The 72,089-nt window shown below is 41.2% G+C and overlaps 1 protein-coding gene and 1 non-coding gene across 4 annotated transcripts; both read left to right on the forward strand.

Moving 5' to 3' along the window:
- Nucleotides 1–3,005: 3,005 nt before the first annotated feature.
- Nucleotides 3,006–43,354, forward strand: LOC123998822 (septin-8-A). Of its 3 annotated transcripts, none has more exons than XM_046304016.1 (10): nucleotides 3,006–3,305; nucleotides 12,261–12,375; nucleotides 12,622–12,817; nucleotides 13,677–13,863; nucleotides 15,134–15,295; nucleotides 19,933–20,029; nucleotides 22,005–22,173; nucleotides 22,382–22,514; nucleotides 24,417–24,586; nucleotides 42,416–43,354. In XM_046304016.1, exons 1-10 carry the CDS (start codon nucleotides 3,276–3,278, stop codon nucleotides 42,579–42,581), a joined length of 1,425 nt encoding a protein of 474 aa, XP_046159972.1. In that variant the 5' UTR covers nucleotides 3,006–3,275; the 3' UTR covers nucleotides 42,582–43,354. The 3 variants fall into 3 exon arrangements, with proteins under 3 accessions (XP_046159972.1, XP_046159973.1, XP_046159974.1); XM_046304017.1 differs by having other exon boundaries at nucleotides 42,419–43,354; XM_046304018.1 differs by lacking the exon at nucleotides 42,416–43,354 and adding an exon at nucleotides 26,905–27,899 and having other exon boundaries at nucleotides 3,014–3,305.
- Nucleotides 43,355–66,012: 22,658 nt separating this feature from the next.
- On the forward strand, nucleotides 66,013–66,065 carry LOC124000945. Its single transcript, XR_006832708.1, has one exon. It is a non-coding gene; the product is annotated as a U7 small nuclear RNA (small nuclear RNA).
- Nucleotides 66,066–72,089: the final 6,024 nt, after the last annotated feature.

Genomic DNA, 72,089 nt, shown 5'->3' on the forward strand with positions numbered 1-72,089 from the left:
CCATGTGTCCCCAGAATCTGCAGGTAGGTAGTTGTTCCTGGAGAGAAGTGGCTTCTTTGCTGCCCTTCTTGACTCTAAAAGTCTTCGTCTCAATGTGCGTGCAGATGCACTCACCTGCCTGCTGTCATTCCTGAGCAAGCTCTGTACTGGTGGTGCCACAATACCGCAACTGAATCAACTTTAGGAGACGGTCCTGGCGCGTGCTGGACTTTCTTGGGTGCCCTGAAGCCTTCCTCACAACAATTGAACCGCTCTCCTTGAAGTTCTTGATGATCCGATAAATGGTTGATTTAGGTACAATCTTACTGGCAGCAATATCCTTGCCTGTGAAGCCCTTTTTGTGCAACGCAATGATGACGGCATGTGTTTCCTTGCAGGCAACCATGGTTGACAGAGGAAGAACAATGATTCCAAGCACCACCCTCCTTTTGAAGCTTCCAGCCTATTATTCAAACTCACTCAGCATGACAGAGTGATCTCATGCCTTGTCCTCGTCAACACTCACACCTGTGTTAACGAATCACTGACATGATGTCAGCTGGTCTTTTTGTGGCAGGGCTGAAATGTAGTGGAAATGTTTTTTGGGGATTCAGTTCATTTGTCTGGCAAAGAGGGACTTTGCAATTAATTGCATTTTTTTTTACAAAACATCCACATTCAAACGACAACATACAGACCAACACAAACATCCACAACATGCAGACGAACACACAAACATCCACAACATCCTGCCCAGACCCACCTGCTCAAACCACCATCTCCCATGCACATATTGCTCTTGCCACATGGCCTCAAACTGCACAATTTTGTTCACACACTTTCAACATTTAGATAAAGCATTTGACCTTTCCATTGTGTTAATGATGGAGGAGTGGTTGATTTGACGTTTTAAGTATAATGTTTTTGAAGATGATTGAAGAGAAAAGTATTGTCCAACCCATCAGGTACAGTATCTCACTGCACCCATATATGCCATGTCTTCAAAAATACTGACATTTGAATACTTCTGGCAGCCAACTTTCTAACTCCGCCCATAACTTTTGGACTTCATAGCATTCCCAGAAGGCATGGATTATTGAGTCATTGTACATTTTACACTTAAGACATGACTCTGGCATTGTGCTGTAGAATTTGTGAATTTTGTCTCGTGTAATACATTTTATACATTCGTTTATACTGGATTAAGCATTTTCGATAACTGTAAATTCATTAGTTATGTTCCAACATTCCCTCTATCTTGTGCCAATATCAGTTATTTTTTAAGTCTTGCTTCCAGTAGTTTATGTATTGTAGTTTAGATTGTCAGTTGGACAGGCTCTCTGCAAGGTTTTGTATATCTTACCGATCATATAAATATCATTTTCTGACTCAAATAGAGTTCCTACAAGATTGCTCTGTCCAATAGATTTCAAATTGAAATTTGTTGATATGAAACTTTTAAGTTGCATGTATTTGAAAATATCTACATTGGTCAGTCCAAAACTGCTTTTTAATTCGGTCATAGAAATAAATGTATTTCCTATCACCAAGTAATTTATGTTTTTTATGCCTTTAGTTTTCCATGTAGACTAACTTATCTTTGAATACTGAAAAGCTCTTCAAGGATTGTTCCATAGGGTTGTGTTTTTAGGTACCGTAGTGATATTTGTTCTTGTAGAAGACATGTGATTTTCTTCTATTATTGTTAGTGTTCTTAACTATGAAGTTGCTGATGTGTTTAGCTTTATACTTAGAAAATAGACACGTAAAAGTATTCTGGGGCTGAGTATGCTCCTCCTCAGTATGTTACCCGTTATTCCACTTTAGTGCATTTAACTATATGTTAACTATGTATAAGTAAAAGCCCTGGGTGGCAAATTGATACAATTGCAAGTCTGGAAGGTTAAAACCACCCTCTGATTTAGAAAGATGTAGAACTTCCATTTTTATTCTATGAGTTGTATTTGACCATATAAAGTCTGTTATGACCTAGTATACTTTTTAGAAGAATGTCCTCCGTGTGGTCATGGGTATTACCAAGAATAAATATAAAAACTTTGGGAGCCATGCCATTTTGAAGAGGTTTATTCTGCCTGTAAGACTTATGGGAAGATTGTTTGTTTGAATTAGATCTGTTTACGTATTGTTGAGTAATGGGATAAAGTTATCTTTATATATTTGTTGTTTGTTGTCACTTATTAAGCCATCCTAAGTATTTGATATGTTATTGTGGCCCACTTAAAGGGTTGCTGTAGAGATCAAGAGTTGTTATTTTCCCTATTTTATATACAGAGCATTTAGAGTATTCTGAACATATTTTTTTGCAAGGGGGGCATTGCGTTTTCAATATTGGTCTGGAATATCAGGAACTATTCTGCAAATAAGTTTAGTTTATGTTCATGTTTACCAATACTGATACATGTTAGGTTTGAGTCCTGTAGTACAACTGCAGTTATAAAGTGCAGTATAACTGTTGTACGCGGCAAATACTGGGTCCAGAATAACGTTTTTTTTACTGCAGTAATTTTGCAGTGTACCTGCATTTAGAGTGCAGTACAACGCAGTTATTCTGCAATTACTACATCCAAAATTCAACAGTTAACTGCAGTTAATGCACTTTTTGTCAGTTTCAAAACGGCAATCTTTTTCTGTAAGGGCAGTGCAAACTGGTGGGAGAGAGGTCATTCATCCCTGTCTTGTGCCCCTTTCTAAAGCGATTCATCAGATAATGCATTATTTGTGTGTATATCAGTACATTTGTAACAGCCTAAACACAACGAGACTTATATTCTATCAAAAAAGCCTCACGTAATTCGACACTCTATCATAGACCTCCATACAAAAAAAGGGTTTATCTCATTCGGACAAATTTTGGGCGCAGGAAAATCCTCTCGCTTCGCCTCTTACGCTCTTGCATTGATTGAAGAAAAACGAGGCCAAATCAGGTATTGCAGTCAAAGCTCTCCAAACTACAAATCCCATGAGTGACCTGCACGGCAAAAGCTTATCGATGGCTTTTCATAATCATCAGCGCTTGGAACGTCAATGATAGAATGTTGAAAGTGTTTCTTCATCTGCAAAAATAATAACAACCGTTCCAAATCTTCAGCGCGCTGTCCTGTCGTCGCTTGCATACCTCCGACAGCATTCCTAAACCAAATGGGAGTTTCCAGGAAGTGGCCATATTGGAAGCACTACCAAGCTCGTTCCCCTGTGTCAGTTTACGGAGAGAGTGAGACGAGGGCAGTTAGTTCCATTTTGCCTAGCTAGGCATTAAAACGTATACATTCCGCACCATGGCTGCTACGGATGTAGATATATTTTCCGTAAGTACACTAATACAGTTTTCTGCCTATCAGCGTATCGCAATATGCATCTATGTAAGGGAATTTGCAATTATTCGTGGGAGTGTGGGCTATGTGGACTTAACCGTAGTGAGCAGAGATGGTGGAAGTGATTTCTCTCAATAAGTGTTCACGTTGGATTGTTTGATGGTGTTGTGCTCGGGACATGGCTCATTAATTATTTGCGAGTTTTGTAATGAGTTGACTACATACAGAGGCATAACGTTATTGCTGTATTGATAGTAGCATATACCGGTAGTATGTGCATTGGTGTAATTCCTCCATTGAGTTACACCAGTTGATAGCTGCTCATACCACGGTATGGTACCTACAGGAAATTGTAGTGACGCCAAATCTCCCTGGACAAGCATTTAGCCTACCCAATATTAGCTACAATGTAGCAACATTGTTTACTAATCATTGGTTGGTTTTATCTAATCATTGATTTGACCTTTTTCCTTTGAGACACAATGTGGTTACATTGGAACTTCCTGTTTAGGCAGTCTAAAATTATGCTTAGGCTAGCCTCCATACTAATGATTTAATGTTATGATGGAGATTGAATTGCCTTTTTTGAAGGGAAGATGGGCATCTTTTTGTTCAGTAGCCTAATTCAATTCTCAGGGATTTTTTTAGACTATTTTTTTTACATTTACATTACATTTACATTTAAGTCATTTAGCAGACGCTCTTATCCAGAGCGACTTACAAATTGGTGCATTCACCTTATGACATTCAGTGGAACAGCCACTTTACAATAGTGCATCTAAATCTTTTAAGGGGGGGGGGGGTGAGAAGGATTACTTTATCCTATCCTAGGTATTCCTTAAAGAGGTGGGGTTTCAGGTGTCTCCGGAAGGTGGTGATTGACTCCGCTGTCCTGGCGTCGTGAGGGAGTTTGTTCCACCATTGGGGGGCCAGAGCAGCGAACAGTTTTGACTGGGCTGAGCGGGAACTGTACTTCCTCAGTGGTAGGGAGGCGAGCATATATATATATATTTTCTATATATATATATTTTGCAGCACTTCATTGTTCATTGTTTCTTTTTTATTTAACTAGGCAAATCAGTTATGAACAAATTCATATTTTACAATGACGGCCTACCCCGGCCAAACCCTCCCCTAACCAGGACGATGCTGGGCCAATTGTGTGCCGCCATATGGAACTCCCGATTACGGCCGTTTGTAATACAGCCCGGGATCGAACCAGGGTCTGTAGTGACGCCTCTAGTACTGAGAAGCAGTGTCTTAGACCGCTGCGCAACTTGGGAGCCCTGATGTAGTAGTTATTTCTCTCTGAATACATCCCAAAACCTATCCTGAAGATACAATGTTGAATTGCATTGGATTCAACGTTTCTTCTCAAAACCTCAAAGCCAGGATGTTGAATTAAAAACACATTTCAACTTACTTTACCAGTTGTCTGTACGGTTGGTCCTTTTGCAGGTAGGAATGTGATACAATTTAACCACAGGAAAGTATAATTACATTAACTTTTCAAAGCGCTGGTACGAAGTTCAGATTTCTATGATCTGAAACATGCGCAGAACCACGTTGTGTACATACTTCGGGTGATGGAAATCTGAACGCACTACCAGTGCTTTGAAAAGTTGAAGTAATTAAATCAAATCAAATCAATAATTGTCACATGCTTCGTATCAACCGGTGTAGACTAACAGTGAAATGCTTACTTACGGGCCCTTCCCAACAATGGAGAGAGAGGAAAAATAATAACACAAGGAATAAATACACAATGAGTAACATTAACTTGCCTATATTCACAGGGTACCAGTACCGAGTCTATGTACAAGGTAATTGAGGTTGATATGTACATATAGGTGGGGATAAAGTGACTAGGCAACAGGACAGATAGATAAAACAGTAGCAGCAGCGTATGTGATGAGTCAAGAGTTATTGCAAATAGGGTCCATGCACATAGTCCGGGTAGAAATTGGTTAACTAATTAGACTTTTCTATGAATACAGTCTCACACTTCAACTTGCAAAACGACCAACCACACGGACAACCCGGTAAAGTAGGTTAAAAAAAAAATCTTCAAAATTCTGTCTTTTAGAGGTTTGTGAGATTAAACTTTCCTGATCCAAATGCTCATTTATGCCCATCGTAGAATTCAATGTAACTCAACGTATGGTCTTCAGGGCAGTGTTCATTTTGGCAGCTATTTTAGATGGTCTAGTTTTAGTCTTAAAATACCTTTTTTGTAGTTTTAGCCATGTTTATGTCATTTCATCCTTCGTTAGTTTTAGTTATCAGTCGACTAAAACTCTGGACAATTTGTCTAGTTTTAGTCACAACCATTTTAGTCACAAGTCAGTGCATTTTTTTAAATATTAAATTATGAATATTTAGGCACATTCAGATAGCCATGTCCAACTAGGCCTATTATTCCTTTGTGTACCTTAGTTGGCAACATATGATATTGTGGCAGATTTTAACCAATGCCAGCCATAATTAACTCTATATGCTATGGAGCTTTGACTACAGGTTAAACAATTTACAGCTCTGATTTTCTCCACATCATAATCAAGGGGGCCAAATAACAGTGGCATTAAAAAATGGCAGAAGTATTACTATACTTCTAAAATGTTACATTGTTTGAGTTTTTCTCCCATGGGTCTCGTTATAGTCATAGTTTTAGTCAGGAAAAATGGGTAATTGACAAGTATTTTTCGTTATAGTTATTGTTGGGGAAATTAACACTGATTCAGGCTACCCAAAACCTAAACCTGGATTGTGATTACATGTCATCAAAAACAATGCAGAATATGAATGGTGTGGTGTGTGTGAGGCATGAGGCTACAAAGACACCACACACGATGGTGTGATAAGCTTTTTTGGTACAGGTCCACAGTGTTGATTTAACTTTTAGCCAATCCATAAGCACATTCCTTGAGTTGTTGAATTAGACAGTAAGCACTAAACTGCTTGGATAAGTAGATTAACAGAGGAGCCACTCCTTCCTCAACTTGTCACATTTGATTTAGGGAAGGGAGATTTTTCACCCTAAAGAGAGAACACCTCCTAAATTACAGATTGCATGCAGATACAGTACTTCCCATAGGTTCCATTGTATTGCCCAGTAGGGGCAGTGATTACAGAATGATCAAGCCAAATGATTAGATTTGCGTATAGGGAATGCAGTGAAATTGGTGTGAGGAACAACTGTGTCATTCCTATTTACTACCCAAGTTTTATGTTGTAGCCTACGATGCAAGCAAGACGATTTGTTTGAAGGGCACTGTTAATTATGACTGGTTGTTGATGGGGAGGATGTATGGTTGATTGCATTGATAGGTTGAAGAAATTAGGGTGCAGAAAGCTATGTGAAACAATCAGTGTCAAAACAATAAAACAAGAGTTGTAGGGGAGCATTGATCGTATTGTACTAAAGCAATCTATTTTAGCCCTTATTTATATAATGAATTGCCCGTAGCGGCTGTAGAATGTTTGATGCTTACTGACCCCTAAGAACATCAATGTGTTATGATGCCAACATAATGCATACCATTGGGCCACGCACATTGCCTTGAGATGAAAGGCATGCTAATGAGTTTTGACACTTAAAAAAAAATATCATTTTTTTGTTGTTGATGCATATTAGTAATCCTATTTTAGATATGCATCTGCTGCTTGCAAACCAGTAGTGTTATTTCTTGGATATCCACTTTTTCTTTGACAGTCTTTTATTCCCATCAGTGGAGGCTGCTCAAAGGAGGACGGGGAGGAGAACCATCCTCAGTGAATTTCATAAAAATAGTGAAATTAAAAAAGTTTGAATTTTTAGGTAAAACTATTCTAAATATATTCACGTGACCAAATAATTGATTAAAACACACTGTGTTGCAATGGAAGTCTACAGTAATCTCAACAGCACTCTGTAGGGTAGCTCCATGGTGTAGCCGGAGGACAGCTAGTTTCCGTCCTCCTCTTGGTACATTGACTTCAATAAAAACATAGGAGGCTCTTGGTTCTCACTCACTTCAATAAACTTACTTGGTAATTATGACAACTTCCAGAGGATGTCCTCCAGCCTATCAGAGGTCTTGCAGCATGAACTGACACGTTGTCCTCCCAATCAAAGGACCAGAGAATTAATCTAGTACTGAAAGCATAAGCTACAGCTAGCTAGCACTGCAGTACATAGAATGTGAATAGTTGACTCAGAGAAAGACAATAGTTGAACAGTTTTCAACAAATTAATTTCTTCAAAAATGAAGAAGTAAGAGAGATTTGGTCTTTTGTCTTTTTCCACACTTTCAGTTTCACTTACTTAGCTAGCAAATACAGATAGTTAGTTTGGTCTACTCAAACACCTGGATCAAACAGAGGAATGCCATGTTAGCTAGCTGCCTATAACTATCCAACACAACACTGGAATTCTTCCAAGTCAAGGTAAGCTTTTGGTTTTATTAATTTATTGGCACCGGGACCCACCAGTGTAAATGCTGAACTGCTTAATGACTATACACTGTAATGTTACTGCATGATTGTAGCGGGTTTACTAACGCATTAGTTCTATTAGCTATGTTGACTAGGATGTTACTTTAGCTAATAAGGTGATGACGATGTAGGCTGTGTGCAGCGGTTATGACATGGTTTGGCAAGCATTTTTTTTTGCCTGGTCACATACAGCTGATGTGTTGTGCATTGAAGTCCACAAACGAAGGAGAAAAGGTGAGAGAAGGAATACAACGTGGCTGCTATGAAAGTGAACTGTGTTCCCACGTGATCAGGGGTGTATTAATTCTGTTGAAAAACATTTCTTAAACGGAAGCAAACGAAATGGATAAAAGTACCTGAAATTGTCTAGTAGAAAGTCTTGTTTGCAACTGTTGGACTAATGATGACACCCTAGATGAGCTAGATGCAGGCATGTGTGTGCAAGGCAGTATTGAATGTGTCACTGTCTGTCACCTCAAAATTCTCTCCACCTGTGTGCACCTACGTTGTAAACTTTCATTCATAGGCTAGGGTGTAGCAACCTCATGATGGGTTAAGGGAAAATTAGAGTATCATATAGTAGCCTAAACCTATCGATGTTACATTGAACTGGGTGAATGGAGTATGAATGACCGTCATCCAATATGCTGTAAAAGACATAAGGCAATGCTTTTGGAACATTTTTTTTGTCCCCCTCATCATAAACGGCACTGACTGCCACTGATCCCCATGATAATGAAGTTTCTAGCATTCTCTGTAGAACGATTTGGGACAGATTCTTGTAACCTGAGTGTTGCATAATCTCTTTTTATATTGACCACACAACACAGTACAGCCTGGAGGCTGGGCTGTCACATCCACTGTTGTAAAACACTGATTAGCTTAGGCTGTGTGGGGAGTCAATTATCCATGTTATTTTGATTCCTATATCTCACCATCTGATGTCATACGCATGTACAAACCTATGAAACTGTCGATTTGGCTGTAACTGAATTTCCTGACACCAACAGATTGGTATGCTCCTGCCGATCTTGTAAAATGGCCACTGCTGTCTCCCCTCTCCTCGGTCTCGTTTATGTCTTTCCTTTTGGACAGCGGCGTGTGACGAGAGAGACGGATGAGTTTCTGCCAGACAGGCAGCTCTGTGTACGAGTGTGTTTATTAAAGAAAATATAGACTTTATTTTTCCTTGGATGCCTGGTGCCATGCGATGACCTAATCTCCACCATCTGCATACTGTAGACCTGTGCAGCCTTGTGTTAATAATTCTCCATTATACTCCGTGTAGTGCCAGTAGCAGCAGTAGTGTGTCGCTGATGGGTTGTGTGTTAGTTCACTAAAGCAGATCGACTTCAGGTGGGGATGAAAATTCTACTGGAGGTCTCTGTTTGTCTGGGAATAAATCGTCCCAAGATTCATGTTTTGCCCTAAGGCTTAATGTTAACATTATGTTTTTTTTGTTTAAGTACTTTGTCATTTGTAATGTATTGTCACAGATAAAGCAAGGGACTGTACAAAGAGCTTTCAATTCTTGTCAAGGTTTACTAGCCTCCCGGTAATTACATGGAAATGGAATTACGCAGAGACTCTGATTTTTCACTATAAAATGTACAGTCGTGGCCAAAAGTTTGGGAATGACCCAAATATTAATTTCCACAGTTTGCTGCTTCAGTGTCTTTAGATATTTTTGTCAGATGTTACTATGGAATAATGAAGCATAATTATAATCATTTTATAAGTGTCAAAGGCTTTTATTGAAAATTACATGAAGTTGATGCGAAGAGTCAATATTTGCAGTGTTGACCCTTCTTTTTAAAGACCTCTGCTATCCGCCCTGGCATGCTGTCAATTAACTTCTGGGCCACATCCTGACTCATGGCAGCCCATTCTTACATAATCAATGCTTGGAGTTTGTCAGAATTTGTGGGGTTTTGTTTGTCTACTCGCCTCTTGAGGATTGACCACAAATTCTCAATGGGATTAAGGCCTGGGGAGTTTCCTGGCCATGGACTCAAAATATCGATGTTCTGTTCTCCGAGCCACTTAGTTATCACTTTTGCCTTATGGCAAGGTGCTCCATCATGCTGGAAAAGGCGTTGTCACCAAACTGTTCCTGGATGGTTGGGAGAAGTTGCTCTCGGAGGATGTGTTGGTACCATTCTTTATTCATGACTTTGTTCTTAGGCAAAATTGTGAGTGAGTCTACTCCCTTGGCTGAGGAGCAACCCCACACATGAATGACCTCAGGATGCTTTACTGTTAGCATGACACAGGACTGATGGTAGCACTCACCTTGTCTTCTCCGGACAATCTTTTTTTACCGATGCCCCAAACAATCGGAAAGAGGATTCATCAGAGAAAATGACTCAAAATGAAAATGACCCAGTCCGCAGCGGTCCAATCCCTGACCTTTTGCAGAATATCAGTCTGTCCCTGATGTTGTTCCTTGAGAGAAGTGGCTTCTTTGCTGCCCTTCTTGACTCTAAGTCTTCGCTTCACTGTGTGTGCAGATGCACTCACCTGCCTGCTGCCATTTCTGAGCAAGCTCTGTATAGGTGGTGCCCCAATACCTCAGCTGAATCAACTTTAGGAGACGGTCCTGGCGCATGCTGGACTTTCTTGGGTGCCCTGAAGCCTTCCTCACAACAATTGAACCGCTCTCCTTGAAGTTCTTGATGATCCGATAAATGGTTGATTTAGGTACAATCTTACTGGCAGCAATATCCTTGCCTGTGAAGCCCTTTTTGTGCAACGCAATGATGATGGCATGTGTTTCCTTGTAGGTAACCATGGTTGACAGAGGAAGACCAATGATCCCATGCACCAACATCCTTTTGAAGCTTCCAGTCTGTTATTCAAACTCAATCAGTGTGACAGAGTGATCTCCAGCCTTGTCCTCATCAACACTCACACTTGTGTTAACAAGAGAATCACTGACATGATGTCAGCTGGTCCTTTTGTGGAATGGCTGAAATGCAGTGGAAATGTTTTTTGGGATTCAGTTCATTTGCATGGCTAAGAGGGACTTTGCAATTAATTGCAATTCATCTGATCACTCTTCATAACATTCTGGAGTATATGCAAATTGCCATCATACAACCTGAGACAGCAGACTTTGTGCAAATTAATATTTGTGTCATTCTGAAAACTTTTGGCCACGACTGTATACCAAAAAACCAACAACATTGATTTCAAAGTTTAACAAACTGTAGGACTATATGCACAAGGATTACTTTTAATAATTTCCACTGAACTTTTTACAAAAACACATTTACAGGAAAACTGTGCAGATACAAAACTTTGTACCAGAATAACATCGAGGGAGGGTTTACTGTGATTCAGTTAACAAACTTTGAACAATTTAAAAAGTAAAAAAATGTGCAGATGCAAAGTTGTCATTGTGCATGGAGTTTTATGGTTTGTTAACATTGATTTTCAAGGTTTTTGGTTGGCATATATTTTAAAGAGAAAAATCTCAGCGTAGTTCTGTCACTTTGGAATCACCCCCACATATTTCTGAGGTCAGCCGTTTCCCATGCAAATCACTGGATCAAGAGGAAGTGTGGTTTCCTTTCTTTTAACCAGAGTCTCTCTGAAAGGTACGATCTCATGACTCTTATACTATTACTTTGCACTCCTATATAAACTCCATTCCCTGACTAGTGTGAAGGATGGATGCCTCTCAGCTTATGTGACGTGTGCATTCAGTCAGAGTTAATCTCTGAGGAGTTCGTGTCCACATCCGCAGTTCTGTATGATCCTTGAGAAAACACACTGGAGCAGGTTTTGTGTTTGTTTGCATTCCCTTTGTGGCCCTCAGTCGATTCCAATTGCACACAGGCCTGCCTGCACTGCTCAGCTCTTAGGCTGTGTCCGGTGACATCACCCCCCCCCCAAAAAAAAAAAAAAAAAGAAAATATGCAGCCTTAGTAGGAAAGACTAAGCCAGACATGTGGATGAGCCCATTGATCTCCAGATGTTGTCTCTGCTTTCCCTGCACAATGGAGATGGGCAAGATACGGGACTACATTATTGCCCCCCCCCATGACTCATCATTAGAGGGTAGCTGTTGTTCACTGAGGTGGGAGTAGGCTCACTCCCTAACTGTTGCAGTTGCCAGATTTATTTTGTGTGACCTCAATTAATCCCACTTGATTTTTGGAATCTCTAGTCTCTTTTCTGTGCAGAGATGCCACCTCCTGTTTGAATGATTACTCCAGCTCCCTCCTCAGCACTCTCCAGAGTGCTCATCTCATTATTTAAGCTTTAAGGCACATTATGATGAGCTACATGTCCTGTATAATGTATTATCTGAAAATGGTATATGCATAGGGGACAAATGGAATGTGGTGGTGGTATTTCATATTGCTTATGTCCTCGATTCACAGTAATACGTTTTCTCTCAGTGCTTTCACCCCCTCGCATATCTCTAGCCCTGCCATCATTATTCATTTATTTAATGCTTTCTTTTTGCAGAATGAAGAAAAGCGTAACCTCAGTTTGGGCGGCCATGTTGGTTTTGACAGCCTTCCCGATCAGCTGGTCAGTAAATCGGTGACACAGGGTTTCTGCTTCAACATCCTCTGTGTAGGTGAGTATCAAACCACATGGTAGTGCAGTAACATCTCAGGGCACCTTATTCCCTATATAGGGATCTGGACAAAAGTAGTGCACTATATAGGGAATCGGGCGCCATTCGTTTTGCAGCCAGGGTTATTTCTGTCCTTGATATGAACGAGAATTAAGACGACTGCTGCTGTGAAGAGGCTGAGAGAAGAATGTGCCCCCCTGAGAGTTATTGAGACCTAACAACACTTTTCCCTCTCTTGCCTCCTAGGGGAAACGGGTATTGGCAAGTCGACGTTAATGAATACACTTTTTAACACAATGTTTGAGAACGAGGAGGCCAGCCACTACCAGAATGGCGTGTGTATGCGGCCCAGAACATACGACCTCCAGGAGAGCAACGTCCACCTAAAGCTGACTATTGTGGACACTGTAGGTTTCGGGGATCAGATCAACAAGGAGGAGAGGTAAGCAGCAGATGCTTAGAATCCTACTTTCAGCTGTTCACTAATTGAAACATTGCCATTGAGTCTCTCTATCCTTTTCATACTCACAGTGAATGATAACATGCCATCTTTTAGAGTAAATTGCTTACATTGCCTGGAATGTAGACAAGACAAGCACGGTCACTAATTTTTCAGGACATTTTTTCCCCGCCCCCTGAATGGAGCGGGGTTTAGAAGGATGAGGAGGAGGACATTCTTGGTTTGAACTACAGCTGTGGGACTGAGTGTTTGTGTGATCTCCGCAGCAAGATGGCTCACACGCCCCTGAATGATACAGTGGGAGGAACAGGCCGTAACTCATGTTGTTTGGGAAAAAGCTGCAGCAATAATGCGTCCCAAATAGTCTTTAAAGGTCATCAGCGACGCGTCCTGGGAAAATAGCTTAGAGACGTTAAAGTCGAGGTTAAACATTGCGTAGATATGTTCTTGGCAAGCCTTTCGATCACTTATTTACCCTACAAGCTACAGTATAGTGGTGGACACAGGGATGTGACTAGTACTTTTAGTCCATGATTTCACAAGCTAACCAGGGTTTAACAGTGACTTTGATAGTTTTTTTGTCTCACTTCCTCAGAATGCTAGATTAAACACACTGGCATATTAAATGTTCACCTCTGTGACCTCTTAAATATATATATTTTTTTTACACAAGTAGATGCTGGATACTTGAATAAAGATAATTTCTGCACACAGACATCTGATACCCCCACTGGCAACTTTGAAAGAAACAAAGAAAGTACATGGGATAGTGGGAACAAAAGGAATCAAAGTCAAACTTTGTTTTACACTTCGTATAACTCCATTGCTTTTCATTTTGCAGTTATAAACCGATAGTGGACTATATCGACACGCAGTTTGAAAACTACCTTCAGGAAGAGCTGAAAATCAAGCGCTCCCTCTTCAACTACCACGACGGGAGGATCCACATCTGTCTGTACTTCATAGCTCCCACTGGGCATTCACTGAAGTCCTTAGATTTAGTTACCATGAAGAAACTGGACAGCAAGGTAAAGGATCAACTACCACCAATGCCTTGTGGGCAAAAAACCGACTGCATCCTATTGTTTGACTTAAAAAAAACATTTAACTTTGACTAGTATGAATTTCAGTTGTAGAATAGTCAGATATTCATTGTAGGTCTGGGGACCCACAATGTCCTAGAAAAGGAAGCGACAGACATTCCACATAGCATTTTGTTGGATAGGATTTCCTGAGGTTTATATCATACCCTAGTGTATTGGTCAGAATTATTAAGCAAGTATGATGCTGTAACTTCTTACTTCTTATGAAGATCTTTTTTCGTTCATGGTTTCGTGTGAGTAACTGGGTATTGGGCAGCAGATCCATATTTTAGAACAGTACATTGATTTCAGCCTATTGGAAACATGAATGGTCGGTGCCTTGTGGAATTCATCTCATCGCTATTGCAGTTGAAGTAATATAATTATTTTTTTAGTTACCCAAAAGGGGCGGGTGAAATGTGTGAAACACTCAGAGGTTGAGACGGACCTGACAATGCATACAGTACTCAAACCCCTATTAACGACAACCTTACAGAGCTTGTATATCAGGCCGGTTGTACAGCCTATAAAGCGGTTCTAGGAGTGGTGGAGAGGCAATTACAGGCTTGTTTGTGTCTGGTAATGCAGTGACGCATATCAAACCGATAGTGTGGTTATGAGCAAAGCATAGTAGCTTACTTTAGCCAATACTCTCCTCCAGCATGGCTCTATTGCTCTCTGAGCTGATATAAATGAACCCTTTCACAGGAGGCAAAGAGCAGACTATAAATCAGTTTATATTTTTATTTAAAGGTCTATGATGTAAAGCAGACCGGCAATGGGGTTTGACTTACACTTCCAGAAAGGCTATTAAGCTGGAACGGTGACAGTTAAAAAGGTGGTCTGGTCTAGGGACTCTAGAGATGGGTATCTGCTCCTTTACCTCAATAGACTTTTTGTAAAGGAAGGAAGAAACTGTAAAACAACCATCACATCTGTTTTGTAGCAAAATTATTGTGAATGGTCACATCGAATAAGGCCTCCTTTTGACCTTAACAAACTATATCCTATATAGCCTGGAGGTGACGAGAGACGTCGGTGACTAAATCTGTCGTATTTTCAGCATCTTATCTAATCATGCTTTGATTTACAATTGTACGAAACCCTTCCAAAACTTTTCAGAATATCTGAAGATATTCAATTCGAAGGAATAACCTCAAAGCAAACCAAGTGGAGTTGATCTTAAGGCCAGAAATATACTTTTTTTATCCTTCAGGTGAATATAATACCCATCATTGCTAAAGCTGACACAATCTCCAAGAGCGAGCTCCATAAATTCAAGATCAAGATCATGAGTGAGCTGGTGAGCAACGGAGTGCAGATCTACCAGTTCCCCACAGACGATGATGCAGTCACCGAGATCAACTCCTCCATGAATGTGAGTCTCTCTGTCTTTGTACACTCACTCAGTGTTAACCTCACTGTATAGGAATGTATGGTTTTAATAGCTGCACATAGTTTCCTCCCTTTGAAACTGCCTCCGTTTGTACTATTTTCCAACTGTAGAGAACTGTGAAGAACTGCACGACTCGTTCTCTGTGCCAGCTATTTCCTATTATGTAAATTAGGGATGGGCAACTGGCGGCTCGCAGATAAAAAAAATAATTGTGTGAATGTAATATATACATACATACAGTTGAAGTCGGAAGTTTACATACAGTTAGGTTGGAGTCATTAAAACTCGTTTCACAACCACTCCACAAATTTCTTGTTAACAAAATATAGTTTTGTCAAGTTGGTTAGGACATCTACTTCAGTTAGGACTGCTATCTACTTTGTGCATGACACAAGTAATTTTTCCAACAATTGTTTACAGACAGATTATTTCAATTATAATTCACTGTATCACAATTCCAGTGGGTCAGAAGTTTACATACACTAAGTTGACTGTGCCTTTTAAACAGCTTGGACAATTATTGGAAAACAGCTTGAGAAAAAATGTCATGGCTTTAGAAGTTTCTGACAGGCTAACTGACATAATTTGAGTCAATTGAAGGTGTACTTGTGGATGTATTTCAAGGCCTACCTTCAAACTCAGTGCTTTGCTCTTTGCTTGACATCATGGGAAAATCAAAAGAAATCAGCCAAGATCTCAGAAACCTCCACCTCCACGAGTCTGGTTCATCCTTCTGATCAATTTGATGTTTTAAATTGACAAAACAAGGACATTTCTAAGTGACCCCAAAATATTGAACGGTAATATGTACAGTGGGGCAAAAATGTATTTAGTCAGCCACCAATTGTGCAAGTTCTCCCACTTAAAAAGATGAGGCCTGTAATTTTCATCATAGGTACACTTACACTATGACAGACAAAATGAGAAAAAAATATCCAGAAAATCACATTGTAGGATTTTTAATGAATTTATTTGCAAATTATGGTGGAAAACAAGTATTTGGTCAATAACAAAAGTCTCTCAATACTTTGTTATATACCCTTTGTTGGCAATGACAAACGTTTTCTGTAAGTCTTCACAAGGTTTTCACACACTGTTGCTGGTATTTTGGCCCATTCCTCCATGCAGATCTCCTCTAGAGCAGTCCAGGAAATGACAGAGCCCTTTCTGCATAGTGCATCTTTTAAGAAAAGCTTTCAATCATGCCAGCCTTCTCTTAATTTCTATTCGGTGTCTGAACTGTGTGTTAAGTCGTTTTTAATTCATAAGAGTCAATATCAGTAACGTAATACAAACATCCCCATCAAAATCTGTCGGTTTAATCTAGAGACCAGGGAAGAGGAGACTCATGAACACTATGGTGTTCTCCGTTTAGCTCTACGACCCACTCAAGTGTCACTCGTCTGAAAGTAACCCATACAAAGAAATGGATGTAGTTTTGTGCCAACAAAAATAAGGGGTTAAATATGTGTCCAAAAAGTCATATCCGGAGCTTTCTCCTTGATACAGGACAGACACTTTTAAACCTTATTTTTGTGCCTGTCTTTTTTGCAATTCATGAATGTGTTGTTCAATGTGTTTCTATGGGCTATAGTATTGAAGGCCAAATTCAATATCTTAACCCCACAAAAAAAGATACCTAAAGGGATCCTAAAATTCAAATAGCTAAATGATCCATGGTATGAGGGGGCTCTCCCAGCCCACAACAGCTTAGACTTTGCGGTTGACTGCACAAATAGATTGATTGCACAAATCAGTTCTGCGTGTGTGGGTATGGATGTGGGCCTGCAGACCCGCGAGCCACTGCAGCCCCCACCCTCATTAAAGTTGCCCATCCCTGATGTAAATGAATTGGCTGCCTGGCATTGGTAGAGCAGACAGAACAGGAGTTGTTGTTCTGTCCTGTCTATTGTTGTGTCCCAAATGGCACCCTATATACTATAGTGCACTACTTTTGACCAGAGCCCTATGGGCCCTGATCAAATGTAGTGCACTAAATCGGGATTAGGGTGCCATTTGGGACGTACCCTATAGCGCTGTGTTCAGGCTAGATTACCTCGGTGCCTGGGCCCGAGCCAGTTTTGGCTTGCCACTTAATTCTTGAGGTTCCTTCTGGTGAACATGTTTTCCCCATGATGGCTCACTGACCAGGGTCATTCTGGGAGCAATAAAGAACCATGGGCCAGTTGCACCAACACTGGTCACTAGATCATCGCCAGGGGATCTCTCGATATGCCCTTACACACACGCGTGGAAATGTACCTATATGCACAGGGCCAAATTGAAATGTTTCTAACAGAAGAATTATAAAAAGCATGGTAGCAATTGAAAGTGACCACTGGAGATTATGGGGAAATGATCACACCAAAGGTGAGGACACAACAGTTCACCTGACACAAGAATGAATCCAAACATTGCTGTTGATTTGATGTGCACTTGATCTTTACTGTACTTTTCACAGCATTGGTCAATAACGAAATCTGAAAATATGTTCAGCAACATAAATATATTCTTTGAAATGTGGGAGTAGGTGCAAGATAATAAAAAAATAAGTGGCCTCACATCTCTCCAAACTGTGCCCACCATCAGACAATTACTGTTTTACGCAATCCAAAAATGGTCCATTATAAATCGCAATCTGGGTCAGGTGGGCATCATTTAAAAGCTTATTCTACTGCTGACATGGCTTGCTAAGTTCTAAAATACAATTTTACAGTGTTAGGCTTTCGAAGGCATTTCAGACAAACCGACTGTAATTTTGTTGCACATAGAATGGAGTCATGAGTGCATTTGAGTGTGTGTTCCATGGCAGACGCATCCCGTCATTGCTGTGGATCAAACATAACGATCATAATCATTGATACTGCAAATGTAGTTTTCAAATATGGAGATGTGAAGTTCACATTTGGGACTCATGGGTGTGTGGTTTGCTTGTATGACATCAAAGCTGTATTTATTATAATTCTCAACGTTGACCTCACTCGGATAACAACGAACGTGAACAAGGTATCTTAATTAGCAGAAGGGGAGGGGCATCTTTTTGTCGCGCACGGTACTCAAGTTTATAACTACCGTCAGTCAAAAACCATGCAGTGAAGTGGAGAACCTGAACTCTGTATAGCGTCTTACTGTACAGCCACTGTGTTCCAATTTAGGCGCTTATAAATGACGAACTCTGTCATATTCAAATCGTATTCGGAATGACGCGTGCTGTGAGTGGAAAGGGCTTTCACCATCATTACATGCTCAAATCAACCACACATCTGATCTCAATTACAACCATCACCCGCCACCGATTTTACCGTCCCATAACGTGGACCTCATAATCTTTAGTCCTGATTGCGACCAACATTTTTCAAGATGATTTCGTCCTCTGGTGGGTATTATCATTGGAACAATTTGATCTTGCGATTTATGTATTTGACAATCATTCAGTACAACTGAAATAAAGTATTTCATTTACTCATTTATCACAGCAAATCTACAATGGCAATGTAGCCTACCCTGCACATTTATGAATGGTAAAAAATCATGGTGTTGGATAAAAAAAAATTGTTGACTATTTATGTAATCCATTAATGATTTTACTTGTCTGACTTGAATATGGCCATTTCTTATCAAGAGGGGAAAAATAAATATTCCTGAACTGTAAACTACACATTTGAGATTTGAAACAAAATTGTGGTAGTTGTATTTTGAATCATTGTATTTTATTCTAATATTGTGCAGACAGCGGAGTTTATTTTTTTGTAGAATGTGATAAGTCAATAATGAACCTTATCATTTTGTATAGTGCTACATTAATTAGGCAGTGGGCCTATTGTGGCATATTGTACTTTACTGAAGAAGCAATGTCTGTCGCACATGTTGCTGCAATCCATGTAACTTTAATGAATTAATATAAAGTTGACCTTCAAGAACGTTATTTTCGCAAAGTTAGAATCCATTGTAATTAACAGGCTACATTTCCAGTCATAATATGTCACACTCTTCTCTTTAAAAAAAAATATATTTATATTTCGTTGTTCCTGATAGGATGTTTTCTCCACTGGGGTGGGAGTAGTAAACGCAGACAATTGCCATTTCCATTGTCTAGTGTTAAGCCGGCTTGACAGTAACAGCGTCAGATCAGCTGGTCTTCTAGTTTTATTTCCGCAGCTTTTTTCATTGCAACCAGGGTTATTTTAGCTTGGAGCTCTGTGTAATCTCCCGGTAGTAGAGTGTTAAGAAATCCAGCTGTAACCTGCAGGTAATCCGCAGCTTCCACATCTCTGTTGCAATCGGGCCCATATGTTTAATCAGACCAACAAGACATGCCTCTAAATAAAGCTGGCTAGATGTTAAACACAGTAACTGAAGTAACGTATATGTCAACACTGTTTAGAGTTACTCTTGTGTGGTCTATGGCAACGTTGGTACAGCCAAAGTTTATCGCCTGTCTGCTTTTTTCCCCCTGTCTTCCATGGACATCTGTCTAAGCAGTTAGACCTGTCCAGTAAAAATGTTGGCTATGCTGTGAGGAAGGAAGTGTAACCTGTGTGAGAGTGATGGGTGTCGTGGAAGCTGCTTCTGGTCAAATCTGTAACCTGACTAACCTCTTGACCTCTGAACTCTTTCAGGCTCACCTCCCATTCGCTGTGGTGGGGAGCATCGAGGAGGTCAAAGTGGGGAACAAAACGGTGCGGGCCAGGCAGTATCCTTGGGGAGTAGTGCAAGGTGAGTACCTCTCCTTCTGTACCTCTTTTTGCTTCTTTTCATTTCAGGAGAGAACCACTGTTCAGGAATCAGTCCCTAGTGTCTTTGGAAAATGTCAGAGACCGATGAATGCACTGTTGGTAGCATTACTGCAGGGACACTGCTACATCTATTGGTAGTATTACTACAGGGACACTGCTACATTGTTTGCTTTGTTTGCAGATGTTTAGCTGTGGTCGACAGGGATGGCTAAACGCTGTAATTTGATCTTGTCACTGAGCACTGTTGTGAGAATTCTTTTAGTGTTGAGTTTATTTTTATTTACAGGGACAGTGTACATTAATCAACGTTTCAGTAAAAGTGCCGGTTTTAGCCAGTCAGCTAATTTTCAACCACAGTCCCTGGGCAGGTTATTAAAAACAATTACAATATAGAAAATAGCAACATAGGACAAGCAAGACGAAGCATACAGACATAGCAACATAGAACAAAAAGCAGCAAGACAAAAATCATAAAAGCAACAGTGTGACCCTAATATTTGAACCCAGCTGGGAGTTTGATTCAGAACGCTCTCTCCATTATCCTGTGGCTTGTTTCCAATCCACAATCCTTCAAGGACTGTGGTTTAGGTTTATTTATAAAGCCTGCCTCATAGGTTAAGCGTGTAGCAGATGATTTCCATCAATCAATAGGGTGATAAATTATAGGCTAGATAGAAAATGATTAAGTCAGAGGTTCCCAAAGTGATGTAAGCAACTGCCAGTTTTTGCTTTTTGAATTGGGACTATGACGGCTTATTACCAATCAGTCTGACCGTACTTTTGAAAGCATTTCAATCTGAAGAAAGTGTGGTTTGAAGTGATTCAAATACATCAGAAAGGTATTGGGAAGTTCAGAAGATCATCTGGAAATAATTTTGGATGATCTTCTGTCTTCCCCCTCGTCTGGTTTGGTGCCTGGTCTTGTCCACTCTGTTCTAATGAGTCCTGCACGGCTTGTGAGCATTTTCGAGGGAAACAGAAGATGCATATACGTGTTCCTTAGGGGGGGGGGGGGAGTGCTTTTTAAAATTTCACCTCAGGATATCTTTCTTGTTATCTCTGAACCCCAGACAACTATGACAGATGGCAGACTGCTGGTATTTCTTCCCTCCCAACTATTTCTGTGCAGAGTGTAATGTGTTTCTCCCCTGCCCTGGCAACTCTGGGTTTCCCGGGGGTCAGCAAATTGCACCCCGGATCTCAGCGGGGAGAGTTTACCAGAGAGGTTGTTAGATGCCAGATGTCAGCCATTTTCTTCCACATTTCTCATCTCCAAAGACTTCAAAGTGGAGGTCATTTGTCTGTGTATGTCATTTCTCTCAAAGTATTTTCACGTTCTCTGTATACTGAAGGTGTAGTGACTTTCATGTCGAAAGTGATCATGTTCCACACTAAACGCTGTGCTAATTGGCACTTTGTTTTTTTACCACATCCTTACATCCAGCACAGCGCTCACAGCTGGGGTTGATACAGTATTTATTTCCACTATATCCTGCAGTATACCACTGTAGCCATGGAGTCCATGACCTTCCTCTGGGCAAATCCTCCCCCACTTATGTCAGTGTGAAAAGCAGGAAAGACTTCCTGCTCCAGTCCTCACATGATTGGATGCCTGAGAACTCTTTGACTCTGAGTTAGTGGACCATAACCTCTGAACGTTGTCCTTTTTTTTCTAATTAATGTACACTACTCTTGCCAAATATCCCCATGTTTCCCCTCAATCGTACTGTGCTTTCCTCAGTTAATGTGATGCTACTCCTACTCTGAGAGGAGAGTTATCTTACAGCAGCTAGTTTATCATTAATCAATTGCAGGAGTCCCACAACGTGGACCCATTGAACTTGTATATCACTCATGTAGATTCATTGACCGTGGTTGAGGGTGGTGCCTGTGACCTCAGATGTTAGTAACATAGTCTCGTTGACATTGCATTGTCTCTGTGCTGTCCCGTCCAGTGGAGAACGAGAGCCACTGTGACTTTGTGAAGCTGCGTGAGATGCTGATCAGGGTGAACATGGAGGACCTGAGGGAGCAGACTCATGCCCGCCACTACGAGCTCTACCGCCGCTGCAAACTGGAGGAGATGGGATTCAAAGATACAGACCCTGACTGTGAGCCGTTCAGGTGAGGCAGCAAGGCTGATCACAGAACACACAAACACTGAAATGAATTGTGTAGTCATATGTTATAAGAAAGCAGACCAATGAATCTGAGTTCAGCATGTAAAGATGCTCTGTGAGTGATTTAAAAATGGTAATTCCTTTGCGAGTTAGTCCAAGCTGTAGTTCGTCTGATATGTAGTAAGCCACTTCTTTGTTTGTCCTGTCCACAGCCTCCAGGAGACCTACGAAGCCAAGAGGAAAGAGTTCATGGGAGACCTGCAGAAGAAGGAGGAGGAGATGAGACAGATGTTTGTCAACAAAGTGAAGGAGACTGAGGCAGAGCTGAAAGAAAAGGAGAGAGAGGTGAGGGTGTGGCTGCTGGCTGGGAAAGAGGAGGAAGGTGGGGGGTGAAGGAAATGAGTTTGCGGTCTTATGTAGGATTCAGTTGTTGCACATACAGTACCTGTCAAAAGTTTGGACATCTACTCATTCAAGTGATTTTCTTAATTTATTGAAGACAACTATGAAATAACACATGGAATTATGTAGTAACCAATAAAGTGTTATTTCATTTTAGATTCTTCAAAGTAGCCACTCTTTGCCTTGATGACAGCTTTGAACACTCTTGGCATTCATTCTCTCAACCAGCTTTTGCTTTTCCAACAGTCTTGAAGGAGTTCCCACATATGCTGAGCACTTGTTGGCTGCTTTTCCTTCACTCTGCAGTCCAACTCATCCCAAACCATCTCAATTGGGTTGAGGTCAAATGATTGTGGAGGCCAGGTCATCTGATGCAGCACAATCACTCTCCTTTTTGGTCAAATAGCCCTTATAAAACTTAAAATTATAGTCCCACTAAGCTCAAACCAGATGGGATGGCATATCGCTGCAGAATGCTGTGGTAGCCATGCTGGTGAAGTGTGCCTTGAATTCTAAATAAACCACAGTGTCACCAGCAAAGCACCCCCACACCATGACACCACCACCTCCATGCTTCACGGTGTGAACTACACATGCAGAGATCATCCATTCACCTTCTCCAAGTTTCAAAGACACGGTGATTGGAACCTAAAATTTCAAATTTGGACTCATCAGACCAAAGGACAGATTTCCACCGGTCTAATGTCCATTGCTCGTGTTTCATGGCCCAAGCATGTCTCATTTTATTGGTGTCTTTCAGTAGTGGTTTCTTTGCAGCAATTAGACAATGAAGGCCTGTTTCATGCAGTCTCCTCTGAACAGTTGATGTTGATGGCTGTTACTTGAACTCTTTGAAGCATTTATTTGGGCTGCAATTTCTGAGGCCGGTAACTCGAATGAACTTATCCTCTGCAGCAGAGGTAACTCTGGGTCTTCTTTTCCTGTGGCGGTCCTCATGAGAGCCAGTTTTATCATAGCGCTTGATGTTTTTTAGCAACCGCACTTGAAGAAACTTTAAGTTATTGTCATTTTCCGCATTGACAGACCTTCATGTCTTAAAGTTATGGACTCATTTTTCTTTGCTTATTTTAGCTGTTCTTGCCATAATATGGACTTGGTCTTTTACCAAATAGGGCTATCTTCTCTATACCCCCCCACCTTGTCACAACACAACTGATTGGCTCAAACTCATTAAGAAGGAAAGAAATTCCACAAATTAATTTTTAATGAGGCACACCTGTTAATTGAAATGCATTCTAGGTGACTACCTCATGAAGCTGCAGCATAGCCTAGTGGTTAGAGCGTTGGACTAGTAACCGGAAGGTTGCGAGTTCAAACCCCCGAGCTGACAAGGTACAAATCTGTCGTTCTGCCCCTGAACAGGCAGTTAACCCACTGTTCCCAGGCCGTCATTGAAAATAAGAATATGTTCCTAACTGACTTGCCTGGTTAAATAAAGGTAAAATTAAAAGCTGGGTGAGAGAATACCAAGAGTATGCAAATCTGTCAAGGCAAAGGCCACCCTTTGCCTTGACAGATTTTGACGAATCTCAAGTGTGAAATATATTTTGTACATTTATACATGATTCCATATGTGTTATTTCAAAGTTGTGGTGTCTTCCTATTATTATACAATTTAGAAAATAGTGAAAAATAAAGAAAAACACTTGAATGAGTAGGTGTGTCCAAACTTTTGACTGGTACTGAATGTTGACATTGACACCTACATACTGTCAAATGTAACTGCATATTTATACCTGTGCTGACCTTTTTGATATATATTTGGTTTGTAGATAATCAAGTTTTATCTCTTGGCCTGACATCTTATCTATCTGCCCCAATCAGTTGCACAGCAAATTTGAGCAGCTGAAGCATATGCACCAGGAGGAGAAGAGGAAGGTGGAGGAGAAGAGGCGGGAACTGGAAGAGGAAATGAACGCCTTCAACCGCAGGAAGGTGGCAGCTGAGACGTTGTCCTTAGCCCAGCCACTCAAGAAGGACAAGGACAAGAAAAAGTAAGCAAGTTCCTGTCCTCTTCCACTCGCTCTCCCTTTATTCCTCCCTTCTCTTACCCTATGGTTTAGCTTCAAAGTCCCTTTGTCCTCCCTTTCTCCCCAAAGGATTGAATTGAGATCACAGATAGCAGTGGATTGACTTAAGAGTATATACCGTGATCATGAGGGGCCTTCCCCTCCGTCCCCCCAAATTCCATACCAGGGTGATGTATTTATTGTACACTGAAATAGTTATATGAATATGAGCAGACAGACTTATGGAAAATACCTGACCTTAGCAGTTCCTAGTTGGAGAGAGACAGGTTCTCTGTGAGGCAGTCAAGACACTTTTTTTTAGCTTGTAAAGTCTCCATCTAGTGGATAATATGTGCATTGGCAGTTATTAGTGAAACCGTTCATCCATTTTGTGGTTAGTCTGACAGATTTCATAGTTCCTGAGGTAGTGCTTGGGTTTTCACTACATTAGGGATTGTACGTTATTTATGAGGGATACCTGGAGAAAATGGTAACTCTCTGAAGTTTAAATGGTAGTAAAATATATTTTTACTCAACTCTCCCTGAACACTTGAAAAAACTGTTCCCTCAAAAAAAGTGGCACTGCGCAAATTTCAGGTCTGCTGAGTGCAAACATGAATGTTGTAAAATTCAGTGCAACTTCCATCGCACGTTTACTATGAACACTGAGGCCGTATCCGCTGTAATTATTATTATTATTATTATTTTTTGCTATTGTGCTGATGCCTGTCGGTCGGAGGCATGAACACTTTAAGCGTGCCAGGTCCAACATAACAGGAACAGCCACAGACATCTCTACCAGGGGTTTCTAAAACGGCTGTCGTCAACAGTCTTGTATGACCAGACTTGAACTCGCCCTACTATCGGAGTACCACCACTACTGCATATGCAGACAAACTGATCCATCGCACAAACCTTATCACAAGATCTAGGATCCACATTTTTTTGTGTGTCTGCCTTGATGTCCATAAAACTCCACGGACCCCCTTGCGCAGTGGAATTTAGAATGATATGTGACTACTGCTATCCATTCAGCACCACGGTTCAAAGGGCGCTCAAAATAGCCCTCATCAAGATGTTGCCTACATCTGATAGACCTACTCATCACTTATTATTTTATGCAACATTTTCTATGCCAGGTGAAATTGCACATCATTAGCTGATTGTTATGGATGTATCCAAATAGAGTAACAGGCTCTGTGAGGCAGTCACACAACTTTTTTTTTTATTGCTTCTACAGTCTCCATCTAATGGATAATATGATAACACCGGCCCTCAACACCAGTGTTAATATATCCTCCAAACACCGGCTTCTCGGGATTATCATTTAAGTATTCAATCTGTAGGTACAAACTTTGATCTGAGAAATGATTGTCACTGAATTATTTATTTTGCTCTCACCTAAAAGAAAAACAACACTACACCACGGATTCTCGGCTATAGAAAGTTGTAGCGCTCCCTCTGAATGTCAGTCAAACCATGAATGGGAACGCCTATCCATCGCAATGTGTAATGCAGTGTAGCCTAGTGTTTATTTTTTATATATTTTTTTATATATATCACACACACACCATCCCAGCAGTGCAAAAACTCAAAGTACATTTTCTTAAAAATATAACTTTGCCCTGTGCTTCTCCCAGTATGCTTGTTGTATAGCCTAGGCCATGGATCATTTGATTGAGACCACACTAGGCGTGCTAGATATTGCGCACCCAGCAGAGAATCGGGGATAAGGGGCAGCATTGCGCACACATGAGATACTATAATAAGCAATTAATTCTCAAACCCTGAGCATGAGGCATTTCATCAATGTACAAATTACACGACCCTCCCCTAGACTAAATAAAAAAAAACATATTAACCCCCCCCCCCCCCCCCCCCCCCGACTGAAATTGAAGAGGCATGACGCTCCCCCATTTTCCTCCCGGTAACTATTGTGTAAATTTCGATCTCTTCTTAACAGTTTTGTTAGCACTTTACATTTACACTGGCATTTTTCATGAGTGGTCTTCAAAATGGAGTTGAAGGGCTCCCTCTCCTGACAGCTCTGAATTATCACTCCTTCATTAATTATTCTGTACTGACATTATATTGATTCTGAGGCACAATCCACACATTTTCTGACCTTTCTTTTTTTCTGTCTTCTCTTTCACCTTCATTATACTTCATCTTCATGAAGTCATACATTTTTCTGAAAGAATGTGAATGTGGAATGTATATGATTTGCATTATTTCACTCCAGTGTGTTACCATTCACTTTTATTTTGTCATTTGTGGTCATTTTCTTTGTCATTTTCTTTCAGTTAATGTATGAGCCCAGTATGCCAAGCCGACCATGGATTTGTCTTCCATCATCATAGTGACGTCAACGTTTGTTTTTTTGACATTCCTTCATGACATTGTGCACATGGACCAAAGACCCTGATGGGACAGGAGACCGAGAGAGCTAACTTGCTGACAGTGGCCATTCCCTTCTCTAGGATCATTAATGTTATAATTTGGAACATGTTTTTTATACACCTGGTTCTTTTTGTAGTTTGAGACTTACTGATGTGTTTTGCTCACCATCACTGATTTATAACAGAAGGCACAACAACAAATCATGGACTTTGAACTTCACTGTTTTTTGGTACTAAGTTGTGTTGTTACCTTGTTCTCTGATATTGTCAGTTAATGTAATGTTAATAGATAAGCATTTACTGGTAATGTAGGTGGACTCGACTCCTCACCAGCCAAACACCATTGTCTTACATCAGGTGGCGTCACTCCTACGTGACATTCAACCGACAAGTGTAGACATTTCATTACGCTATCTGACATAAGACAATGGCCGTACACCTCATAGAGTGGGGTCTGAATTCTGAGCCAAACTAGGCCAGACCTTAATCCTGCATAGCAATAACGTAACTAAGTACAGTACCTGTATATTTATATTTTTGCAAACCGGTATATGTAGGTACCATCAAGTATACTAGTACTAAATATTAAAAAATATGCAATCAATTCTGGTGCTGTTTTATGTTAATCCAGAAACCTGTATGTGAATATTTTCAGAACTTACTTGGCTTTATTAAAATGCAGATATGCAAAATGGATATGATAAAGCACACTATCCTGTATGTTGTCTGATTGTGATGTACCGTAAAGCCATTGACATGAGTATGTGAGTGGTGTCAGTTTACACGGCCCATATACAATGCAGAAACTAATAGAGGCCTGGACTAACAATAGAAATGTTTACGTCGAAAGACTATAAGTACTCGTTTTCATTGAAAATAAATGCAACCATCGCATTGGATGTCTCCCTATCTCATGATTTTGATTTGATAAACTTGGGGGTTCGAGCTCTGAAAGCTGTGGAATATCAGACCATATACCATGGGTATGACAAAACATGTATCTTTACTGCTCTAATTACGTTTAAACAGTTTATAATGTACAGACGTCGGATCTTAATATGACCCATTTCGTCATAGGAGGAAAATAATCTTGCACCATAAGGATTTTGAATGTGTATTTAGAATTGACGCTAGGAGTCAGCTGGTAGCTGTGTTTGTAGTCTATACGATCATTTAGACTGCAGATTCACTGGGTGTCAGTACAAGTAGCCTATGTATGCTACGTGCAAGCTACAGAGCGTCGCGTGTGAATTCTTATGTGGATTATAATAAATGGACAATATTTGTGGGGGATAATGTATTCTTCGTTAAAGGAAAATCTGTTTCTTTAGATCAATTGTTTTATTCTATGTTCAAGGCAACCAATAGGCAAAATAAATGAACGGTTATTTCAGTTCCTTCCATGAACCAGTGGGTACAGCCACTGACAATGGCACACGTGCCTGAGTAGGCATGAGTTTGAATCTGGTCCACAAATTCCCTTAATATTTTTGGAGGAACTAGTACTTTTCTAGTTACTCTGATATTTCTGGGGGAAGTAACTAACTTTTTACTAAGTTTCAATTGATCAAATCCTTTTCGTTACATATACTGAAAAAATATATAAAATGCAACATTCAACAATGTCTTATGTTTCTGCCTTAGTTCATAAGGAAATAAGTCAATTGAAATAAATTCATTAGGCTCTAATAATCTATGGAGTTCACATGACTGGGCAGGGGTGCACCGACTGGGGAGCCAAGCCCACCAATAAAAATGAGTTTTTCCGGTGGAGGTCCTGAGCTGGCGTGGTTACTCGTGGTCTGTGGTTTTGAGGCCAGTTGGACGTACTGCAAAATTCTCTCAAACAAGGTTGGAGGGGCTTTATGGTAGATTATAATTAAATTATCTGGCAACCGCTCTGCCTGACATTCCTGCAGTCAGCATGCCAATTGCACGCGCCCTCAACTTGAGACGTCTATGGCATTGTGTTGTGTGACACAACTGGACATTTTAGTGGCCTTTTTATTGTCCTCAGCAAGGCGCACCTGTGTATTGATCATGCTGTTTAATCAGCTTTTTGATGCGGCACACCTGTCAGGTGGATGGATTATCTTGGCAAAGGAGAAAACGCTCACTAACACAGATGTAATCCAATTTGTGCACAAAATCTGAGAGAAATAAGCATTTTGTGTGTATGGAAAATTTTATTTCAGTTCATGAAACATGGGACCAGCGCTTTACATGTTTTGTCAGTGTAGATTTATTATATTATTGCTGACAGACACAAACCTCCCAACCAAACATGATTAAAAAAATATTTCCATGAATTGATGCTATTGGTTCCCCTTTAAATCTGTATGACTATTGAAGTGAAGCAGGTGTCTTCATATTTTTGTTATTGGGTTCTTAGCCAGACGTGATCAGAGGTAAGTTGCACTTTACCTTCGGCCTTTTAATATTATATTTCTGGAGTAAGATAACTATTTCTAAGATATATATATTTTTTACCTTTATTTAACCAGGCAAGTCAGTTAAGAACACATTCTTATTTTCAATGACGGCCTGGGAACAGTGGGTTAACTGCCTGTTCAGGGGCAGAACGACAGATTTGTACCTTGTCAGCTCAGGGGTTTGAACTCGCAACCTTCCAGTTACTAGTTCAATGCTCTAATCATTAGGCTACGCTGCTGCCCAGCCTACTGTTAATTGTGTTTTGAGGAGAAGTACAAATCAAATGGCTACTTAGCTAACTTTGGCAAACCCAGAATCTGACAAAAAGTTGAATCTCCTGTTTTTAGTCATATGATCTGTTAGTTGGTCAACTAGCGACCTTGTCATTGGCACAAAGCTTGAATAGTTTAATCAGATGTGTGTGGAAGTAGCTATCATATTAGGTTGCCACTAAGTAAACTGTCTAAGCTATCTAGCCGTGTCGACCATGTAGGTAGCTAATGTTAGCTGGATCAATGGGTCAGTTAAGCTCAGCATCCTCCCACACATTTCTCACTCTTGCTCTCTCAAAGAAATAAAATACCCCTCAGTGGAAAGGAGATGTTTGGAAGATGAGGATACATTTCATAGCAGGTTAGGAAAAGGCAAAATAGAAAACACTTGACATCAATTTCATTCCATGGTGAAAATGTCTAATTTGCATACTGGTAACAAATGGTGAAAATTCAGTATTGACTGTTGTAACACTTACCTGTTCATTCTGAGTGAAACATTTTACATTACACTTGGTGTAAATCTTTTTAGTATGATTTTACCATCGCATACCTCATGATATTGTGACATGTATTTCAGTACCATTATGAAATTGTGCACATTGATAGATTAAGTCGATACCGAATTATCATAATTGAAATTGTAACTTACAGCCTACAGACTTTGTTTAATGTCAGTCTTCATGGGAGAGTACCTGTGCTGGGGGACATCTGCAAGATGGTGCTGTCAGGCTTTAATGATAGATTAATGTCAAATAAATTGCACTAAGTTGTTATTTTGGTCTGCTGTCACAGTTTATTTTTATTTACATTTATTTAACTAGGCAAGTCAGTTAAGAACAAAGTCTTATTTTCAGTGACGGCCTAGGAACAGTGGGTTAACTGCCTTGTTCAGGCTCAAAACAGAGTTTTACCTTCTCAGCTCGGGGATATGAACTTGCAACCTTTTGGTTACTAGTCCAACGCTCTACACAAGGCTACCCTGCCGCCCCCTAGTTAAGTCGATTTCTGGCCGGATACTTTTTACTGTTACTTGAGTAGTTTAAGGAGTCAAATTTTACTTGAGCAAATTACAATTGAGTGACAGTACTTTTACTTAAGATTTCAGTACTCTACCCACCTTTGCAAATACTATAAAACGTGGGCGAGCAGCCGCATATGAAACACATTGGGCTTATTTTGGCGAGAGTGAGCACTCTCACTTCGCCTCTTCCTCTCTGCCTTAGTCCTGCTTGCAACCAAAGTCTTTCAAGTGGAAACGTCTAGGAGCAACAACGGCTCAGCCACAAAGTGCTAGGCCACACAAGCTCACAGGACAGGACCGCCGAGTGTTGAGGTGTGTAAAACCTGTCTCTCCTCGGTTTCAACACTCACTGAGTTCCAAACTGCCTCTGGAAGCAATGTCAGTACAAGAACCCATGAAATTGGTTTCCATGGCTGAGCAGCCACACTAAGATCACCATGGTGCGGGCCCCTTAGATCCAGCGAAGGGAAATCTCAACACTAAAGCATACAATGACATTCTAGGCGATCCTGTGCCAACAAGATCATCAAGGACCTCAGCCATGGCCTATTCACCCAGTTATCATCCAGAAGGCAAGGTCAGTACCGGTGCATCAAAGCTTGGATAGAGAGACGGAAAAACAGCTACCTCAAGACCAGACAATTTTTTCCTCTTTTTTTTTACCTCGTTTTCTCTCCAATTTTGTGGTAGTTATAATCTTGTCGCATCGCTGCAACTCCCATACGGACTCAGGAGAGGCGAAGGTCGAGAGCCGTGCGTCCCCCGAAACACAACCCAACCACCCTGCACCGTTTCTTGACACAATGCCCAATTAACCTGGAAGACAGCACCAATGTGTTGGAGGAAACACAGTGCACCTGACAACCGTGTCAGCATGCACTGCGCCTGGCCTGCCACAGGAGTCACTAGTGTGCGATGGGACAAGGACATCCCTGCCGGCCAAACCCTCCCCTAACCCGGACGACGCTGGGCCAATTGTGCGCCGCCCCAAGGGTCTCCCGGTCACGGCTGGCTGCAACAGAGCATGGACCCGAACCCAGAATCTCTAGTGGCACAGCTAACACTGCAATGCAGTGCCTTAGACGACTTGGGAGGCCGCTACCATCAGACTATTAAATAGCCATCATTAGCCGGCCTCCACCCAGGCGGCAGATAGCCTAGTGGTTAGAACTTTGGGCCAGTAACCGGAAGGTTACTGGATTAAATCCCCGAGCTGACAAGGTAATCTGTCGTTCTGCCCCCGAGCAAGGCAGTTAACCCACTGTTCCCCGGGCCTGAAGATGTGGATGTCGATTATGGCAGCCCCCCGCACCGCTCTGATTCAGAGGGTTAAATGTTAAATGTGGAAGACACATTTGTTGGACAAGCGCAAACTTGAATGTTGTGAAAATGATGTGCAACTTCCTGCTTGGACAACACTAAGGCTTTACCCGCTTTGTTTTTTTTATGCCACTGTGGCTATTTGATCATAATGTAGGCCTACCAGAGTCGCCTACCATCAAAAACAATGGAGAAAATGCATCCCCATAACATTTTAACATGGAAATGGCTGTTCTATCGTCCAGTCAGTAACAGTAACAGCCAATGTGTGGTGTTCAATGTAGGCCTACATTCCATGAGACTATTGAAAAACAATATGCTTAAGGTAACAAATGTTTGATGCAAGAAACCAATTAACAAAATAAAATGCATTGTTATTCCCTTACCATTATTACAGAGAACAATACATTATTCTACCCTCTGCCTGTTGACTACTTAGCTTATTCAAGCCTGTCTCAAAATACCGCACTGGTCTGTTTAGAGTACGGGCTGAGTCGTGCGCAATAGAATCCTACCCCGATGCGTTCTTCCTACAACAAAATCTCTTGCATAGTTCGTTTTGTTTCGGTATGTTGCATTAAAAGTGGCTAATATCGCGTTGATTCGATCACAATTGGCACAGTAACGGGAAATATTGATAGCGTTAACTTCACTCAACTTTCTAGAATTTTCCCTGTTATCTCCATGGGCAAATCTCGAGCTTCTTGCCATGCGCTGATATTTTCTTCTGTTCTGCGTGGCAGTCCCGGGGGAGTGCTGGAGTTGCAGGCAAACTCATGGAAAACAGAAATTAATGCGATGTCACTGAGTACTGCCCCTATATATAGGACCTTCCACAAACACCTGAGATATGGATGCCTGATGAAGGTCCTAAGGGTTGAAACGTTGTTAATAAATATCACCTGGGAGCATGAGCAGCAGTGTGCGGCATTTTCCGTTCTGTTTGACCCATTTCATATGTACAGTGTATTCAGACCCCTTCACTATTTCCACATGTTGTTATGTTACAACCTTATTCTAAAATGGATTAAAAAAAATGTTTTCCCCCACTCATCAATCTACACACAATACCCCATAATGACAAAACAAAAACAGGTTTTAGACATTTTTGCAAATGCATTAAAAATAATACTATCACATTTACAGTTGAAGTTGGAAGTTTACATACACCTTAGCCAAATACATTGAAATGCAGTTTTTCCACAATTCCTGACATTTAATCCTAGTAAAAATGTCCTGTTTTTAGGTCAGTTAGGATCACCACTTTATTTTAAAATATGAAATGTCAGAATAATAGTAGAGAGAATTATTTCTTTCAGCTTTTATTTCTTTCATCACATTCCCAGTACATACACTCAAATAGTATTTGGTAGCATTGCCTTTAAAATGGTTTAACTTGGGTCAAACGTTCCACAAGCTTCCCACAATAAGTTGGGTAAATGTTGGCCCATTCCTCCTGACAGAGCTGGTGTAACAGAGTCAGGTTTGTAGGCCTCCTTGCTTGCACACACTTTTTCAGTTCTCCCCACAAATTTTCTATAGGATTGAGGTCAGGGCTTTGTGATGGCCACTCCAATACCTTGACTTTGTTTTTCTTAACCTACTGGGACAAATCAACTGAAATCTCATAAATCAAATTTCTCAAACATACAAGTATTAGGCACCATTTTACATATAAAATTCTCGTCAATCCAGCCACAGTGTCTGATTTCAAAAATGCTTTACAGCGAAAACTCCACAAACGATTGTTAGGTCACCACCAACTCACAAAAAAACCCAGCAATTTTTCCAGCCAAAGAGAGGAGTCACAAAAAGCACAAATAGAGATAAAATGAATCACTAACCTTTGATGATCTTCATCAGATGACACTCATAGGACTTCATGTTACACAATACATGTATGTTTTGTTCAGTAAAGTTAATATTTATATCCAAAAATCTTATTTTACATTGGTTACATAACATTACAGTGTTATGTTCAGAAGTTCCAAAACATGCAGTGATATTGCAGAGAGCCACATGAATTCACAGAAATACTCGTTATAAATGTTGATGAAAATTCAAGTGTTATGCATGGAACTTTAGATCTCCTTAATGCAACCGCTGTGTCAGTTAGAAAAAAAAACTTTACGGAAATAGCATAATCTGAGAACGGCGCTCAGAGCCCAAACCAGCCAAAATAAATATCCGCCATGTTGCGCAGTCAACATTAGTCATAAATAGCTTTATAAATATTCACTTACCTTTGATGATCTTCAACCGAATGCACTCCCAATAATCTTAGTACAATAAATGATAAATGATTGTTTTGTTCGATAATGACCATTTATGTCCATTTATGTCCAAATAGCTTCTTTTGTTAGGGCGTTTGGTAAACAAATCCAAAAGCGCGTTCAGGTCCAGTCGGACGAAAAATTCAAAAAGTTATATTACAGGTCGAAGAAACTTGTCGAACTAAGTATAGAATCAATCTTTATGATGTTTTTATCATAAATGTTCAATAATGTTCCAACCCGGAAAATTCCATTGTCTGTAGAAAAGCAATGGAACAAGAGATACCTCTCATGTGAAATGCGCGCGACTGAGAACGAGGCTGCTGGCAGACCCCTTAGGCAAACAGCTCCCATCCGGCCCCCCTTCACACAAGAAGCCTGAAACAACGTTCTAAAGACGATTGACATCTAGTGGAAGCCCTAGGAAGTGCAAAAATAACCCATATCCCACTGTGAATTCAATAGGGTCTGAGTTCAAAAACTACAAACCTCAGATTTCCCACTTCCTGTTTGGATTTTTTCTTAGGTTTTTGCCTGCCATATGACTTCTGTTATACTCACAGACATCATTCAAACAGTTTTAGAAACTTCAGAGTGTTTTCATCCAATACAAATAATAATATGCATATATTAGCATCTGGGACTGAGTAGGAGGCAGTTCACTCTGGGCACGCTATTCATCCAAGAGTGAAAATGCTGCCCCCTATCCCAAAGAAGTTAAGCCATTTTGTCACAACTGGAAGTATGCTTGGGGTCATTGTCCATTAGCGAACATGCTTTATCTTCCTGACTGATTTCTTGAGATGTTGCTTCAGTATATCCATATAATTTTCCTCCCTCATGATGCCATCTATTTTGTGAAGTTCACCAGTTCCTCCTGCACCAAAGCAACCTATTTTTGTTTCATCAAACCAGAGGACATTTATCTAAAAAGTAAGATCTTTGTCCCCATGTGCAGTTGCAAACCGTAGTCTGGCTTTTTTATGGCGGTTTTGAAGCAGTGGCGATATAGGATATGTGAATATAGATACTTTCATACCCATTTCCTCCAGCATCTTCACAAGGTCCTTAGCTAGTGTTCTGGGATTGATTTGCACTTTTCACACCAAAGTATGTTCATCTCTAGGAGACAGAATGCGTCTCCTTCCTGAGCGGTATGACGGCTGCGTGGTCCCATGATGTTCATACTTGCGTACTATTGTTTTTACAGATAAACGTGGTACCTTCAGGCATTTGGAAATTGCCTCCAAGGAAGAGTCAGACTTGTGTTCTACAATGTTTTTTTCTGAGATCTTGGATGATTTATTTTGATTTTCCCATGATGTCAAGCAAAGAGGCACTGAGTTTGAAGGTAGGCCTTGAAATATATCCTCAGGTACACCACCAGTTGATCCAATCAGAAGCTTCTAAAGCCATGACATAATTTTATGGAATTTCCCAAGTTGTTATCCAAACTTCTGACCCACTGGAATTGTGATACAGTGAGTTATAAGTGAAACAATCTGTCTGTAAACAATTGTTGGAAAATTACTTGTGTCATGCACAATATAGATGTCCTAACCGACTTGCCAAAACTATAGTTTGTTAACAATACATTTGTGGAATGGTTGAAAAACAATTTTTAATGACACCAAAACTTCCGACTTCAACTGTACATAATTCAGACCCTTTACTCAGTACTTTGTTGAAGTACCTTTGGCAGCGATTCTTCTTGGGTATGACTATAAGCCTGGCACACCTGTATTTGGGGAGATTTTCCCATTCTTCTCTGCAGATCCTCTCAAGCTCTGTCAGTTTGGACCGGGAGCGTCTCTGCCCAGCTATTTTCATGTCTCTCCAGAGATGTTTGATCCGGTTCAAGTCTGGGCTCTGGCTGGGTCATTCAAGTACATTCAGAGACTTGTCCCGAAGCCAATCCTGTGTTGTCTTGGCTGTGTGCTTAGGGTTGTTGTCCTGTTGGAAGGTGACCCTTCGCCCCAGGCTGAGGTCCTGAGCGTGCTGGAGCAGGTTTTCATCAAGGATCTCTCTGTACTTTGCTCCGTTCATCTTTGCCTTGATCCTGACGATTCTCACAGTCCCTGCCGGTGATGCTGCCACCACCATGCTTTACCTTAGGGATGGTATTGGCCAGGTAATGAACGGTGCCTGGTTTCCTCCAGACGTGACGCTTGGCATTCAGACCAAATAGTATAATCTTGGTTTCATCATGATCTGAGTGTTTTAGGTGCCTTCTGGCAAACTCCAAGTGGGCTGTCATATGCCTTTTACTGAGGAGTGACTTCTGTCTGGCCACTCTCCCATAAAGGCCTGATTTGGTGGAGATGGTTGTCCTTCTGACCAAGGCCGATCTCCCCCGATTGCTCAGTTTGGCTGGGCAGTCAGCTCTAGGAAAAGTCTTGGTGGTTCCAAACTTCTTCTATTTAAGAACGATGGAGGCCACTGTGTTCTTGGGGACCTTCAATGCTGCAGGCATTTTTTTGGTACCCTTCCCCAGATCTGTGCCTCGACAAATTCCTGCCTCTGAGCTCTATGGACAATGTTTTCGACCTCATGGCTTAGTTTTTGCTCTGACATGCACTGTCAACTGTGGGACCTTACATAGACAGGTGTGTGCCTTTCCAAATAATGTATAATCAATTGAATTGAGCACAGGTGGACTCCAATCAAGTTGTAGAAACATCTCAAGGATGATCAATGGAAACCGGATGCACCTGAGCTCAATTTTGAGTAACAGACACATCTCAACATCAACTGTTCAGAGGAGACTGTGTGAATCAGGCCTTCATTATCGAATTGCTGCAAAGGAACTACTACTAAAGGACACCAATAAGAAAAAGAGACTTGCTTGGGCCAAGAAACATGAGCAATGGACATTAGTCCAGTGGACATTTTTCCTTTGGTCTGGAGTCCAAATTTGAGATTTTTGGTTCGAACCGCTGTGTCTATGTCAAAATCAAATCAAATTTACTTATAGCCCTTCTTACATCAGCTGATATATCAAAGTGCTGTACAGAAACCCAGCCTAAAACCCCAAACAGCAAGCAATGCAGGTGTAGAAGCACGGTGGCTAGGATAAACTCCATAGAAAGGCCAAAACATAGGAACAAACCTAGAGAGGAACCAGGCTATGTGTGGTGGCCAGTCTTCTTCTGGCTGTGCCGGGTGAAGATTATAACAGAACATGGCCAAGATGTTCAAATGTTCATAAATGACCAGCATGGTCAAATAATAGTAATCACAGTGAACAGGTCAGGGTTCCATAGCCGCCGGCAGAACAATTGAAACTGGAGCAGCAGCCAGGTGGACTGGGACAACAAGGAGTCATCATGCCAGGTAGTCCTGAGGCATGGTCCTAGGGCTCAGGTCCTCCGAGAGAGAGAGGGAGAAAGAAAGAGAGAAATAGAGAATTAGAGAGAGCATACTTAAATTCACACAGGACACCGGATAAGACAGGATAAATACTCCAGATATAACAGACTGACCCTAGCCCCCCAACACATAACCTACTGCAGCATAAATACTGGAGGCTGAGACAGATGGGGCCAGGAGAAAAAGATGGGACCAACTCGGAAAGATAGGTCGGAGCAAGCCCATGTAATGCTTTGTAGGTTAGCAGTATGACCTTGAAATCATCCCTTGCCTTAACAGGAAGCCAGTGTAGGGAGGCTAGCACTGGAGTAATATGATCACATTTTTTGGTTCTAGTCAGGATTCTAGCAGCCGTATTTAGCACTAACTGAAGTTCAGTGCTTTATCCGGGTAGCTGGAAAGTAGAGCATTGCAGTAGTCTAACCTAGAAGCAACAAAAGCATGGACCAACCTTTCTGCATCATTTTTGGACAGAACATTTCTGATTTTTGCAATGTTACGTAAATGGGAAAAAGCTGTCCTTGAAACAGTCTTGATATGTTTGTCAAAAGAGAGATCAGGGTGCAGAGTAAAAGACGCGTGTGGGTGAACGTATGATCTCCGCATGTGTATTTCCCACCGTAAAACATGGAGGAGGCGTTAGGGTGCGGGAGTCCTTTGCTGGTGACACTGTCTGATTTATTTAAAAGCGATACGCCATACCATCTGATTTGGGCTTAGTGGAACTATAATTGGTTTTTTTACAATGTAGAAAATAGTAAAAAATAAAAACAAACCCTTGAATGAGTAGGTGTTCTAAGACTTTTGACTGGTAGTTTATGTGGGAAGTCCTGAACACAAGCATTTCGTTACACCTGCAATAACATCTGCTAAACATTTTGCAACCAAAGAATTTGATTTGATTTTAACTTTGTGGCATCAGTTTGGAAAAGGCCATTTCCAGTTCCAGCATGACAATGCCCCCGCCGTGCACAATGCGAGGTCCAAAGAGAAATGGTTTGTCGATCGGTGTGGAAGAAGTTGACTGACCTCAACCCTGTCAGACACCTTTGGGAGGAATTAGAATGCCAACTGCGAGCCAGTCCTAATTGCCCAACATCAGTGCCCGACCTTACTAATGCTCTTGTGGCTGAATGGAAGCAAGTCCCTGCAGCAATGTTCCAACATTTAGTGGAAAACCTTCCCAGAAGAGTCAAGGCTGTTTAAGGCTGTTATAGCAGCAAAGGGTGGACCAACGCCATATTAATTTTTGGATTTTGGAATGTTTGACAAGCAGTAGTCCACATACTGTTGGCCATGTAGTGTATGTGAAAACACCAAGATAGCAAGCCATGATCCCAAGGACTTTGACTGCCTAAGAACGGAGAAAGAGAACTGCTCATGTTTAGCCAATCACAAGGCTCATTTGAATTTCCTGTTGCATCAGAAAAGTTATCTGCAACGAGAGTGATTTAAGTTAAGATCTGGCATCTGTACACTAATTATATAAGTTGTAGACCAACAGAACAAAATGGAGAGCCCATATTAGCCTTACAGTAAAAAGTATAACCCTATGCTATTAAGAAGTAAACAAGAGTGAAAGAGGAAGTTGCTGTGTGCGTTCTGCCCCACCCCATGATTTACAACAAAAACGTTTACGAAAGGCTGGTACATTGTGGTCTTGAACCAACCTGAAGTAGAACAGAGAGCTGTCATCCATTTACCATGAACAATTGAAACAGCAGACTTCATAGAATTTGTGCATAGAATACATGATTTTTTTTCAGTGTTTATAATAAAACTTTTAAGGTTATGATGGGTAGAAAGGGATGGATACATGTGGACAGCTTATTGAAAACTCATAGATCTTCTTGTTTCAGTTACAAAGAAGAGATGGTGGTCATGAAATTGAACGTTTGTCATAGCTTTTATTCTGGAGATAACATAACAGTAACATAGCTGCCTTTTCTGACAACCAAAGAGATAAGAAATGAACGCTTTTCACTTTGGAAAACAGTGTAACATCAACGACGGAACACGATTTACGTTATAACTTCACACACAAAAAAAAATGTATTTCACAGTTGAAAGCACTACAATACTCCACTGTATAACTATAACACATCAGTTCAATGTGGCACGTTATAACAGTTCCACACATTGAGATGTGACTAGCTTTAAAATGAAAGAATTTCATGTCTTTGCAGCACTGTCATTTGTAATCAAAGCATTTTTGTAAAAGTAGCTATAGTGATTAACTTGTTTGAAAGGTCAACAGAACAAACATGTTTTAGTACAACAAAGTAAAAACAAAAAGATGAGTCTTGAAAAATATAATTATAAAATGATATGTATATAAAAAGCTCCTCTAAATATCAAAGTGCTGAATAGGTCATGGAAGAGGCAATACCAAGTTCCTGACAAGGTATTCTTGGTCCTCAACTAAATAAAAACAATCCCCAACACATGCAGACAGGTTTCAGTCCAACAGGATATTAGCTCACAGCAGGGTGGAGAGGTGGGCAGGGGGACACATTCTTCTGGTGGGCCTCATGGAGGATATTAGTATCACTGTTCCCCGTCGACCTCCAGAGCCAACCCCTCGTTGTATAGGCACCTAAAACCATCGTAGAACTTGTCTGTATCCCCCTCCCCCTGGCTTCCCTTTCCCCTCCTGGTCTGCCCGAGACCCGGTTTGCCCGCAGGCTCCCAGGACACCTCATCCTGAAGCTTGGTCATCTTAGTGCTGTCAAATATGTACACTGCATTGGCTGGTAGGGAGAACTCCAGGCTGGTGAGGTATTCGTCCACCATCTCCTTGCAGTGGATGAACTCCATGCTCTGAATCTGGAGCAGAAAAACACACAGTGATTTCCTCAGACATGGCAAACAGGTTTAGTAAAAATAAAAACACCTTATGACAGAGGTCGATTGTGTGGGTTCCATTGTTTTTAACTCAACTGTAATAAAAAATAAGATTGAAATATAGAAAAATATTTTTTAACCAGGAACGTACAAATACAAAGACCAAATAAAAAAGAAAAGTGAGAAAAAAGGTGTTATTGTGAACTGAAAGAAAGGTTTATAGTACCTGTCAAAGGTTTGGACACCTACTCAGTTTTTTATTTTTATTTTTATTTATTTTGACAATTTCTACATTGTAGAATAATAGTGAAGACATCAAAACTATGAAAAAACACATGTTGTAACCAAAAAAGTGTTAAACAAATCAAAATATATTTGAGATTCTTCAAAGTAGCCACCGTTTGCCTTGACAGCTTTGCACACTCTTGGCATTCTCCCAACCAGCTTCATGAGGTAGTCACCTGAAATGCAATTCAATTAACAGGTGTGCCTTGTTAAATGTTAATTTGTGGAATTTTTTTCCTTAATGCATTTGAGTCAATCAGTTGTGTTGTGACAAGGTAGGTGGTGGTATACAGAAGATAGCTCTATTTGGCAAAAGTCCATATTATGGCAAGAACAGCTCAAATAAGCAAAGAGAAACGACAGCCCATCATTACTTTAAGACATGAAGGTCAGTCAATACAGAACATTAAGAACTTTGAACGTTTCTTCAAGCGCAGTTGCAAAAACCATCAAGCGCTATGATGAAACTGGCTCTCATGAGGACTGCCACAGGAAAGAAAGACCCAGAGTTACCACTGCTGCAGAGGATAAGTTCATTAGAGTTACCAGCCTCAGATTGCAGCCCAAATAAATGCTTCACAGAGTTCAAGTAGACACATCTCAACATCAACTGTTCAGAGGAGACTCAGGCCTTCATGGTTGAATTGCTGCAAAGAAACCACCACTGAAGGACACTAATTAGAAGAAGAGCCTTGCTTGGGCCAAGAAACATGAGCAATGGACATTAGACCGTGGAAATCTGTCCTTTGGTCTGATGAGTCCAAATGTAATATTTTTGGTTCCGTCTTTGTGAGATGCAGAGTAGGTGAACGGGTGATCTCTGCATGTGTGGTTCCCACCGTGAAACATGGAGGAGGTGTGATGGTGCTTTGCTGGTGACATTATCTTTGATGTATTTAGAATTCAAGGCACACTTAACCAGCATGGCTACCACAGCATTCTGCATTGATACACCATCCAGTCTGGTTTGCGCTTAGTGGTACTATCATTTGTTTTTCAACAGGACAATGACACAACACACCTTCAGGCTGGGTAACAGCTATTTGACCAAGGAGAGTGATGGTGCTGCATCAGATGACCTGGCCTCCACAATCACCCGACTTCAACCCAATTGAGATGGTTTGGGATGAGTTTGATCGCATAGTGAAGGAAAAACAGCCAACAAGTCCTCATCATATGTGGGAACTCCTTCAAGACTTTTGGAAAAGCATTCCAGGTGAAGCTGGTTGAGAGAATGCCAAACAGTGTGTAAAGCTGTCAAAGGCAAAGGGTGGCTACTTTGAAGAATCTCATAAAATATTTTTTGATTTTTTAAACACTTTTGGTTACGACATGATTCCATGTGTTATTTAATAGTTTTGATGTCTTTGCTATTATTCTACAATGTAGAAAATATTACAATCAAAGAAAAACCCTGGAAAGAGTAGTTGTCAACTTTTGACCCTAATATTTACTTACATGAGCACCAATTTGGTTGCATAATTACACTGCAAACACAAAAGCATGACAGCAAACAGCCAAGTGTTTTGAACAGTGTGAGGGGTGGTGATAGCGCCATTGGAAGATGTGGCGTGTCTTACCTGTGCTTTCTTCAGCAGATCGGTGAAGACTGAGAACCAGTCTGGGGTGAGCCTTTCCAACTCCAAGGTAATGATGGCCAAGGCTAGTGTGGAGCCCTTGAACTGTGATAGCTGGTGGCAGGCCATACAGTGCTGCACCTGCCTAGTCCACAATGCCGCCTGGAGGCAAGGCCTCTTCTGAGAATGAGCACCCACAGACGAAAGGTGGGGGTGGCCAGAGATCAACAGGGCATGGAACTGCAATAATCACAAAATACAGAAGATGGAGACCATCATTAATACATATCCACCGTTTCATTCATTCATTCGTCACAATTCATATCGATCACGGACAACTTTCCACATCTTCTCTTTAACAGCCATTCCCACATTACATTATCTTCTTAGTAACCCCCCTGCCCCCTTTCCTTGCCTGGGGTGTGATGCCCTCTTTGCTGTGTGCAGTGCTAGTCTGTCTCCCTGTTTTAAGACTGTTAGTGTAAAACCAACATGGGGGGCTACATTTGTAATGCACCAAACCTTTTTTTTCTTCTCTTCTTTGTCACAAAATTGTGAATGCATTTGCATGTCTCCACTCTTTAGCAAATAGTCAGCCATGTTGTTTGAGCAAAGGAAAAAAACTTTAGAATTTCAGGTTGTCGTGTAACAGATCTCGTGGAAATGTTGAAAGAGCTCATCTTTGAATCCACAGCTCAATCATACAACTGTGTTATGGTGGAAAGTATGTGACAATATTCCTGTAGTACCCATTGTTGTTTGAAAGACAATGGAGTTATGACCACTTTCGGTTGCTGAATGCAAAGTACATTTTCAGGGGAATGTAATTGTTGGAAAGTTTATTTGAAAAGTATTAGAGAATTAATTTTTTATTTAACTAGATTTTCTTGGTATCATGTTTCTTTTTTGAATTCTACAATACTTGTATTTTTGTAATAAACCTATTGTGAGCTAGGACAATATGGAATAGTTCTTATGGATTAAACTATAATCTACACACAACTAACTGGTGAGACATTCATCAATCTCTGAAATGTTTCAGTATTCAGAACAATCTTACGTTATAATTTGAGGAAATTCTCACATTGGCTCTGGTGTGAAACAATGAAACTGCCCTAAAAGTTTTACTTCACACCAATAGAATTCTGTTAAAGGATGTTGGCCAATGGTTGTGGTCTGCCATGGTAACATTACAGAGACGTCTACTACTAGACTTGAGGAAGAAATATGTCTGGTAATAGTTAGTGTTTGATGCTTATTTGACTTCCAGTTTGTGGTGTGTAGTATAAAGTATGGATCTTTCCAAGATGTCAAACTCCAGTGTGTCATAAACAATCTATACAGCATGGCATTTTTTTAAATGAAAATAAATATGCATACATGACAGCACAGTACTAGTCCAATTAATCAAATTTGATTTAACCTTTTTAAACTAGGCAAGTCTAGGCAAATTCTTATGTATGTTAAGATTGTAATTGGAAGTGGGTTAGGGTTGGACAAATGATATCTTAAAAGCCTCTCCCCTTGTTAAATAACAGGGTTCTACTTTCTGCTTTACTACTGGAGGTAAATCAGATAAGTGCCTTGGCTTGATCTGAGCTCTAAATTGCACTTAATCACTAAGTTTTAGATGACCGCTTGTCAATGGTGTCAGGTGTGGACAGAGACATATCACAGGTGGACACAAGTCAAATCAATGCACAATTTCTAGGACCAATACTCTTATCGGGGAGAAGTTAACATCGGCCATCTTTGACAAGATGAAGCGTGTGTTCCTTTGTGCTTTTGTACCGTGTTTGAGCCTGTCAAAGCAGTGAGGACGTGTTCACGGCTACTTACGATGTGAATGAAGTCAATTGGCGTTGCGGTATACAGGTCCCAGCTCAGCTTATCGAGTATGATCCTCTCCATGCGAAGAATCTCCGCTGTTGAAAAGTTGCATCCGCTCTGCACAACAAGGCCCTTGACTGATCCAATCACCTGTTTCAACAGACATCAGCAAGGGAGCTAATAAACATATTGTATTAAACTAGAGTTGTGTTTTATTTTGATTATAAGAAAGAATAAACTTATGTTCACTATGTTCAATTATGTTTTGCTAAACTTCCAAGAGATAAAAATCCCACCTCATCCTCCTCATTGATTTTTGCTGAGAGAATCAGAGATGTGAAGGCGATACACTTCAGGTATTTGGGCGGGGCCTGAAACAGAAGGTGATTTAGCATCTCTAGAATTTAGCAGAATGTGAGCTGTGAATTATTTTCAAGAACAGAGGATTTCCATACCTTCACTGTTGCTAGAAGTCTATTCAGAACACAGACTCCAAGAGCAAATGTTTCTTGACAGAAGTTGAACAGTCTGCACATTTCACCCAGCCACAGGATCACATCTTGCAGTTGGAATGGGGTAATGTCAGTACCCTGTGTGCGATGGAAAGAATCAAGAGGTCAGAACTTTGCAGGGGTGTGTGGTGAATGTGTCAGACTGTGTCAAACATTAGGCTCAGTCAAGATGGTAGCCCATATACCTGAATGCAGCTGTTCTTGAAGACTGGCACTTTCCAGAGGCGCATCTCCCTGCCCAGTGCATCCTCCAATAACGCCACCAACCGTTGGTTCTCTGCAGCTCCTGGGTTCTTCATTGTGACCTTGGTGCCGGCCAGGGTTCTCCACCACCTAAGAAGGACACACCGCGTAGTGTTACAGGCCATGCCATTTACAGTGGGAGAATGAAATGGATCACAGCTAAACACAACTTCATATGTTACATTGAAAGTCAAAGTCATAGATACTTTGCAACAAAACCTTTTCTGAAATGTCCAATCAAAAGCCCAAGGTTCTCCTTTCTTCTTCACAAAGGGTTAATCTAATGTCACTTTCCCCAGGCTAGAAATTATCTAATTTGTATAGTTTAATTCTAAACAGCTGATTTCTGAGCAGAATGTGTCAACCAGTGCAGTAAAGTACTTAAGTAAAAATACTTTAAAGTACCACTTAATACGTTTTTTGAGGTATATTCCTAAAGAAAACATTGTACTTTTTACTCCAAACATTTTCCCTGACAACCCAAAGTACTAGTTATGTATATTAAATGCTTAGCAGGACAGGAAAAGTGTGATAATTCACACACTTATCAAGAGAACACGTGGTCATCCTTACTGCCTATGTTCTGGCAGACTCACTAAACACAAATGCATCTTTTGTAAATAATGTGAGTGTTAGAGTGTGCCCCTGGCTATCTGGAAATGTGCTTTGCTTAATATAAGTCATATGAAATTATTTATACTTTTACTTTCGATACTTAAGTATATTTTCAAAATTAAGTATCAAAAGTAAATGTAAGTATATTTAAAACCAAATACTTTCACTCAAATAGTATTTTACTGGGTGACTTTCACTTTTACTTTAGTAACTTTCTATTAAAGGTATTTACTCTATTAAAAGGTATTTAAGTATGACAATTGGGTACTTTTTCCACCACTGGTGTCAACATAATCAGCCTGGTTGTCTCATAGACTAGACTTAACATAGACACTCATTAGTATATGTTCGGTTTAGAATGGTTACATAAAACAGAAGGTTACTTAAAGCTGGGACCCTACAAAATTAACATAGAAATGTGACTTAGTCATTCTAGTCGCACGTAAGTCTATGCGGTAGATCTGTTCTATGTGTACTATTTCTATGCTTCTCATTATTAAGTTTCATTTTTGCGTCTTTTACTTTCGGTGTTGTACACCAGTTTCAAACAGATGAAAATACAATAATTTTGGTTATGGATGGGTAGGAGTGTAACTCGAACGTCTGGTAACTCAAATGTTGCGTATTCGAATCTTATCACAGACAACTTTAGCAACTACTTACAATTGTTTTTGCAGCTACTTAACATGTTAGGTAACCCTTCCTGACCACCTAGCTAATGTTAGCCACAACAAAATTGGAATTCCTAAAATATCAAACATATTGCAAATTCTTAATATATTGTACCAATTGCAATTCGTAAAATATACGAATTGTAATTCGTGACATATAATACGAAATGGATGACGGACGACATCCACAAATTAATACATACGAAACCTAACATATCATTCTAAATGGAGGGCAATATATTTACATGTACTATGTTAAGTCTACTCCTGAGTCAGGTTGCAGCAATGGATCGTACATAAGCACCGAAGGGGATTTTTCAACAGTGTACAAAAGCACACAGCGCTCCATTGATAGATTGACTAGGCAGGAAATCATGAAAAAAGCGTTACATTTTTGTTAAGGCACGCCATTTTTAGATTTTCGTATGCTGTGTGCAACAATTTTGCACATTCATAAGTTAACTTTTACTTGTGCATAAAAACAGAAGACATATGGGCGGGATAGTGAACAGCTGCAACTGAAGTCAATTGCTCTTGTTTTGCAGCTCAGATGCTGCCGTGATATCTTTCTATGCTTTATTTCTTCAATTAGTCTTCTTACCTTTCGAAATCCAGATATGTTCTTCGACAACAGGCGCATTTATATTCAGATTTTAATCGTCCATGTTTACCAAAGCAAGATTATTCAATCAAACTAGATGGAATTTGTCAGTAACAATAGTACAGGATCTCCTCGCAATCTAGTACACAACCAAATAGAAGACACATACTTAATTTCATACAGCCTTATACGGATGTACAAACACCACATAAAAACGATAAAAATGAAAACGGCACATAAGAGAGAAACAACATCTAGCCCAGTAGCGACTGTTTTGAACGCCCCTGACTCCGCCTATCTTTTCATCATGTCGGTAATAAAACATTGTGTTGGTGGGGCAAACATACGGGATCCGTTATACAAAATGGTCGAGCCTCCACCGAAAATGTCCCTTACAACATGTATTGTAAATTACGATTAAGTAATATTATTTGGGCTACGCTACTTTTATCATGTGCATGAAACCAGTCGTGGGCATTGTGTTTCAAACAATGAAACCTTATCAGGCTGTGTTCCTTCTGCAGCACTCTCTGAGCCAGAGACAAAGGAGACATAACATTATGAGGGCCCCCAGCCCCTATAACAGTGGCCCGACGTTGTGGGTAGGCTAAGCTTGTCGGTTGTTCTCCCTCAAGCACTAGGCCTTCATTTAGTAAATTACAATAATTCTATATGTTTTTTAATGAACAAGAATACAACACAAAAACAACTGTAAGTATTGATTTTGTTAGGCTACTGCATAGAGGATGACCATCGACAGACATTACATAAATCAGTTACCACAAAACAAGTAGACCTAATACCGCTGTTGCAGAAATGCATATTTGCCATAGATAACATTTCTGGTGAAGGGTGCACTTGCAGCCTGCAATTCTGGGTGTTCCTGCATCTATACTTCTATTGGTAAATGTTTAAGCTAGGACAGGTGGGAGGTGAGGGCACTCCAGTCACTACAGTAGGTGGCGTTAATTGCACAATAACGTTGGATACCAGCCGCCGATAAACCCCACAGAAGAAGAGGCTGGGGCGACAATGGTAACTCGCCGTACACCATTAGACAGTGTCCTTTGTTCCCGCCTGTTGGGCATTGTTTTCTGCAGTTCTGTTAACAATGACAGGGGGCATGAGTTCAGCAGGCGGTAGCGAAGAACACTGTGTGCTAGCTTAGCCAGCTAGTCCGGGAGGTGGTGGCAACCTCGTGAACTAGAATGCTAGCTATTTATTTATTTTTTCTCTCAGTTTTTTTGCAACAATAATATAACAATATTATACATCAATACAGGGACATTCCTGTGTACACAAAGCTAGCTAGTTAGCTAACATACAGTGTCGCCCCAGCCTCTCACCTGCTGTGCTAGCGGGAGGCGAGGGAGACCTGTAGACAGTACCCTTTGCCTCTGTCTGTCAGGCAAGGTTTTCTCCGGTACACAGCATGTGGGAGGCAGGGGACACACCAAGTGCTAGCTAACTAGCAAACCAGTACATGGTTAGCTAGCACACAGTGTCCCCCCATCCTCCCACCTGCTGTGCTAGCGGTAGGTGTTCATGTAGGAACCAATGGGATGCTCGGGGGGGGGGGTGTTCATGAAGGAACCAATGGGATACTTTATATTTTTAAATTTGATTTCACCTTTATTTAACCAGGTAGGCTAGGTGAGAACGAGTTCTCATTTATAACTGCGACCTGGCCAAGTTAAACCACAGCAGTTCGACACATACAACAACACAGAGTTACACATGGAATAAACAAACATATTGTCAATAACACAGTAGAAAAAAGAAAAGTCTATATACAGTGAGTGCAAATGAGGTAAGGTAAGGCCATTAATAGGACATGGTGGCGAAGAAATTACAATATAGTAATTAAACACTGGAATGGTAGATGTGCGGAAGATGAATGTGCAAGTAGAGATACTGGGGTGCAAAGGAGCAAAATGAATAAATAAATACAGTATGGGGGTGAGGTAGTTGGGTGGGCTGCTTACAGATGGGCTATGTACAGGTACAGTGATCTGTGAGCTGCTCTGACAGCTGGTGCTTAAAGCTAGTGAGGGAGACATGAGTCTCCAGCTTCAGTGATTTTTGCAGTTCGTTCCAGTCATTGGCAGCAGAGAACTGGATCGGTAGGATGGTCAGATTTACGAGGGTATGTTTGGCAGCATGAGTGAAGGATGCTTTGTTGCAAAATAGGAAGCTGATTATAGATTTAATTTTGGATTGGAGATGCTTAATGTGAGTCTGGAAGGAGAGTTTACAGTCTAGCCAGACACCTAGGTATTTGTAGTTGTCCGCATATTCTAAGTTAGAACCATCCAGAATAGTGATGCTGGACGGGCGGGCAGTGATTGGTTGAAGAGCATGCATTTAGTTTTACTTGCATTTAAGAGCATTTGGAGGCCACGGAAGGAGAGTTGTATGGCAATGAAGCTCATCTGGAGGTTAGTTAACACAGTGTCCAAAGAAGGGCCAGAAGTATAAAGAATGACCTTGCCTGCGTAGAGGTGGATCAGAGAATCACCAGCAGCGAGAGCGACATCATTGATGTATACAGAGAAGAGAGTCGGCCCGAGAATTGAACCCTGTGGCACCCCCATAGACTGCCAGAGGTCTGGACAGCAGGACCTCCGATTTGACACACTGAACTATATCAGAGAAGTAGTTGGTGAACCAGGTGAGGCAATCATTTGAGAAACCAAGGCTGTTGAGTCTGCCGATAAGAATGTGGTTATTGACAGAGTCGAAAGCCTTGGCCAGGTCGATGAATACGGCTGCACAGTATTGCCTCTATGGTGGTTAAGATATCGTTTAGGACCTTGAGCGTGGCTGAGGTGCACCCATGACCAGCTCGGAAGCCAGATTGCATAGCGGAGAAGGTACGGTGGGATTCGAAAAGGTCGGTAATCTGTTTGTTGACTTGGCTTTCGAAGACCTTAGAAAGGCAGGGTAGGATAGATATAGGTCTGTAGTATTTGGGTCTAGAGTGTCTCCCCCTTTGAGGAGGGGGATGACCACGGCAGCTTTCCAATCTTTGGGAATCTCAGACGATATGAAAGAGAGGTTGAACAGGCATGTAATAGGGGTTGCAACAATTTCGGCAGATAATTTTAAAAAGAGAGGGTCCAGATTGTCTTTTTTGAAGGAGCGCCCTGAATTGACTTTTTGGATGAACAAAAATACTTTTGGTTCTGGAAAATATAATTCCCTGCAGTTTATATGGTGATTCTATACACTATACAGGTTTGTTTTGTCACATAAACTTAAATTAGGTTAACTATTAGAATTTTAGCAACCAGGAAATGACTGAGCGATTTCCCCATTCATCTTTTTTGACATAAAAGTCTGTGCAGTGCAATGCTTTCACAACTGTGTTGGTGTGGAAGACCATGATAGACCATGATAGGTCCTTAGTGATGTGGGCATAAAGGAACTTAAAGCTCTTTACCCGCTCCACTACAGTCCCGTCGATGTGAATGGGGACGTGCTCGGCCCTCCATTTCCTGTAGTCCATGATAAGCTCCTTTGCCTTGCTGATGTTGAGGGAGAGGTTGTTGTCCTGACACCACATTGTCATGTCTCTGACCTCCTTAATGATGGTGTTGGAGTCGTGCGTGGACAAGCTTTTGTTGGTGAATAGGGAGTACAGGAGGGGACTAAGAACGCACCCCTGAGTGTAGGCGACAAAACATACACCATGCTGACCCTCACCACCTGGGAGTATCCTGTCAGGAAGTCCAGGATCCAGTTGCAAAGGGAGATGTTCAGTCCTAGGGTCCTTAGCTTTGTGATGAGATTGGAGGGCACTATGGGGTTTACCGCTGAGCTGTAATCAATGAACAGCATTCTTACGTAGGTGTTCCTTTTGTCCAGGTGGGAAAGGGCAGTGTGGAGTGCAATAGAAATGGCATCATCTGTGGATCTGTTTGGGCAGTAAGCGAATTGGAGTGGGTCCAGGGTGTCTGGAATGATGGTGTTGATGTGAGCCATAACCAACATTTAAAAGCATTTCATGGCCACAGATGTGAGTGCTATGGGGTGATAATCATTTAGACAGGTTACCTTGGCATTCTTGGGTACAGGGTCTGCAGGGTCTGCTGGAAACAGATACAACAGACTAGGTCAGGGAGAGGTTGAAAATGTCAGTGAAGACACTTGCCGGCTGGTCAGCGCATGCTCTGAGTACACGTCCTGGTAATCCATTTGGCCCTGCGACCTTGTGAATGTTAACGTCTTTAAAGGTCTTACATCGGGGTCAATCACCACCTTCCGGAGACACCTGAAACCCCACCTCTTTAAGGAATACCTAGGATAGGATAAGTAATCCCTCTCACCCCCCCCTTTAAGATTTAGATGCACTATTGTAAAGTGACTGTTCCACTGGATGTCATAAGGTGAATGCACCAATTTGTAAGTCGCTCTGGATAAGAGCGTCTGCTAAATGACTTAAATGTAAATGTAAAATGTACAGAGAATGAGATCACACAGTTGTCCACAACAGCGGGTTCTCTCATGCATGGTTCAGTGTTGCTAGCCTCGAAGTGAGCATATAAGGTATTTAGCACACCTGGTAGGGTGCAGCTGGGCAGCTCGCAGCTGGGTTTCCCTTTGTAATCCATGATAGTTTGCAAGCCTGACACAGCTGACGAGTGTCATAACCGGGGTAGTAGGATTCGATCTTAGTCCTGTATTGACACTTGGCCTGTTTTGTTGTTCGTCAGAGGGCATAGTGGGATTTCTTTTAACCCACTCCTTAAAATTGGCAGCTCTAGCCTTTAGTTCAGTGCGGATGTTGCCTGTAATCCATGGCTTCTAGTTGGGATATGTAGGTACGGTCACTGTGTGCACGACGTCGTCGATGCACTTATTAATGAAGCCATTGACTGATGTGGTAAACTCCTCAATGTCATCGGATGAATCCCAGAACATATTAGAGTCTGTTCTAGCGAAACAGTCCTGTAGCTTAGCATCCGCGTCATCGGCCCACTTACATATTGAGCGCGTCACTTGTACTTCCTGTTTGAGTTTTTGCTTGTAAGCAGGAACCAGGAGGATAAATTTATTGTAATATTTGCCAAATGGACGGTGAAGGAGAGCTTTGAAAGATCCCTTTGTGTGGAGTTAAGGTGATCTAGAGTTTTTCCCCCTCTAGTTGCATTTCTACATGCTGATAGAAACGATGTAAGACGGATTTGCATTAAAATCCCCAGCCACTAGGACCGTCGCCTCTGGGTAAGCATTTTATTGTTTGCTTATGGCCATATACAGCTCATTGAGTGCAGTTTTAGTGCAAGCATCGGTTTGTGGTGGAAAGTAGACAGCTATGAAAAATATAGATGAAAACTCTTTTGGTAAACATTATGTTCTACAGCGTATCATGAGGTATTCGAACTCAAGCAAGCAGAACCTTGAGACTTCCTTAATAGTAGAAATTGCACACCAGCTGTTGTTAACAAAGCAACATATCACACCCCGAGTTTACACAACGCTGACGTTCTGTCCTGCCGATGTATAGAAAAAACAGCTACATTTATATTTTCCATGTCCTTGTTCAGCCACGACTTTGAGAAACATATTACAGTTCGATCACGTTGGAAGGATAGTTTAGAACGGAGCTCATCCAGTTTATTCTCCAGTAATTGTACGTTCCCCAGTAGAACGGAGGCTAGAAGCGCTTTACGACGTAGTCCTGTCAGGTATCCCACACGCCGGCCTCTATAATGCCGCCTCTTCCTTCTTCGAGTGTCCGGGATTTGGGCCTGGTCCGGGATGAGCAGTATGTAATTCACATCCTATTCATACATCAAATCAAATGTTATTGGTCACATACACATGGTTAGCTGATGTTAATGTGAGTGTAGCGAAATGCTTGTGCTTCTAATTCCGACAATGCAGTAATAACCAACGAGTAATCTAACCTAACAATTTCATAACAACTACCTTTTACAAACAATGTCACGCCCTGGCCTTAGTATTTTGTGTTTTTATTTTTATTTTGGTCAGGCCAGGGTGTGACATGAGTATTTATGTGGTGTGTTTTGTCTAGGGATTTTTTGTAGGTTATGGGATTGTGGTTAGTGGAGTTGTCTAGGAAAGTCTATGGTTGCCTAGAGTGGTTCTCAATCAGAGGCAGGTGTTTATCGTTGTCTCTGATTGGGAACCATATTTAGGCGGCCATATTCTTTCAGTGTTTCGTGGGTGATTGTTCCTGTCTCTGTGTTTGTTGCACCAGATAGGGTTGTTGCGGTTTTTCACTGTTCTTGTAGAAGTATATTGTTCATTTATCGTCTTCATTAAATATGTATAAAGATAACCACGCTGCGTTTTGGTCTGCCTCTCCTTCAATGGAAGAAAACCGTAACAAATAAGTGTAAAGGGATGAAGAATATGTACGTAAAGATATATGAATGAGTGATGGTACAGAATGGCATAGGCAAGATGCAGTAGATGGTATCGAGTACAGTATATACATATGAGATGAGTAATGTAGGGTATGTAAACATATAAAAGTGGCATTGTTTAAAGTGGCTAGAGATACATTTTGTACATCAATTTTTCCAATATTAACGTGGCTGGAATTGAGTCAGTAATGTTGGCAGCAGCCAATCAATGTTAGTGGTGGCTGTTTAACAGTCTGATGTCCTTGATATAGAAGCAGTTTTTCAGTCTGTCGGTCCCTGCTTTGATGCACCTGTACTGACCTCGCCTTCTGGATGATAGCGGGGTGAACAGGCAGTGGCTCGGGTGGTGTAGGTGTCCTGGAGGGCAGGTAGTTTTCCCCCGGTGATACGTTGTGCAGACCTCACTACCCTCTGGAGAGCCTTACGGTTGTGGGCGGAGCAGTTGCTGTACCAGGCGGTGATACAGCCCAACAGGATGTTCTCGATTGTGAATCTGTAAAAGTTTGTCCTTTTGGTGACAAGCCAAATTTCTTTAGCCTCCTGAGGTTGAAAAGGCGCTGCTGCGCCTTCTTCACCACGCTGTCTGTGTGGGTGGACCAATTCAGTTTGTCCGTGATGTGTACGCCGAGGAACTTAAAACTTACTACCCACTCCACTACTGTCCCGTGGATGTGGATAGGGGGGTTCTCCCTCTGCTGTTTCCTGAAGTCCACGATCATCTCCTTTGTTTTGTTGACGTGTGAGGTTATTTTCCTGACACAACACTCCAAGGGCCATCACCTCCTCCCTGTAGGCCGTCTCGTCGTTGTTGGTAATCAAGCCTACCACTGTAGTGTCGTCTGCAAACTTGATGATTGAGTTGGAGGCGTGCGTGGCCACATAGTCGTGGGTGAACAGGGAGTACAGGAGAGGGCTCAGAACGCACCCTTGTGGGGCCCCAGTGTTGAGGATCAGCGTGGTAGAGATGTTGTTACCTACCCTCACCACCTGGGGGTGGCCCGTCAGGACGTCCAGTACCCAGTTGCACAGGGCGGGGTTTGGAGGGTACTATATGGTGTTAAATGCTGCGCTGTAGTCGATGAACAGCATTCTCACATAGGTATTCCTCTTGTCCAGATGGGTTAGGGCAGTGTGGTTGCGATTGCGCCGTCTGTGGACCTATTGGGGTGGTAAGCAAATTGGAGTGGGTCTAGGGTGTCAGGTAGGGTGGAGGTGATATGGTCCTTGACTAGTCTCTCAAAGCACTTCAGGATGACGGAAGTGAGTGCTACGAGGCGGCAGTCGTTTAGTTCAGTTCCCTTAGCTTTCTTGGGAACAGGAATAATAGTTGCTGTGGGTACGAAATCGCCGATGCACTTGCTAATAAACTCGCTCACCGACTCAGTGTATTCATCAATGTTGTTTAACGCAATGCGGAACATATCCCAATCCACGTGATCGAAGCAATCTTGAAGAATGGAATCAGATTGGTCGGACCAGCGTTGAACAGACCTGAGCGCGGGATCTTCCTGTTTTAGTCTCTGTCTATAGACCGGGAGCAACAAAATGGAGTCGTCGTCAGCTTTTCCGAAAGGAGGGCGGGGGAGGACCTTATATGCGTCGCGGAGGTTAGAATAACAATGATCCAGGGTTTTACCAGCCCTGGTAGCACAATTGATATGCTGATAGAATTTAGGAGTCTTGTTTTCAGATTAGCCTAACTTTTTGGGATAGGGGGCAGCATTTTCACTTTTGGATGAATAGCGTGTCCAGAGTGAACTGCCTCTTACTCTGTCCCAGATGCTAATATATGCATATTATTATTAGTATTGGATAGAAAACACTCTGAAGTTTCTAAAACTGTTTGAAGTATGTCTGTGAGTATAACAGAACTCATATGACAGGCAAAAACCTGAGAAAAATCCAACCAGGAAGTGGGACATCTGAGGTTTGTAGTTTTTCAAAGCTTGGCCTACCGAATACACATTGAGATATGGATGAGGTTGCACTTCCTAGGGCTTCCACTAGATGTCAACCGTCTTTTGAAACTTGAATGAGGATTCTACTATAAAGGAGGGGTTCATGAGACCTCTGAGTCAGTGGTCTGGCAGAGAGCCTTGGTCTCATGACGTGAGCTCCCGACAGAGTTACCTCGCATTCCAGTGCATTTTCTGAAGACAAAGGAATTCTCCGGTTGGAACATTATTGATGTTTTATGTTAAAAACATCCTAACGATTGATTCCATACATCGTTTGACATGTTTCTAAAGGACTGTAACGGAACTTTTCGAGTTTTTGTCTGAATGAAGTGCCTGTGCCTCATGAAGATGGATTACTGGGCTGAACACGCTAACAACAAGTGGCTATTTGGACATAAATGATGGAACTTTATGGAACAAATCAGTCATTAATTGTTGAACTGGGATTCTTGGGAGTGCCTTTTGATTAAGATCATCAAAGGTAAGTGAATATTTATGGGGTTGTTTATAACTGTTGATTCCAAAATGGCGGATATTCCTCTGGCTGTTTTGGGCTCTGAGCTCTTCTCAGATTATTCTTTTTCCATAATTAAAAAAATAATAATCTGAGCGGTTGCATTAAGGAGAAGTCTATCTTTAATTCTGTGAATAACACTAGTATCTTTTATCAATGTTTATTATGAGTATTTCTGCAAAATCACTGGATGTTTTGGAATCAAAACATTACTGCACGTAAGGCGCCAATGTAAACTGAGATTTTGGGATATAAATATGCACATTATCGAACAAAACATACATGTATTGTGTAACATGATGTCGTATGAGTGTCATCTGATGAAGATCATCAAAGGTTAGGGATTAATCTTATCTATATTTCTGCTTTTTGTGACTCCTATCTTTGGCTGGAAAAATGGCTGTGTTTTTTTTCGACCTGGTGGTGATCTAACATAATCATATGTTGTGCTTTAGCTGTAAAGCATTTTTTAAATCGGACACGATGGGTAGATTAACAAGATGTTTGTTTCATTTGCTGTATTGGACTTGTTAACGTGTGAAAGTTACATATTTCTCAAAAATATTTTTTGGAATTTCTCGCACTGCCTTTTCAGCGGAATGTTGTCGGTGTTCTGCTAGCGGAACCCCATGCGCTAGAAAGGTTAAAAACCCCAGCTACAATGAATGCAGCCTCAGGATATGTGATTTACAGTTTACATAGAGTCAAATAAAGTTTGTTCAGGGCCATCGATGTGTCTGCTTGGGGGGGAATATATGCGGCTGTGATTATAATCGAAGAGAATTCTCTTTGTAGATAATGCGGTCAACATTTGATTGTGAGGAATTCTAAGTCGGGTGAACAGAAGGACTTGAGTTCCTGTATGTTGTTATGATCACACCACATCTCGTTAATCATAAGGCATACCTCCCCGCTCCTCTTCTTACCAGAAAGATGCTTGTTTCTGTCGGCGCGATGCGTGAAGAAACCAACTGGCTGTACCGACTCCGATAGCGTGTCGCGAGTGAGCCATGTTTCCGTAAAGCAAAGAACGTTACAGTCTCTTATGTCTCTCTGGAATGCTACCCTTGCTAGGATTTCATCAACCTTGTTGTCAAGAGACTGGACATTGGCGAGTAGTATGCTCGGAAGCGATGCACGATGTGCCCGTCTCCGGAGCCTGACCAGAAGACCGCTTCTTCTGCCCCTTTTACTGAGTCGTTGTTTTGGTTCGCCGGCTGGGATCCGATCGATTGTCCAGGGTTGTGGGCAAAACACAGGATCCGCTTCGGGAAAGTCGTATTCCTGGTCATAATGATGGTGAGTTGACCTTGCTCTTATATCCAGTAGTTCCTCCCAACTGTATGTAATAAAACCTAAGATTATCTGGGGTACCAATGTAAGAAATAACACGTAAAAAACAAAATACTGCAAAGTTTCATAGGATCGCGAAGCGAGACGGCCAGCTCTGTCAGCCCCGCAAGTAGAAATCCTCATCCAAATTGAGGTTAGCGATTGCTGTTCTGATGTCCAGTAGCTCTTTTTGGTCAAAGGAAATTATGGCGGAAACATTATGCACAAAAGTTAAGAACATCTAAAACAAAAAAAATAGCGCAATTGGTCAGAAGCCTGTAAAATGGCTGCTATTCCCTCCAGCGCCATCTTCCACAGTTCCACAGCAATACAGTTTTGGAAACCGTTGGAAATAATCTTTAAAATACAAATGATACACTTACTGTGCAGTTTAGCAAAGTTGCTCCCGGCTGTTTTCACACAGCTCGGCTATTACACATCCTCTCACCTTGCGCTAGCTTTACATTGGACCATTCCATTCCACATTTCCAGCCGGTTCGCATGTGTCTCTCACAATACGGACATCATTGCATACGCGATAGAACAGCAGAGTACAATGATTTTTTAAAAATTACGTTGTTGGATGCTCCTTTTCAAAATCAAAACAAAAACAATAACAAACCAGTGGCACTGTTTCACCTTTTTCCATTAAGAGTTTGTGTAGGAAACAGGGCCGGCCCAAGCCTTTTGAGGCAATTATATAACTAATGTAATGCTATTCTACTTATGCCATGGGGTTGAGAGAAATGTTTGCAGTTTTAAAGCTAATTCCCTGCAATCTTACACATTTTGCCATGGGGTTGAGAGAAATGTTTGCAGTTTTAAAGCTAATTCCATGCAATTCTACACATTTTGCTATGTGGTGGAAAGAAATGGTTGCAGTTTTGTAGCTAATTTCCTGAAATTCTAGACATTTTGCCATGATTTATGCCACATTAATATGATATCTGGGTGAGATTAACTAACGAAATCAATGGAGGCATCTTGGAGGTCAGGACCCCTGGGTACGTGCCCTTGGTGCCCAGTCTGTCACACCCTGATCAGTTTCACCTGTCCTCGTTATTGTCTCCACCCCCTACAGGTGTCGCTTGTTTTCCCCAGTGTATTTATCCCTGTGTTTCCTGTCTCTCTGTGCCAGTGTATTTATCCCTGTGTTTCCTGTCTCTCTGTGCCAGTTCGTCTTGTATGTTAGTCAAGTCAACCAGTATGTTTTTTCCCATACTCCTTTTGCTATGATCTTTTTGCTAGCCCTCCCGGTTTTGACCCCTGCCTGACTCTGGACTTCTTTCCCGCCAGCCTGATCATCCTGCCTGGCCTGACCTTGATTCTGTCTGCCCTTCGGTACCTTTTGGATTGAACTGGTTTAGACCCGTTTTCCTGTCCACGACCATTCTCTTGCCCTCCTCTATTGGATTAATAAATATTGTAAGATTCCAAACATCTGCATCTGGGTCTCGCCTTGTGTCATGACACAGTCAGTAATTTGTCCATGATTACTACAGGTTTAAATAGCTGGTTAGACTAATTTACCAATCTAAAATATATATTATAATGTTTTGGAGTCAGGGGCTCCGGCTAAGTGACCACTGATGTTGCTCATGCCCAGGGCCCGCCCTGGAGGAAACATCACATTAATGTAATGAAATAAATGTGACGCATTTGATAGGTCAGTGGTGACTTCTGGCTCTAAATCATTTACTCACAGGCTGGTAGGTATTTAGACCTTCCCCAGGGCCAATACACCTCATAAATCAATCTTAACCATGAAACTGAAACAAGTTATACTGCAACCACAATTTGTGGCACACTTCTCACTCTGCTGGCATTTGTTCTCTTTGGTTCTCCCCAAATAAATCATGTTTTTCTTTAACGACTCCAGGCATTTCCCAATCCATGTTGCAGTTCCTCAACAAAAGTCTCTCAACAGCTTTTTGATGTGGCATAGTTCTTTTGCTACCTTTTCAAGTTGTCCTAGTAGAAAACTGTGACATCAACATCATCATCAGACCCTCAATAAAAGATACCAGTATAGCAAAAACACAGATTTTTACATAATGATGCATTTTCATTAATGCTATTACAACAAATACATTTGAACATTTAGCAGACACTCTTATCCAGACCGACTTACAGTACAGGAGCAATTCGGGTTTAGTGCCTTGCTCGAGAGCACATCATCAACAGATTCTTCACTTAGTCGATTTGAACCAGAGACCTTTCGGTTACTGGCCCAACTTTCTTAACCGCGAGGCTACCTGCCGCCCATATACATTATTTAGCTGTGAGTAGAGACCGTTTCAAAGTGCATCGGAGAACATTCAGTTGGCCTACTTGTGGTGATGAGCAAGATGTACTTTCTCATTGTGAGGATAGGGTACACAAAAAAAGTATGTATATTCTTTATTTCAAAGAGTTTGATGGAAGCCCGAGGTTTGATTCAGACCAACTCTGACATCGGTGGGATTTAGTGGTTGAATCCAGCTCTTTTTATATCACGTTTTCCATCACTCCATCACACCTCGGCACAGCATAGCACAAATGCATCTTCTGCTGTGCTGTCTACTACCATCAAGATACCCAGAGGAAGAAGGATCATTCAGTGGAATATATATATATTTTTTAAACCTGTGCAGGCAGTCATTGATTTTCCTGAAAGTTGGTACAAATAGATGATCATTTGCAATGTGTCTTTTGTCTTTATTTTTGTCAAGCGGCAGGTCTACGGGGGGATGTATTGTGTGTAATAATACTTAGGATTAGTAAGATTTCCTGCTGTTCTGTAAGCGTCTGGTAAACATGCAAGTTTAGCAGATGTCTCCTCGTCACCTAAGTATGCTGCATATTCTGTTTCATGGTGATTGGCAGGCAGTCTAAGAAGGAAGTTGTCCCCTGAGGTTGGAAACATAGAAGGAAGTTTTTAAGAGCTGCTCACTTGTTCACTCTACTGCACGTTCACGCCGGCTGTTCCGCTTGAAGTGACTCCGTAAATGCTCACTGCCATGTCAGATAGGGTGCTGAGTGTGAAATGTCACTTATTAAAAATTAAAACATTAGTCTTGTGTGTACAGAGCTGGAAGAACATGCAAGTTGGCATGTTGACCTGCATATAGAAGGCCTACTGTAGATCCAGCTGGCATGTCCAGCTGGCATGTCAAAACTGTTTTTACTCATTGTCAAGCTTCTTTGATTAAGGACTTTCTGTCATGTAGACTTAATGATTATTTGATGAAGAATGTATTATTTCTGACAGCGTTTAGTAGTACTACATGCAACCATCCACTGGAGGGAGAGCTAAACCAGACAATACATACCAGGTGGTAACTTCAACAGTATCCATAAATCTTTACTTGGGTTTCCAAAAATGTTATTAATCACACATTTGACTCTCTAGGGAACATTTAATTTAGTGATGGTCCATTTGCCATGCATAAGGATATCGTCTACATTGGTAGTGGAGGGCGCCACGCTCCATTTAGCATTTGTTGAAGATCATGACTGGTGACACATTTAGCCAATTTTTCCCTCAGTGAAGCATATGTAAATGTTGCCTTGGAGCGAGGCTTTAGAAATGTGCTTAATCCACTAACTCTGGAAGATCTTTCATCAAAGTGGTTTGTCATTGTGTCATTAATGAGGAGTTTTTCAACGACTGACTCATCCTTTCCTGGGGAGGGTATAATATTCATAATCTCTCACTGCTGCAAGCTGTCCTTAAAAGACATGCTGTCCAACTGGATAATATAAATGATTGTAGCATTAATTTACAACAGTGTCCTGTTCCTTATAGCATCCAGCTGGCAATGTACAGTAAAGTTTGGAGGGTGGCTCTGAATAGGTTGTGGCTGAATGCATGTAGCTCTGCTCTGGGAAAATGGAGAGAAGATTGTTGTTCTGTACACAGCAAAATGATTTACCCCATGCTATAGTAGAAAAAGGTCATGTTAGATTTGGATCTGAACTGTACCTCAATAGTCATATTATGTGTGGTTTTGGTAATGCACGTAATACTTTCTGCATTACATTTCAGGGTTTTTACCATTTAATATTCTATTGTTTATTTGTAAATAAATTAAACACTATCCACACTTTTTTACCCCTCACCGCTACACCACGGCTGTAAAATAAATGCAGATCGGAATGAGTCTTTCTGCAGAGGAGTGTAAGGGTGGTAGTACAGTATATCACTCTAATGGATGGCAGAGCTGGTGCAAATAACTCCCCCCACTGGGCATACACTGGTTGAATCAACATTGTTTCAACTTAATTTGTCAATGTATTGTGACTTGGAATCACCGTGGAATACACATTTGATTTGAAAAATAGAATCAAGCTGTACTGTTTTCATTTCATTAGTATGGTGAACATTGAAATTAGACTAAAACTTCAAACTTAAATATTGACCTAATCGAACTAACAGGGTATTACATCAATCTAATTTCAACATAATCATCATGTGTATATGTTGCAATTGCCGAGCTGCCCAGCTCTTAGTGCAGGTATAACCCACACTGAAAGTCTTCTGGAGGCTTGTTACTGCTACCTTTTCACTTCACAAGCTTATTGAATTAGTCCACCACCCCTTTTCGGTTGGCTGTTATGGTAATTGGAGTCAATGGAGCTTGGACGTTTAGGTATTTACTTGCTACAGTGATTCATCAGTGCTGGGTGGGCACACATGCGCACTAGGCTAATTCAGGAGACATTGTCAGCCACCTGATGTTGAAGAGGCGCTGTTGTGCCTTCTTCACAACAGTGTTTTTCCTGGTACCTCTCCGCCTGGGCTATAACTTCCTCCCTGTAGATTGTCTCGTTGCTGTTGGTAATCACACCTGGCCGTGTGGTGCCAGGACAACAACCTCTCCCTCAACATGTTCAAGACTAAGGAGATGATTGTGGGCCCACAGGAAAAGAAGGATGAGCATGCACCCATTTAAATTGACAGGGCTGTAGTGGAGCAGGTTGAGAGCTTCAAGTTCCTTGATGTCCACATCACCAACAAACTACATTTACATTTCCATTTAAGTCATTTAGCAGACGCTCTTATCTAGAGCGACGTACAAATTGGTGCATTCACCTTATGACATCCAGTGGAACAGCCACTTTACAATAGTGCATCTAAATCTTTTAAGGGGGGTGAGAAGGATTACTTTATCCTATCCTAGGTATTCCTTAAAGAGGTGGGGTTTCAGGTGTCTCCGGAAGGTGGTGATTGACTCCGCTGTCCTGGCGTCGTGAGGGAGTTTGTTCCACCATTGGGGAGCCAGAGCAGCGAACAGTTTTGACTGGGCTGAGCGGGAACTGTACTTCCTCAGTGGTAGGGAGGCGAGCAGGCCAGAGGTGGATGAACGCCGTGCCCTTATTTGGGTGTAGGGCCTGATCAGAGCCTGGAGGTACTGAGGTGCCGTTCCCCTCACAGCTCCGTAGGCAAGCACCATGGTCTTGTAGCGGATGCGAGCTTCAACTGGAAGCCAGTGGAGAGAGCGGAGGAGCGGGGTGACGTGAGAGAACTTGGGAAGGTTGAACACTAGACGGGCTGCGGCGTTCTGGATGAGTTGTAGGGGTTTAATGGCACAGGCAGGGAGCCCAGCCAACAGCGAGTTGCAGTAATCCAGACGGGAGATGACAAGTGCCTGGATTAGGACCTGCGCCGCTTCCTGTGTGAGGCAGGGTCGTACTCTGCGGATGTTGTAGAGCATGAACCTACAGGAACGGGCCACCGCCTTGATGTTAGTTGAGAACGACAGGGTGTTGTCCAGGATCACGCCAAGGTTCTTAGTGCTCTGGGAGGAGGACACAATGGAGTTGTCAACCGTGATGGCGAGATCATGGAACGGGCAGTCCTTCCCTGGGAGGAAGAGCAGCTCCGTCTTGCCGAAGTTCAGCTTGAGGTGGTGATCCGTCATCCACACTGATATGTCTGCCAGACATGCAGAGATGCGATTCGCCACCTGGTCATCAGAAGGGGGAAAGGAAAAGATTAATTGTGTGTCGTCTGCATAGCAATGATAGGAGAAAAATTATTTTATTTTTATTTTCCACCATAATTTGCAAATAAATTCATAAAAAATCCTACAATGATATTTTCTGGATTTTTTTCTTCTATTTTTGTCTGTCATAGTTGAAGTGTACCTATGGTGAAACTTACAGGCCTCTCTCATCTTTTTAAGTGGGAGAACTTGCACAATTGGTGGCTGACTAAATACTTTTTTGCCCCACTGTATATATTACCTCAATTACCTCAACTAACCGGTGCCCCTGCACATTGACTCTGTACCGGTACCCCCTGTACAGTTGAAGTCGGAAGTTTACATACACATTAGCCAAATACATTTAACTCAGTTTTCACAATTCCTGACGTTTAATCCTAGTAAAAATGATCTGTCTTAGGTCAGTTAGGATCACGACTTTATTTTAAGAATATGAAATGTCAGAATAATAGTAGAGAATGATTTATTTCAGCTTTTATTTCTTTCATCACATTCCCAGTGGGTCAGAAGTTTACATACACTCAATTAGTATTTGGTAGCATTGCCTTTTAAGTGGTTAACTTGTGTCAAATGTTTTGGTGTAGCCTTCCACAAGCTTCCAACATTAAATTTGGGTGAATTTTGGCCAAATCATCCTGACAGAACTGGTGTAACTGAGTCAAGTTTGTAGGCCTTAATCAAACACACTTTTTCCGTTCTGCCCACAAATTTTCTATAGGATTGAGGTCAGAGCTTTGTGATGGCCACTCCAATACCTTGACTTTGTTGTCCTTACGTCATTTTGCCACAACTTTGGAAGTATGCTTGGGGTCATTGTCCATTTAGAAGACTAATTTGTGACCAAGCTTTAACTTCCCGATTGATGTCTTGAGATGTTGCTTCAATATATCCACATAATTTTCCTCTCTCATGATACCATCTATTTTGTGAAGTGCACCAGTTCCTCCTGCAGCCAAGCACCCCCACAACATGATGCTGCCACCCTCTTGCTTCATGGTTGGGATGGTGTTCTTCGGCTTGCAAACCTCCCCCTTTTTCCTCCAAACATAACGATGGCATTACGGCCAAACAGTTCTATTTATGTTTCATCAGACCAAAGGGCATTTCTCCAAAAAGTATGATCTTTGTCCCCATGTGCAGTTGCAAACCGTAGTCCGACTTTTCTATGGCGGTTTTGGAGCAGTGGTTTCTTCCTCTTCCTTGCTCAGCGGCCTTTCAGGTTATGCCGATATATGACTCATTTTACTGTGGATATAGATACTTTTGTACCTGTTTCCTCCAGCATCTTCACAAGGTCCTTTGCTGTTGTTCTGGGATTGATTTGCACTTTTTGCACCAAAGTACGTTCATGTCTAGGAGAGAGAATCTCCTTCCTGAGTGGTATGACAGCTGTGTGGTCCCATGGTGTTTATACTTGCGTACTATTGTTTGTACAGATGAGTGTGGTACCTTAAGGTGTCTGGAAATTGCTCCCAAGGGTGAACCAGACTTGTGGAGGTCTACCATTTTTTTAAATATCTTGGCTGATTTATTTGGATTTTCCCATGATGTCAAGCACTGAGGCACTGAGTTGTAAGGTAGGCCTTGAAATACATCCACAGGTACACCTCCAATTGACTCAAATTATCTATATTAGACTATCAGTAGCTTCTAAAGCCATGATATAATTTTCTGTAATTTTCTAAGCTGTCAACAGTCAACTTAGTCTATTTACACTTCTGACCCACTGGAATTGTGATTCGGTGAATGATAAGTGAAATAATCTGTATGTAAACAATTGTTGGAAAAATGACTTGTGTCATGCACAAAGTAGATGTCCTAACCGACTTGCCAAAACTATAGTTTGTTATTAACAAGACATGTGTGGAGTGGTTGAAAAGCTAGTTTTAATGACTCCAATCTAAGTGTATGCAAACTTCTGTCTTAAACTGTATGTATTCAGACCCTTTACTCAGTACTTTGTTGAAGCACCTTTGGCAGCAGTTCTTCTTGGGTATGACTACAAGCTTGGCACAGCTGTATTTGGAGTTTTTCCCATTCTTCTCTGCAGATCCTCTCAAGCTCTGTCAGGTTGGACGGGGAGCGTCGCTGCACAGCTATTTGCATGTCTCTCCAGAGATGTTTAATCGGGTTCAAGTCTGGGCTCTGGCTGGGTCATTCAAGTACATTCAGAGACTCCTCTCGAAGCCACTCATAAGTTGTCTTGGCTGTGTACAGGGTCGTTGTCCTTTTGGAAGGTGAACCTTTGCCTCGGTCTGAGGTCCTGAGCGCTCTGGAGCAGGTTTTCAGCAAGGATCTCTCTCTCTACTTTGCTCCGTTCATCTTTGCCTCGATCCTGACTAGTCTCCCAGACCCTCCCGCTGAAAAACATCCCCACAGCACGAATGCTATGCCCTCATAGGATGACATTGCCCCCATCCACAGAGCATGGGTTGTCACTGAATGGTTTGATGAACGTGAAAACAATGTAAATTATATGCAATGGCCATCTCAGTCACCAGATCTCAACCAAACACTCGATTGAGTAATGAACTCAGCCCGGCTCTATTAGCTTTCTAACTGGGAAGGAAGGAGCTGGGAAGGTGCGTGAAGGGCGTGGTAAGAGGGTTTGGCCTTTACAGCACCACAAGTACTTACTATAGAATGTTGTAATATACTGTAGAATACTATAGTACGTACTACAGTATTATCAGCCAAAAAACTGTAGTAAATACTACAATGTCCGCAACAACACTACAGTCCGAAAAAACACTACACTTTTTAAAACTTTATTAAAAACGACTTTATTTTATTAACATATGCCCTTCCCATTCCCCTCCCCATATTGAAATCTGTGCCACTCATAACTGACAAACCTACATGCCAAGTATAGACCGTATATTGTGTTCCCTATAGTTTATAGAAAAGAGCAGAAGCACTGTTCTGTTCTGTTCACCCGCCTGCCTGCAGAAGATGGAAAATGTGCTCTTTTAGTATTTATCCAGTAGGTTTCCTGAAGGAGAAAGCCTCCATTTCTATTTCGCACTATAGTAAATACTACAGTAATGTCTGCAAAAACACTACAGTTAATTCTACAGTATATTACAATCAAGAAAAACATTACATGAATTACTATAGCTTATACTAATTTTTTTTATTTACTACATTATTCATACTATAGTTTACTGTAAATACTACAGTACACTACAGTAAATAGGACAGCAAATACTACAGTATTCACTGTAGTGTTTTTGCGGACTACAGTAAAGTACGCAAAAACACTACAGTGAACACTGTAGTATTTATACAATAGTATACTATAGTATTTATGTGGGCATGCTTAGGGTCATGTATAAATGATTTTGCCCATTATTTTATCTATCATTGCCCCCATCCACAGAGTACAGGTTGTCACTGAATGGTTTGATGAGCATGAAAACAATGTAAATAATATGCCATGGCCATCTCAGTCACCAGATCTCAACTAAATGAACACTTACGGGAGATTCTGTGGCAGTGCCTGAGACAGCGTTTTCCACCACCACCACCACCACCACCACCACCACCACCACCACCACCACCACCACCACCACCACCACCACCACCACCACCACCACCACCACCACCACCACCACCACCACCACCACCACCAACAAAACACCAAATGATGGACTTTATCATGGAAGAATGGGGTTGCAGTACCCGACGCTTGTAGAATCAATACCAAGGTGAATTGAAGCTGTTCTGGCTTGTTGTGACCCAATGCCTCATTAAGACACTTTGGGCCTGATTCAATCAGATCCGCTTTAGCAGAAATCCTCATAGATAATGTTTTGATGGTGTCAAAGGCGGGGCTGCGTTAAAGCTGTCAAATCCACAAGCGGCTCGCAGCATTATACCTAAAACTGACATTGCCATTTGCAACATGGAATCACATTAAGAGAAATCCTATGCAGCCTTCTTTACATTTAACACTTGATCTGATTGAATTTAGACCTTTATTTATGTTGGTGTTTCCTCTATTTTGGCAGTTACCCGAATAAAGGCACTTTAGCAAAATTGTTTAATGGCCCTGAGCCAAAATTAAACATTTTAAACCCACGAAGCGATGTGAAACGACATATAAATATTAATTAATGGTTGGAGTGCAGTCCATATGGAGGAGTTAGCTATTGAGGTCAGAATGATTTGACGCATAATGTAGAACAGAGAAGTGTTACTTTGGCTTCAGAAGTCTTTATTTTCCACATTATATTTATTTCATGCTGCACAACAAATGCATGCCGAATGTAAAACATTGAATACATTGCAACATTCCATGTGTTAAGCTGTCAAGTGTGTTGTAATGTAATGTAGATGTAATGTATTCTACTTGAAAGGGATTGCAATAGATGTTTCGTCATTAAACTGGGATTCTATATGCAGTTTCGGGATCCGGTGGCCCTCTGTTGTGGGTGCAGATATTGCAGTGGGGAGTTTTAGTTGAGCCAGGACAACTGTAGGTGGGAATGACACAAGCGTCACGGCTGGACTCATGGGAGTGAAACACTTTGACCTCTAATGAACAGGAGCCATGGTTCAGTGTCCTGAATAAAATAGCATTTAGATCACATGTTTTAACCTGTTAAACTCTGAGTGGTTGTTTTGGACCCGGTACTGGGTCCGGCGGGTTTGGGGCGTACCAAAGTCACCAAAAGTGAAAACAGTTAATATGCATGGAAAGGGTACAACCTGATGCTCATTGTTTAGCAATGTCTCCATCCACATTCAATTGTATGCATCCTCCACATGTACTTTTGATCTAGCACATTGGTTACAATAAAAAAAGTTCATGGATATATACAGTGGGGCTAAAAAGTATTTAGTCAGCCACCAATTGTGCAAGTTCTCCCACTTAAAAAGATGAGAGAGGCCTGTAATTTTCATCATAGGTACACTTCAACTATGACAGACAAAATGAGAAAAAAATCCAGAAAATCACATTGTAGGATTTTAAAAATTCATTTGCAAATTATGGTGGAAAATAAGTATTGTAGTAGTCACATTGATCAGAACCCCAGTTCTTACCTTTCTAACAGTATTAAGCATGTGTTTGTAGGACTTATAGTTTTGAAACCGAAATGTACTTTATGAGGGTAGTGTACAATATTATGTGTCGCTTAGAAAAGGCCACCAGAGGGCATCAGAGTTTGAGGTTAAAAGGATGTTTAAAATAAGTACACGATATATTCATTATTCAGATATCTGGGCTAAAATGCCTCATGCCAGTGTAGACAGTGCAACATTTCCTTCTTACATTTTGTTGGATGATTTATTTAACTGTAGCTGTGGTATATGTACATTAAAAATAATTTGGCACATGAAATCCTGGGAAATGTGGCAAAGTGTGCTACTACTACTCGCAAAATGTAAATGCACTGTGAGGTTAGAAGCCATTTAAACTCTGACTTTTTGTATAAGCTATGACAAAGTTAACTGAACTCGTCGCCATTTGTCTGTTCTCATAAATAAAACTGTTGCGTAAATAAGGCCAGACATACTGTTTTGGGGTGTTTGTTGTCCAGATATTATCTATTTACAGTGCCTTCAGAAAGTATTCATAAAATGTCTAAAAACATCATTCCACTAGGACATTATGGGGTCCCAAACCTGCATATGACTGGCAAGTAATCATTCATGTTCCTTATTCAAGACACCTACAGAGCCATATCATTCCCATGCTTCTGGTTGCCAGTGTTCAGAAATGGTCTGGCAGTGCATATCCTTTTCACTAGCCAGAGATGGTCTGGCAGTGCATATCCTTTTCACTAGCCAGAGATGGTCTGGCAGTGCATATCCTTTTCACTAGCCAGAGATGGTCTGGCAGTGCATATCCTTTTCACTAGCCAGAGATGGTCTGGCAGTGCATATCCTTTTCACTAGCCAGAGATGGTCTGGCAGTGCATATCCTTTTCACTAGCCAGAGATGGTCTGGCAGTGCATATCCTTTTCACTAGCCAGAGATGGTCTGGCAGTGCATATCCTTTTCACTAGCCAGAGATGGTCTGGCAGTGCATATCCTTTTCACTAGCCAGAGATGGTCCACTGCACAGTTTTACTGCCGTCTCTATGGCCCCTTAAGTGGCAGCTGAGAATCTTATTTTGAAAAGTGATCTGGGAGTATTTGTATTGATGGTAAATTTCACTATCCTTTTATATAGAAACAGGCTCTAATCAGCCACATGAAACGGGACATTCACTTCTTTAAATGGTAAATATGGGTTACCAACACTATTTACATTTTCTGCCGGATGATTGTATTAGTGGCGCAGCTGGTGCTGCATTGTTTTGCCAGTCCTCTCAGATTGTTGTTTATATACTCACTATTGCCAATCTGTATTCAGCCGATGTATTTGCTTGGTGTTAAACGGATTTGCTATTGTATTCAGCTGATTGTTTACCACTGGCAATGATGGGCAGTGTATTTGAATGATTTCTGAGTATTTTGTCATTTGAATTGCACTGGGTTGAAATACACTCCAATGTATTTAGATTTGTCAAAATACTGTCGTTTGTATTTTCAAAATACAAAATACGTTTCTATACCATTTTAATAGCGGTTCACATTTTGTGGCCCCCCTTACCCCATGCATTGGTATCAGAGGTCTGATGGCACTATGGGGTGATAAAAGCGTCTGCTAAAATAACTAAATGTATATGTAAAAATGAACAATTGCAAAGCATGCTGACTATCATTTTAATGTGCTTCGCCCTGAAAAATATACAGTGTGTTTTACTGTTCATTTTGGTATGTTAATTTTCATATATACATATACATTTTGGTCATTTAGCAGACAGTCTTATCCAGAGTGATCTGCTCAACTAAGGTAGATAAAAAACATTATAAACTGGGTGGTTTGAGCCCTGAATGCTGATTGGCTGACAGCCGTGGTATATCAGACTGTATACCACGAGTATGATAAAACATGTATTTTTACTGCTCTAATTATGTTGATAACCAGTTTATAATAGCAATAAGGCACCTCTGGTGGTTGTGGTATATGGCCACTGTACCATAACTAAGGGCTGTATCTAGGCACTCTGTGTTGCGTCGTACGTAGGAACATCCCTTAGCCATGGTATATTGGCCATATACCACACCCCTTCGTGCCTTATTGCTTAAACATTTCACACTCATAACAAGCCAAACAAAATTTTAACATTTACTGAGAATGTTGTTGCTGTTCAGTCCAGCTACTTGTAAATCTATTTTTGTGTTTTAAAATACAAAATACATGTATTTTAATTAAATACATGACAAAATTCAAGTGTACAATTATTTTGTTGTTTATTTTGATACATTGATCTTTATGTTATTTTATATCTGTATTTTGCAATCGTTTTTTGTAATTTCTAACATTCCCTGACCACTGCAAGTATTTTTTTTAAATGTATAGAATTTCCAGAATATTCAACAAAGATAGTGCCCAACATCTGACTTGTACCAAACTTATTCCTACCGTTGAGTAAGACATGAGGAATCCAATAACATGATCAAAAGCCACCTTTGAACACCCCCCATCCCACACACACACACACACACCCCACGCCAATCCCACCCCAACAACTGGTATACAGTATCAGTGCTCTACTATACATTAGTGTGGTTTTGCCCAGTAGATGCCGCTGTTTCTGCTACTGCCGACACACCCCTTTATCCATTTTCTGGTCTCTTGTGTTTATTCAATGGATCACAACAATTTCTTTGTAACTTTGGATAGAAAAACAATAGCTTTTGCTCATGATGAAAATACATTGTTTGGTCAAAAGTGGTAAGCAAGTTAGGTAAAAAAAAAGGTTTTATGAAGGTAGTGATGATATTTCATCCAGTACAGAAATGTATAGGCGGCTTAACTTAACCTGTAAATTGTGCCAAGAGACCCCTTTTTAGGGCAAGTAGTGTTTTCAGAACTGTAATGTTTACATGAATTCAGATTATTTTCAGGGATACACAAATATATATGTAGTTATCTTTGTTAGAATGACTACTCTATATCCCTTGACGCAGTGATGCTGAATGTAAAAAAATTACTAACCTTTCGCCACTCTGACGATTATATTTATTGAAGTTTGTATGAATCCTATAAATTAAAATGGCCTATTTGGGTGCAATCAATTAGCTTAATTGCTTAGAGATAAAATTATATTTCAACAAAATAATGTTTCAGGAATGCTAATACGATCTGATTCTAGCTAGAAAAACTATTTCAGAACAATCTGAGATGGTTGCTGTTGAAATCCTCCTTCTTGTGCTTTTTGAGGTAGAACGACTCCAGAGAGAAGGAACCTCTCCTCTCATACTCTCTACTCTCCACTGACAGGTTTATCCTCCCTCTTTATCAATTAAGCATCATGCTGGATCTCCTGGCCCAGCCAGACGGGGAATGATCAGAAACACCAACCTTTCGTATGGTACTCACACAGGCTGGCTGTGCTGTGACAGTCTAAGACAGAGCTCTGCCTGGGAAATCAAAGTGGAGACTGTGCGTCACCTCTAAAGCCCAGGCAGGAAGGGAACACACAGAGGCAGCAAACAGATTCTGAGCCCCGCATGGCACCCTATTCCTTATTAAGTACAGTACTTTTGACCATGTCCCATAAGGCTCTGGTTAAAAGTAACATACTGTAGGAAACAGGGTGCCCTTTGACACACGGCCAGTGTCCTGCTGATGTCTCTTTCAGTGTTGGACCTGGGGTCTGCTGGAGCTGCCTTGAAGATAATCTGCCTGCCTGTCAGACTCCCACCTGCACCGCTGGCTCAGAGATGCACTGTCTGGCAAACACAGACAAGTAGCTCGTTGAAATGCCCCAGATGTTCCCTGGCCCTTTCCTGCCTCCCACAATCACCACTCCTCCATCACCACCCTCCTCCCCCCTCCATTACGCACAGACAGTGTGTGATTATGGGAAAGAGATGGGGCTAAAATGGATATGAGTGAGTCTCTCAGGTGGTGTTTGTGAGAAGATGAGCTCTGAGTTCTTTGAACATCTCTAACAAAGTTTTCTTTCAAGGCAT

The sequence above is a fragment of the Oncorhynchus gorbuscha genome, linkage group LG16 (genome assembly GCF_021184085.1).
Source record: "Oncorhynchus gorbuscha isolate QuinsamMale2020 ecotype Even-year linkage group LG16, OgorEven_v1.0, whole genome shotgun sequence".
In the NCBI taxonomy this organism is placed as follows: Eukaryota; Metazoa; Chordata; class Actinopteri; order Salmoniformes; family Salmonidae; genus Oncorhynchus; species Oncorhynchus gorbuscha.

Excerpts from the sequence above, each read along its gene's own strand:
- LOC123998822 (XM_046304016.1), top strand. The coding sequence starts at position 3,276 with ATGGCTGCTACGGATGTAGATATATTTTCC. Across the intron at positions 13,864-15,133 it reads TGAAGAAACTGGACAGCAAG|GTGAATATAATACCCATCAT; the intron begins GTAAAGGATCAA and ends TTTATCCTTCAG. Across the intron at positions 22,174-22,381 it reads CCTGACTGTGAGCCGTTCAG|CCTCCAGGAGACCTACGAAG; the intron begins GTGAGGCAGCAA and ends TCCTGTCCACAG.